The sequence below is a fragment of the Conger conger genome, chromosome 12, assembly GCF_963514075.1.
Source record: "Conger conger chromosome 12, fConCon1.1, whole genome shotgun sequence".
Taxonomy (NCBI): Eukaryota; Metazoa; Chordata; class Actinopteri; order Anguilliformes; family Congridae; genus Conger; species Conger conger.
Window position 1 is genome coordinate 37,186,064 of NC_083771.1, and position 72,089 is coordinate 37,258,152.

At 41.2% G+C, this 72,089-nt stretch overlaps 6 protein-coding genes across 6 annotated transcripts; 5 read left to right on the forward strand and 1 right to left on the reverse strand.

The window, feature by feature from the left end:
• Positions 1 to 6,781: 6,781 nt before the first annotated feature.
• Positions 6,782 to 7,897, forward strand: LOC133141581 (proteinase-activated receptor 1-like). Its single transcript, XM_061262147.1, has one exon. The coding sequence runs from the start codon at positions 6,782 to 6,784 to the stop codon at positions 7,895 to 7,897; it is 1,116 nt and encodes a 371-aa protein (XP_061118131.1).
• Positions 7,898 to 20,874: 12,977 nt separating this feature from the next.
• On the forward strand, positions 20,875 to 28,780 carry LOC133141583 (proteinase-activated receptor 1-like). Its single transcript, XM_061262148.1, has 5 exons — positions 20,875 to 20,912; positions 24,459 to 25,389; positions 27,932 to 28,065; positions 28,253 to 28,457; positions 28,520 to 28,780. Exons 1-5 carry the CDS (start codon positions 20,875 to 20,877, stop codon positions 28,778 to 28,780), a joined length of 1,569 nt encoding a protein of 522 aa, XP_061118132.1.
• Positions 28,781 to 28,928: 148 nt separating this feature from the next.
• LOC133141584 (proteinase-activated receptor 1-like) lies at positions 28,929 to 40,125 on the forward strand. The gene is made up of 4 exons (XM_061262149.1): positions 28,929 to 28,942; positions 29,452 to 29,575; positions 29,682 to 29,815; positions 39,074 to 40,125. The coding sequence occupies exons 1-4, from the start codon at positions 28,929 to 28,931 to the stop codon at positions 40,062 to 40,064; spliced, it is 1,263 nt and encodes a 420-aa protein (XP_061118133.1). The 3' UTR covers positions 40,065 to 40,125.
• Positions 40,126 to 43,945: 3,820 nt separating this feature from the next.
• Positions 43,946 to 45,506, forward strand: LOC133141585 (proteinase-activated receptor 2-like; the record flags this gene model as incomplete). Its single annotated transcript, XM_061262150.1, has 1 exon — positions 43,946 to 45,506. A coding segment is annotated over one exon (1,068 nt), but the record flags the coding sequence as incomplete, so codon positions are not given.
• A 2,119-nt stretch (positions 45,507 to 47,625) lies between these two features.
• On the reverse strand, positions 47,626 to 49,812 carry ch25hl2 (cholesterol 25-hydroxylase like 2). Its single transcript, XM_061215578.1, has one exon. It carries the CDS (start codon positions 49,742 to 49,744, stop codon positions 48,893 to 48,895), a length of 852 nt encoding a protein of 283 aa, XP_061071562.1. The 5' UTR covers positions 49,745 to 49,812; the 3' UTR covers positions 47,626 to 48,892.
• A 5,832-nt stretch (positions 49,813 to 55,644) lies between these two features.
• s100z (S100 calcium binding protein Z) lies at positions 55,645 to 58,924 on the forward strand. Its single transcript, XM_061263468.1, has 2 exons — positions 55,645 to 55,785; positions 58,656 to 58,924. The coding sequence occupies exons 1-2, from the start codon at positions 55,645 to 55,647 to the stop codon at positions 58,812 to 58,814; spliced, it is 300 nt and encodes a 99-aa protein (XP_061119452.1). The 3' UTR covers positions 58,815 to 58,924.
• Positions 58,925 to 72,089: the final 13,165 nt, after the last annotated feature.

The window sequence follows — 72,089 nt, forward strand, 5'->3', positions numbered from 1 at the left end:
CTGAGTGCACGTCTTCAACAAAGTACTCCTGTTAGCAGCCAGTAGCGGCAGGTAAAGGACTTTGCCACTACAACATTACATTGGCTTGGCATTTGGCAGATGCTCTTATCCAGAGCGATGTACAGTTGATTCGACTAAGCAGGAGACAATCCTCCTCTGGAGCAATGCAGGGTTAAGGGCCTTGCTCAAGGGCCCAACGGCTGTGCAGATCTTATTGTGGCTACACCGGGATTAGAACCACCGACCTTAGGTGTCCCAGTCATTTACCTTAACCACTACGCTACAGGCCAACCACTGGCAGCAAATATCAATGTCCCACCACCATATTCCACAGTAGATATGAGTTGCTTCTCCTTGAATGCATTCCATTTCACTGGCAAACATGTCGATGGTGTGTATGGCAAAAATGTCTCATCTGACCATAGCACTCTCTTCCAGTTATAACTCCAATTAGGTTGGGCAAACTCACTTTTATTTTATTTACAATAATTGGTTAGGGGTGTCAATCATTTTGTTCAGTATTATTCAGTATTTTCATTTATCATTTATTCAATTATTTTATTATTGCATTCATGAATATGCTCTGTAGTCCAAAACAGCTTCACAGGGTGATAAGTAAAGCATATTATAATGCACTCATAATGTCACATTTCATGTTTGTCATGTCATGTTTTATGTTTAGTTATTGTCTTGGTTATGTTATTGTCATGTCACGTATTATGTTAGTCTAGTATCACCACGTTTTTATGTTTCATGTCATGTTATGTTTCATGTTTAGTTGTTGTTACGATTTAATTGTTAGTCTTGCCATGTCATGTTATTTAGTTTATTGTCATATTTCGCAAACTTGTTATGTCACAATTTATGTTTCATGTTACGTTGTACTGGTCATTGATTAGCATACACTTTTTCATGTCTTTCTGCAAATCTTGCATTCCTGCTTTCTCTCTTTCTCTCTTTCCCTTTTCCCTGTCACTCACACCCTAATTGTTTCAATTTCTCTTGTCTACTTATTAATCTACTAATGCTAGATCAGGATTGGGTAATACTAACATTCTAATCATGTGTTCATGTTACCTTACGTTTCATGTGCATGTCATTTACTAATTCACTAATGCTGGGGCAGGATAGGTTTATTACTAATGATTACGAATTACCTCGTTAACTTGTCAATCCTCCACACCTGATTTCCATTCTCTTGCTGCTCTCAAGCTAATTGTCTACACCTGTCTTCACCTGCATATAAAGCTCAGGTTCATGTCTTGTCTTTGCAAAATTGTTTGCATCCTGTTTGTTTTGAGTAAGTCTGGTTATTGACCAAAGAACTTCTGCTGAACTTCTGTTTTGTTGACCATTGCCTACCTGTACCATGACTTTGCCTGCTGCTTTTCTACTTCGGTCTTGCACTGTCATCGACCCTGAGCCTGCCTACCGCCCGCCTGTACTTCTGCCCCGCTGACAGCTTTCCTGGCTACCGGACTTCTTGCATGGGGTACCGATTACGAGACTGCCTTCTGCCCCGGTACTGCACTTTGGTTTTTTGGCTGGATTTTTTTGTGTATGAACATTGCTTGCTTTTTGACCACGCTCTCTGGATATTCCCCAAATAAAGCCCTGACTGGATTTTATTACACCACTGTTTCTGAGTCGTGCATTTTGGGTCCAACCCCCTACGCACCTGTCTCACATAACGCTCTATGTAATACTCATCAATGCATAATGCCTTTCTGTGATAGAGCTAATGTAAATCGTTTCCAACATTATCTTGCTGACATCATCAATATCTTAACTGTGGTTGAACTGCAATTCACCACTCATTACCAGAAGCATACAATGGTGAATGGATGGGTAATATGCGTTACAGTTTCTTATTTTGGCCACTGTCATGTGAGTGGTGAACAAGAGAGGTCCATGGATGGAACCTTGTGGCACACCTAGAGAATGCTGACTCCATAGCATGAGTCCTATTGGATAAATAATTCTGAAACCATCTGTGATCAGGTGTGAAACCAGATTAATGTTGTTTCAGGATGGTGTTAATGGATAAGAAAGTGTGAAGTTGATTTTACCAGTGACTGAAGAAACTTTGTGAAACGGGTAATATAGAAATGGGCAATAATTATTTATATCCGTGAAATCCCCACAGTAGTGTCAGACTTCCATACTTTGAAGTTTTTCCATTCATAACTGTCAGTTTAATATGTTTAATAAGGCCTTCACAATAAATGGTGCTGTATGTCATAAAAGGCCAGGATCTAGTTGATCTTCACCAGTGCTTTTCTTTATAACAATGCTCATTAGAGCATGTATCGTTTAATAGTGCAAAGGAAAACTGGTCCCTGGTACCAGAGAGCCTAATTGAGGAATTAAAAGATGACTCAATTAATCACCTGGGACAGCAGCATGCTCAGCTCCCACAAAAAAAAAGTTTTTTGCACTTTATTGCAAGTCGCTCTGGATAAGAGCATCTGCTAAATGACTGTAATGCAATTTAATAAACATCAGTAAAATTTGGTTGAAAGCATTGCTAATTCCACATTTGTCCATAATGGGGCCAGAATTGTAGTTTCTGTGGTAATGATTTAATGTTTTTTTATAATTTGAAAATTAAGCTATATAATAATCTGATATAGCTGTCCTTACCATTTGAGTGAACTCTGGGTCAGAAATAAAATCAGCACTAGCAACGTTTCTTAAAAGAAATCACAAATTACACCTTGCTTGCTAAAATGTTTTAAAAAATCCTTTTTGTAATAAAACATAGGTGAGATCTTTGAATTTTCAAGTCTCTGCATTGTTGGCAGTCATTTCTGTTGTTCATAACACAAAGCTGCAGTGTGTGGTGTGTCCAGGAACACTAAGAGCAGAGATTGCATAATGCCTTCCTGTGGCTTTGCGATGACTATAAATTAAGTTGCAACGTACATTTTCCTGGACACCAACACTTGAAGTGCAAACTACAGCCATGTTCTTAGAATTATTGTTTTTTCTCTGTCTGCACAACGCAGCTGCACAAAATGGTCAGTATCCTCTTTACCATCTTGCCCTTGTTTTTTTGGCTATTTGGATTATCTGTGCAAAGGACATTGGGCTTGGGAAGTTAACTGGAGGGTTTAAAAATGCATACATTGAAAACTGTTTTATAATATGCATTAATATTTATTTTCTAACAAGGGCTGGTAAAGATGACATAATTACGAACCTAATGAATTGCGGAAGACATAATACGCATTTAAAAACAAGAACATCAAAGGCATTTTTGTTTTCATAAGGTTTCATATTGATTTTATTGTTAAGATAAGAAATTGTCATTGGTGTTGTTTACATTTGTAAAACCCCACGCTAAACCAACGACGGAATTTAGCCAGGGCTGAAGGTATCAGCGTGCTTGTCCTTCTGGTGTTGCTGAAAGAATACTAATAGGGTTAAAAATTAGTGGCCCCTATACGGAGATTCTAGAACAGCCAATAAATAAACCACGATACAAAGGCAGTGGTACCACTCTGCCTTCCGCTCTTTACTGGTCCGGGCTGACCAAGAATCTCCACAATAGGGCCAATACATTCACCTTCGTTTACCTGACTCCATTTTAGAATAATAATTTAGATTAGTTATCCACATGAGGGAGATTTCTTATTGATAATTTTGACTTGATCGCTATAGGAATCCTGTACTGAGATTTACTCATCTGAACAATCCTCTGCTGGTACCGACGCATGTCACATCGCGCGTTATGTGCACGTCTCACGAACTGACGAGATATCTACAGTCATTACAGAGGTCGCAGGAATAGCTACTCTTGGGTTTATCTGTTTACAGCCTAGGGACTCAGTGGGGGTTAATGGTGTATGCTCCTGGGGTTAAATTACTTTACAGCCACATATTGCCACAGTACCAGAGGAAGCCAGCAAGCTGACCAGCGCCCTGAGTGACAATGTCAGATTGTAATCATTTCCGCCTTACACATTCATGGATAGAATACAATATATTCAGTTCTATATGTAAACGTTTCTGTTTATCAGAGAGAACTGCTCATTGTAAGTAAGGTAACATACCATAACACTTTCATTGAAGGTATCGAATATACACTCAGTGAGCACTTTATTAGGTATTTATTCGATTTATTTTTTCGGCTTCGGCTGCTGTAGCCTATCCACTTAGAGTTATGATGCGTTGTGTGTTCAGAGATGCTCTTCTGCATACCACTGTTGTAATGTGTGGTTATTTGTGTTACTGTCACCTTCTTCTCAGCCTTGACCAGTCTGGCCATTAACAAGGTGTTTCTGTCTGCAGAACTGCTTCTCACTGGTTTTTTTGTTTTGTTTTTTACAACATTGTTTGCAAACTCTAGAGTTTAGTGTGTGAAAATCCCAGGAGATCAGCAATTTTGAGATACTCAAACCATCCTGTCTTCCACGAATAACATTCCACGGTCAAAGTCACTTTGATCACATTTTTCCTCCATTCTGATGGTTGATGTGAAAATTAACTGAAGCTCCTGACCTGTATCTACCTGATTCTATCCATTGCACCACTGCCACACCATTGGCTGATTAGATTAAAGCATGAATAAGTAAGTGTAACAAAGTAAAAATATTCCTAATAAAGTGCTTGGTGAGTGTACGCTCATAGCAACCAGCTTTATATGAATTGTGCCTTATCTGGCATGTTCGGTTGTTTGTTGCATGTTGTTGACCTTGACATGCACGTTTTTTTTTTTTTACGTCGCTTTGGATAAAAGTGTCTGCTAAATGAAATGTAATTTAATGTAATTTTGATGAATGAGATTATGGACACAATTTTCTGGAATCAACTTGGCGTATTGGCGCATTCACTGGCGATGTTTGAGGTGTACTGGCCACAGGCCCGGTTCAAGAATAACATCACTAAGGATGCATCTGAATTGAGTGGGGGTGCAGTAGTGGGCGAAGACCAGGATACATTTTTGACAATTTTAACAGTTAAATACATCAATCTGGTGTACTATAAAAGGAAAGGAGGCTAGATCTGTGAATAATTGTAATTTAAGTGTATACACACAATACAACATGTCACAAGGTTTTTGACTTGAAATAGGTTGTTGAGGGCCTTGGAAATACAGACATTACAAAATAAACAGTTCACACCACATCAATGCATTTACCAACTGAATACAACATAGTTTACTGGAAGTCTCTATCGATCTCTAACGATCACTGAGATTTTGGCAACGCTTGATTTTATGCTCAATATTATCATCAGAGTAAAACAATATTTTCGGTTCATTCGGAAACTGTAGCGGGACAAATGAAACTGTGGTGGCCCATTAATGAGAAACACTGGGGTGCACTCGTAGCTAGCTGCAGTGCACACTGTGCTGACTGGCACATCAACAAAACATTTTGTGATGCTGATACAGTATCATGCCCACAGTATATAACCATGTTTTACCAAAATGAATGCTAATGCAGGAACCCACCATTGCAATAATACTTTTGTATTATTTATTTTGCCTCCTCATTTTTACAATTCAATACGAAGTTACCTAGAGGGGGTGAGCTCGTTGAACTTGGATCTTTGTTTGTGGTGGAGGCGGTGGTAGTTCTTTTGCTGGTGCTCGGCTTCAACCATTTCAGAATATCCATAGCTAAGCTAATCTCGTTTTCATAACGTTTCTTATTCGCTTGCACCATTGAACTCAAATTGCACATTAAAAAGTTTACCTTGTTGTAGAAGCAACACAAAAATTGTTAGGCAAAATCAGTTCTTGAGAGGTTATTCCAAAAAGCTTGATGTACACAACAAATATGTATGTGAAAACACCTTTGACTCCACAATAGTATTTTCAGTGACATGACCCCATTTTATATCAGTGAGCACCTAATACATTTGCTAAATATTTTATTATTTTGAGATATGCTTATAAATAAGGCAACAAGCCAGCTCTTGAATAATAAATAGCATGTGAAATTGCGGAATGTTGTAAAGGCGAGTAGGGTCCGAGTTGGGTTATAAAAGTTACCCACAAAAGGTGAGATAACCACTCATATTTTTGGAGGGCATCCCTAGAGACAAAGGATACACCCAGAGGAGGAAGGGATGAACAATTAGCTATTAGCTATTAGCCAATCAAAATGGTCAAAAAGTGTTGTATAATTTAGTAAGCAAAATTGTATGTGTCCTTTCGGAGTCTCCAAATGTCCTTTTAGGAAAACTGTTGAGATATTTCTTGCAGATTACAATTTTTGCTGATCAAAAGGGGATTTGTCCAATGTTGTGGCTGTGGCTCCATTGTCTTTCTAAGCACACCAGGTAAAGCCAAAGTAATTTGTATCCCAGCTCCATAGCATGCCCTTAGAAAAATGTAGGCATGATTTTCAAACACAACTCCACTTTTACTGTCCATCAATTCCACATTTAAGTCTCCCCTGCATATTCTGACAGTACATTCCGAAAGAATTATTTGACAGAGATTAAAGTGCTTTCAACACAAATTGCATCATTCAGCTTCAAAGGTTAAGGGGGCAATTACTTTTTTACATGGGTGATATGGGTGATATGAACTTTTTTTCATTTAATAAATGGAACAGTAATTTAAAAAATGTGCTTTGTGTCTACCCTTTGTTCCCTTTGTCTAATTATATTTTGTCCCAAACTATTCAGTGTAACACATACAGTTTGCAATAAATGCGGAAATCAGAAATACCTATTCACAACACTGTAGCAAAAAAAAAAAAACTGTTCTAGCAAAAATTAGTAGAGCTATAAAGAGTTGATGGCAATACTTGAAAAACATGCAATAATGCTATGTTTTTTTATCATTGCAGTTGGCCCTCCTCATGGCGGAAGTTTTCCAGGTTGGTCAAATGAAAATACGGTCAATAGTAGTATCCAGTCTCTCAATCACTGTAGGGGAGAGGACACAAAGGTCATCAAAAAAGAGGTTGAACTGTTCCTGACTGGCTCTTTGCTGACCACGGTCATCCCCAGCATCTACGTCCTGGTGTTCATCATCAGTTTCCCTCTCAACGCTGGCGCCATTTTTATGTTCTCACTCAGGGTCAGACCCCAAAAGCCGGCGGCCATCTTCATGCTCAACCTGGCCACGGCCGACCTGCTGTTCGTGCTGCTGCTGCCATTCAAGGCGTCCTACAGCTTCAATGGCAACAACTGGGTGTATGGGCCGGCCATGTGCAGTGTGGTCACCGCCGCCTTCTACTGCAACATGTACTGCTCGGTCCTCCTGATGATGAGCATCAGTGCCGATCGCTTCCTGGCCGTGGTCTACCCCATTAGATCGCTGGCCTGGCGCCGCCGGAGGAACGCCGTGGCCGTGTGTTCTGCCATGTGGCTGCTGGCTGTCGCCGGGGTGATACCCATCCTCCTGTACAAGCAGACTGTGTGTCTGCCTCGGCTGGGCATCACCACCTGCCATGACGTGCTGGACCTCAGCGAGCAGCGGAGCTACTACCTCTACTTCTTCCTCACCTTCTCCTGTGTGTTCTTCTTCATCCCTCTCGTTGTTACCACTGCCTGCTACGTGTGCATAATCCAAGTCCTGCGTCGCACCAGCGGGTCAAAGCGCTCCAAGAAGACCCGAGCCGTGGTCATGGCATTCACGGTGCTGACGGTGTTTGTGGTCTGCTTCACCCCGTCCAACGTCCTCCTGCTGGTCCACTACTCACAGTTTGCCGACCAGCACAGTGCCAACTCCTACGCTGCTTACCTGGTCTCCGTGTGCATTGGCAGTGTGAGCTGCTGCCTGGATCCGGTCATCTATTACTATGGCTCATCTCAGTGCCGGAAGAACATCGCCCGGCTCCTCCACTGTCAGGCCCCTCCAGTGGGCTCAGGGTCTGGAAGCTCTGGTACCAGCAAGCTGGAATCCTCCCAGGGCACCCAAAGTGATGAAAAGTGAAAAGTGATAATGTGCTCTTTTATTAAGATATGTCTGCACTTATACAATGTGTGTATTAAGCTTGCTTATGATGTAGGCTATGACATAGATTTTACTTCTGAAATGACTGCATATAGCTGTCTTTTCTAAGCATCAAAATTATCCAAAGTGATGAGTTTTGTATTAAAATGTGCACATTGATAGCATGCATAATTGTAAATTAAATGATTAGTAAAGCACCTACCTTTCAGTGCTTTGCAGTTTTTTTAAGGACTGTGTAAGATTCAGCTCTTTATTCCTCAATGGATGCAGCGGATAGCCGTGAGGCAAAAGCTTATTATAGTGGTAAAAATCAAATGTTTATCAGGACATACACAGCATATACTGTGTTTACATATTGTTTACATACAATATGTAAAGACAATGAACATTAAATTGTTGCAGAATGTAATGTTTAAATAGATCTATATAATATAAAATGTCTTAATCCTTAAAATGTGTTTTCCATGTACCATGAGTCGTGCATTTTGGGTCCAACCCCCTGCGCACCCGTCTCACATAACAGTCTATGTAATACTCATCAATGCATAATGCCTTTCTGTGATAGAGCTAATGTAAATCGTTTCCAATAATGTTGTCGTGCTGACATCATCAATATCTTAACTGTGGTAGAACTGCAATTTTCCACTCATTACCAGAAGCATACACAGTGAATGGATGGGTAATATGTGTTAGTTTCTTATTTTGGCCACTGTCATGTAAATGGTGAACAAGAGAGGTCCATGGATGGAACCTTATGGCACACCTAGAGAATGCTGACTCCATCTGCTATTATAGCATGAGTCCTATTGGATAAATAGTTCTGAAACCATCTGTGATCAGGTGTGAAACCAGATTAATGTTTCAGGATGGTGTTAATGGATAAGAAAGTGTGAAGTTGATTATTTACCTGTGATTGAAGAATCTTTGTGAAACGGGTAATCTAGAAATGGGCAATAATTATATCCATGAAATCCCCACAGTAGTGTCAGACTTCCATACTTTGAAGTTTTTCCATTCAAAACTGTCAGGTTAAATATGTTTAATAAGGGCTTCACAATAAATGGTGCTGTATGTCATAAAAGGCTAGGATCTAGTTGATCTTCACCAGTGCTTTTCTTTATAACAATGCTCTTTAGAGCATGTATCGCTTAATAGTGCAAAGGAAAACTGGTCCCTGGTACCAGAGAGCTTAATTGAGGAATTAAAATATGACTCAATTAATCACCTGGGACAGCAGCATGCTCAGCTCCCACAAAGACATTACAAATAGTTTTTTGCACTTTATTGTGAGTCGCTCTGGATAAGAGCATCTGCAGCTTAACTTTCCTTAACTTTTCCCATTCATTCTCAACGGAAGTTCTTATCACTTCGGATGCGATATATTCTTGGCCGTACGTTGATATCGCGGCGCTGTTCCGAGATAAACGAATGACGTCCTTACAGTGCGGATTCCTTAACTATTCGAAATCGCCTGGGGCGAATCATTTACATGGGCTCCTTTTGGTAAGTCTATCTAGAGAATTATTTTACTATTAACGGGTCCTCGAATGATATTTATGTTGTTGAGGTATTCCCACAATATTTTCAATAAAATTGCCTGTACTTTAATCAGTTACTGCGATGTATTATTGTTATTTTGAATGTTCCAATTGTTAGTTTTTTTATGTGGGAAAATTACTGGTAAACGGGATAATGTCTCTGCATGTCTGTTTCTCAACGTCGTAGCCAGCTCCATTAACATGCTATCGTTTTAAAATATCACCGTCATTAATAGTATTGACAAGTTGTATACACGTTTGATTCGTGAAGGTTTAGACATAAAATGTATTATTTTTGCTCTTATTTCACTGGTATTGTAAAAGCAATAAGTAGCGCCAATGCCAATTGTTTATTGACATAGGCCTAACTTACTGTCATTCAGACTTGAATGACAGATCTTGGTATATGTTCCTTTATTTTCCATTAATATATTATTATTGTTGTTGTTGTTGTTGTTAACTTGCCCATATTATGTAGTTGCCCAGCTAAGTACTTAAATAATAGAGCAGTTTCTACAATTATTATATTATACAATATTTACACCCATGTTACCTTAAATTATATGAATGTACAGTAAATACATATACTGTTCTGTTGTTTCTTTGTTTAGTACAACAATGACTGTAATGCCAGGCATTACAGTATAATTAGGCACACAGTATAATTAGTACAGGTCTCTTGGTTACTTTCATACATTTCATAACTAATGTTACTTTGATATCTCCAGGTGATCAGCATGTGGAGGCGTGTATATTTTCTCCCAGGTAGGCTACAGATGTACTTCCGAAGAGGTCTGTGAAGTCCTTGGCAAAATCGGAACAATACCAGTACTTCAGGAGACCCAGCAGTTGTGGCAGCATCTGACTGTCGGGAGATAGGCTGTGTGCGTGCCAGTTGTCACCTTCCCTCCTGCCCTGGCTATTTTCCAAGTCCCAAGTCCAGTCTCCTTTAATACCTATGCATATCCACCGTGCTAATATTGTTACAAACAACAATATATAGTTATTCATTGATATTTCTGTTGCTGTTGTTGTGTTTATATGTTCATAAGAATTGTAATATGCAGTGCCCTCCGTAATGCTTGGGACAAAAACATTAATTTAGCTCAGTACACCACAATTTTATATTCATAAACAAACAAGTCAAAGTGCAAGTTCTCATTTTATTAAAGGGTATTTTTATGCATTCTGGTTTCACCATGTAGACATGACAGCACTTTTTATACATAATCCCCCATTTCGGGGCACCATAATGTTCGGGACATATTTATGTGATGTAAATTACAGTCATGTTTACTGCATATTTTCTGTATGCATGACTGGTTGAAGTCTGTGACCCACTGAGACACTGAGTCTCTGACACATCCACGCCTGCCTCCTGACGGGTGTTTCTGATCGGTTGGACACATGTTTGGGGATTTCTCTTCATTATGATGAGAATTCTTCAGCTATCAGCTGTAGAGGTCTTACTTGGCTTGCCATGCCCTATGCCCCATTACATGTTCTCTCCCCTTAATGCTGTTCTGGACAGTTGATTTTGTTAAACCTAAGGTTTGGCATAACAAAAAAGACATTACAGACTTTTTATTTTAATTTTTCAGTCTCATAATGGCTTCCTTGACATTCATTGGAACAACTCTGGCCCTCATGTTTAATGAAAATAATACAAACCAAAGGCAAGAAAAAGCCTAGAAAAATATGGTGTTTATTGTTACTATATATAAAACACAGTAATTTAAATATGGTGAAACCAAAGTCTGTAAACATGCCCTTCAATATTTGCTGAGAATATGCATTTTTGATTACAAATCTAAAATTGTGGAGTATAGAGCCAAATAAAAAAAATATGTCTTTGTCCTAAACATTACAGATGGCACTGTATATAACATTGTAATCTTTTTTTGTGTATGTAATAAATTGCAATAATTGATCTAATGTCAGTAGTGATGTAATGTCAGTTCTACATCTAATGTAGAACTTTCCACATATTGTTATACACTGCTATTTTCACATACATACTACTGTACTACTTTTATGTTGCCTCATTGTGTAAGTGTAAATATGTTTATACGGTTCTGTATTTTAATAAGCTATACCCTTCACCTCAGTTACATATTTTGCATCTTGTATTTGACAATATACACTCACTTTATTAGGTATTTATTAGACGTATTAGGTCTTCTGCTGCTGTAGTCTATCCACTTAAGAGGTTTAACGCATTGTGTGTTCAGAGATCTGTTCACTGATGTTATGTGCAGTCATTTATTTGCATTACTGTCACCTTCCTGTCAGCTTAGACCAGTCTGGCCCTTCTCCATTACCTCATAATATGCATATTTTGGCAATTGTCGGTATCTGTGTGCATGGATAGTAGACAAGTTGTAAATATTGTTCTCCTTCAGTTGCCATAAAAACTTTTACCCAACATCCAACCAGCTGCCTGCCTTTCATTTTATTTCCTGCTTGGTATTATTCATTTGAATGTAAAGTTTGTCAGGATTAGAAGATATTAAATGATGTACATCATTATCTATCACAACCTGGCTCAGTGGCCGTGACAAAGAGGGAGACGCACACTGACGCATTTAAAAAACAAGGTCAAATTTATTTGAAATAACCAGTTAACAAAATGTGTAGTGTGAAAGTCAGTTGCATCAGTAGTGTGAGTGAGTGGATGTGTGAAAAGTATGCTGAAGCAATGTTGTCTGATGCAAACCCAAAAACAACCAACAGGTACGTGGGAAGAGAGTTCCCTCCTTCAGACAAGAGTTAGGCACATTTTAACATCTGGTCCCAATTGCGCAAATAACCTGGTACTCCGCCAACAAGGCACCTGTGAAGTGAACAGTGGGGGACAAAGCCAAATACCTTAATTGTATTTGAGATAACTATTAAGTAGAATGATGGCAGAAAGGATTTCCTATCCATAGTGAAATGGAGCTGGAGATCTAATGACACAACAAACATGATTATGAAACAATTCTACAAGGAAATAGTTTCCATTATTTATGTCTATTAGGTTTGCCAAAGGGCGGATTCGAGCCGTGGTGACCATCGTAGGGCTCTACACCTACACACAGCTGGCCGTTGCGTAATAATCTGATATAGCTGTCCTTACCATTTGAGTGAACTCTGGGTCAGAAATAAAATCAGCACTGGCAACGTTTCTTAAAATAAATCACAAATTAAACCTTGCTTGCTAAAATAAAAAAAATAAAACATAGGTGAGATCTTTGAATTTCCAAGTCTCTGCATTGTTGGCAGTCATTTCTGTTGTTCATAACACAAATCTGCAGGGTGTGGTGTGTCCAGGAACACTAAGAGCAGAGATTGCATAATGCCTTCCTGTGGCTTTGCGATGACTGTAAATAATGTTACACCACAATTATGTCAGTTATGTCATGAATTTGTTTTGCTTCTCAAATAGAGACAAATAGCTCATAAAGTTGCTCTACATGCACTGTTTTCACTACTGGAAGAATCTTCATTAAATAAGCATAACCAAGTCATGCTGTAGGTGTGCACATTGATATTAATTTGTACATATCTATCGACAGTGGGCTCCAGAATTATTGGCACCCTTGATAAATGTGACTTGGTCTCCCTAAACCAGTCACATTGACCCCAACACTCTATGTAATACTCATCAATGCATAATGTATTTCTGTGATAGAGCTAATCGTTTCCAATAACATTAGCGTGCTGACATCATCAATGTCTTAACTGTGGTTGAACTGCAATTCGCCACTCATTACCAGAAGCAGACACTGGGGAATGGATGGGTGGAACACTTCAACGTACATTTTCCCGGACACCAACACTTGAAGTGGAAACTACAGCCATGTTCTTAGAATTGTTTTTTCTCTGTCTGCACAACGCAGCTGCACAAAATGGTCAGTATCCTCTTTACCATCTTGCCCTTGTTTTTTTGGCTATTTGGATTATCTGTGCAAAGGACATTGGGCTTGGGAAGTTAACTGGAGGGTTTAAAAATGCATACATTGAAAACTGTTTTATAATATGCATTAATAATTATTTTCTAACAAGGGTTGGTAAAGATTACATAATTACGAACCTAATGAATTGCGGAAGACATAATACGCATTTCAAAACAAGAACATCAAAGGCATTTTTGTTTTCATAAGGTTTCATATTGATTTTATTGTTAAGATAAGAAATTTTCTTTGGTGTTGTTTACATTTGTAAAACCCCACGCTAACCCAACGACGGAATTTAGCCAGGGCTGAAGGTATCAGCGTGCTTGTCCTTCTGGTGTTGCTGAAAGAATACTAATAGGGTTAAAAATTAGTGGCCCCTATTTGGAGATTCTAGATCAGCCAATAAATAAACCACGATACAAAGGCAGTGGTACCACTCTGCCTTCCGCTCTTTACTGGTCCGGGCTGACCAAGAATCTCCACAATAGGGCCAATACATTCACCTTCGTTTATCTGACTCCATTTTAGAATAATAATTTAGATTAGTTATCCACATTAGGTAGATTTCTTATTGATAATTTTGACTTGATCGCTATAGGAATCCTGTACTGAGATTTACTCATCTGAACAATCCTCTGCCGGTATGACGAGATATCTATAGTCAGACACCCTGTACATAGAAATTACGTGCACGGTGTGCACGGGAGAGAGTGATCCCACCTCCCAGATTGCTTAGTTTACGGTCCTTAAATCCAAAATCTGGCCTTTGATGTTAACCCTAAAAATGGGTCACCCATCTGGAATTTGGAACCCATCTGTTCAGTTGCACTGAAACAATCAGAATAATACCAAACATGAATATTATCTAAACTGACTTTGTCATGAAACATCCAATGCTTTATGCTTACTTTGTTGTGTACGGTGCAGAGAACCCAGACGCAGACCACAGGATAATGTTCAGTGGTCAAACGCCAAGAGATCCAGTACAAAGGCAAGAACGAAAAGCAAAATAATAGTCGAAAAAACAAGCGAAATCCAGGAAATCACAGGGTGAAGGTACAAAAGGGCAAAAACAAACTCGTAGTCAAAAATACAAAACAACACGTTGAAAAACCAGAAGATCAGATGAGCAAACAAAACAAGAGGGCAAGGCAGGTACAGAAGTGTTGCATTCTATGCCACTAGGTGTCAGGCTATAGTGATTCTGATTACGATAGGAAGGATGCAAAAATGGGAAGAAGAAGAGAGAAGTTCCAGTACATGTAATGCTGTACTCATTGTTAACGATGTTCCAGTAAAGTAATGGAATCATATTACACAGCCTCTTCATTGAGGTACTACAATACATAACAAATTGGCGACGAGGTTACTGCTTGCTGTACGAAGATGGCTTTTGCTTCCACGCCGTTTCCTCCGCCTTTTCTACCTTGCCCGGGTGAACCACCTATTCCGCTCGTTACATGGGAAAAGATGTTCCAAAACTATCTACTGGTCGTTGGTGTGACGGGGGATGGATGGCCGGAGGAGAGGAAAAATGCTCTTTTGCTGCATAGTCTCGGAACAGAGGGCCAGAGACTGTTTTATACGCTACCAGGTCAAGGTACGACGATGGCTGAAGCCCTTACGGCTTTGAAAGCTCACTTTAACCCGAAAAGAAATACTGTTGCTGAACGACATGCCTTCAGAAAGAGAGTTCAGGCTCAAAATGAAAGTATCCTGCAGTATGTTGCCACGCTACGAGATTTAGCTACTACGTGTGAGTTTGCGGACAAGCAGGATGAAATGTTAAGGGACCAATTGGTAGAACACATTTCTAGTCAGCGCATACGAGAACGTCTGCTGCTGGAGACTAATTTGACACTGGAGAGAGCAATCACACTTGCCACTCAAATTGAAGCTGCATTAGTGCAGGTCAAAACAATCTCTGCCACTGCTGCAGCTCCTGTCGCCGCTGTGCATACAAAACCTGCAGACGGCCGAAACCGTCTCCGTAACCCCCGCCCTAGGAAACCACCTACTGCTCCCAATTTAGGACCTGCTGCTGCCTCTACGTCTTCGCGTTCATGTTATAGATGTGGTTCTGACAAACATATGGCAAACCACAGGAACTGCCCTGCTGCCAAGTGTAAAAACTGTCAAAAGACTGGTCATTTCGCGCGCGTTTGCCGCTCCGCGCAGACATTTCATGTGGATTCAGTGGAGTTGCCTGAGATTCAGATCTTGTACTTACATGATAGTGACATGCCTGACAGAATTCGTTGTACAGCCAATGTTAAAACTTCGTCTATCACTGCCCCTATAGAGTTCATTGTGGACTCAGGTTCATCAGTTTCCATAATACCGAAACCACTTTATGAGGCTAAATTCATCCATGCTACACTGCAAGCCCCTACTGTCAATCTAGTCACATACTCCCGCTCTCCAATTCCTGTGCTGGGGTGTCTACCTGTCCTGGTGTCACGTGATGATGCCTCTTGCTCTACAAGGCTGTTCGTTGTTGAATCAGGGGACTGCGCTACTTGGGATGGATCTCATAAAAGGACTTAAACTATGCTTTGATGGCACTACAGTACAGGACGCACAAAGGCCTACTACATCTGCTGCTGTGATGGATCTGTCCACCACACCGCCACTGCCATCGGCCTATGGCAGCGCAAAACAGTTCGTTCACAAAGTGAAAGTCTCGAGTGCAGTTACCCCAATGAGACAGAAACTGCGTCGCTTGCCGCTGTCAGTGCGAGATGCGGTGAGTAAGGAAATCGACAGACTTCTCAAAGAAGGAATAATAGAGAGAATCGATGCTTCACCGTGGGTTTCCCCCATCGTGGCAATTCAAAAAAAGTCAGGAGGCATTAGAATGTGCGTGGATTTGCGAGAGCCGAACAAGGCTGTTGTTACAGATAGTTATCCACCTCCACACATTGACGAGTTGCTGTCACTTCTCAAGGGCGCTACTGTCTTTTCTACTATCGATTTGGAGGCAGCATACTTCCAATTGCCCCTACACGAAGAGAGTCGTGATCGGACAGCTTTCGTTACGCACGATGGGCTGTTCAGATTTTACCGAGTCCCATATGGGTAGAACCTGCACAGCTAGACCAATGAGGGAATAGCTGGAGGTGAAGGGACGACGTGTTCTTTCCTGGCTGTTGAATGAAAGATTTTAATTATCATCCTCCGCACACGAACAGAGCACAATTATGTTTAGGAATATACTGGGTCTGTTGCCACGGGTCGGATATGGATTGACCTGCCCCATATCCCGCTTACAACTGGCCTGAAACAGATCAGTAATATTCCTAATATTCTCCGTTCGTGAACGGGGCCGTTTTGAAAGCTTAGTGGTTACTCTCGTTCCACTCGTTTATCTGACTCCATTTAAGATATATAATTTAGATTATCATTCCACAAAATCCTCCAGCCAACGTGGCGGTCGTCTCACGCAAACTTACGCGAACCTCGGGAGTGATTACACTCGACTCGTACCTGCGCCACTATTACTCAATATATGTTCTCGCGATTTAACATTATTGCTGAATATCTCAGTTCGGTGTAGAACTCAGAGGCTGAGGGTCCAGTCAACACAATACATGCAACACTGTCATGATAGTTGCGAGCCCAGGTCGGCGCAGCATTAACTGGGCTCCTTAGAGATAATTTGACAGGAACCGGCGCTGTAACGCCCAGGGGTTCCCTTCACGTCAAATCACAAGAGCCGTGCCTAACCGACCCTTTAAGTTGGCAGAAACTTGCTGGCCTCACAGCTTAGAACTATCACATGGGTACCAAGCTCTCAGTTCGGTGTAGAACTCAGAGGCTGAGGGTCCAGTCAACACAATACATGCAACACAGTCATGATAGTTGTGAGCCCAGGTCGGCGTAGCATTAACTGGGCTCCTTAGAGATAATTTGACAGGAACCGGCGCAGTAACGCCCAGGGGTTCCCTTCACGTCAAACCACAAGAGCCGTGCATAGCCGACCCTTTACGTTGGCAGAAACTTGCTGGCCTCACAGCTTAGAACTATCACCTGTACCACGGGACTGCCGATCGGTCAGTCCTTGGTCCCCATTGTCCCCCTCAATATTCAGTTGTAATTTAGGCTGAAAAGGTACAAGATGAATTAGAGTCATGGAGATCACGCAAGTTACAAACAAAATAATTTATTTCCAGACGGGTAGGCAGTTAGCGTAGAATAAAACAGTCAATTACAGTCAATAGACAAATTAAAGATAAATAGAATAGAGTGAAATCTTACCCAGCCTGCTTTCGCTACACACATATACAAAGTATGCACAGTGTGGGAAATCGAGTGTGATCTTCCTGATACTTACATACACGTACAATATGCTGTGTGGGAAGTCGAATACGATCTTCCCAGATTGGTCTGTCTCCCTTGCTTTTATGCCAAATCATACGTTTGAAACCAGGCGGCAGTGCCATAAATCAACTTGGAGGGGTGGTCAAATCTGGAATTTAGACCCCCACCGTTGGGGGTTGTTGAGTAGGGAAAATGAGATGATTACCAGGAGAGGACATGTAGGTTTTCCCTTGAGTTATTGAAACTATGGTTTATTAAAATCCATTTGGTATGAAATGTATCTCATCTGATTCCTTGACTTTACTGGATCACATCCATACCAAACAGATTATCCTAATGTTTTGTTATGGTGCAGTTATCATGAAACCTCCCTCCTGTGTATCCATTTTACATGTAATTCATGTTATTTCTACAATGGGCATATTGCAATACAACAAGGATCACATGGGCAATGTTTACAATATTGTACCGGGTCTATTGACCATCTAAACAACAGTTTTGAGGTTTTCATCCAAGAGAGTAGTCCCTGGGGTAATGACAGCAGTGCCCAAAGGAGGGCACTGTGGTACTGCCCGGAGTCTTTCCCCCTGGAAGTGACCAGGTGTGGGGTCATAAGATGTTAGGCACATTCTTTTCCCGGGAGTTTTAATGGCCCACATGGCCTAATTGCCCGGGAACCGCTCATCCACCCACCATATATCTATCCTTTATCTTCTTGGCGTCACTGGTCTGGAACTCCTCAAAAGGTACTACAAACAGTATTGTCCTTTGTCCCTTTTGACACACACCAGAACCCCCACCTCACAAATGGCAGAGTCAACCCCCAGCTCACAGGCTCCTCACAGATGGCAGCCCTTCCTGACCTTAACCACTATGCTACAGGCCGCCCCATCATATCTATGAATGCTGTAGTTGGGAGTTTTCATGATAACTGCATTATGCTGTAAATATGTCTTTGTGCCTCTCATGGTAATATACCTTTTGGATAAACCTGATTTGGGTGAATGAAAGGAAAGGAGACATCCCAGACTGTTTGGTTTCTTCTCCTTATCTCCGAAATCCAGGCCTTAGTTCTTGACCCTAAAAGTGAGTCACCCATCTATAATTTACAGCCAGGCCCACCAGGCAGGGGGCTAAAACACATGGCTTCTACAGAGACAGCTTTTGCCCAGTTTCCCCTCGGCTCCTGAATGGTTGTGATATCAAAGGTAGACTGTTACAAAAACTAGACCATTACACCAGTCGCACTGAACCAATCAGAATAACACCAAACATCACTATATTCTGACCTGGGATTATCATGAAACATCTTTATGCCATCTCCAGTACTCCTGTACTCAAATCCTGTAGGAATGTGAGAAAAGGGGGGCCCCCAGGGCCCAAGAAGGTGCCTCTAAGAATCCTTCTCTAGCTCTCCCCCACAGGCATGTGTGCCAACGGTGGGGGCTAACAATGTATGCTCCAGGAGGGGGAAGTCAGCAAGCTGACCAGCGCATGAGACCAAATGTTACTTATGACTGGCTTACAGCCCCTTCTGCATTCCAGAAGACGTTGGCTAGAGTGCTGGAGGGCTTGCCCAATGTAGCCCATTATTTAGACGATATAATTATTTGGGGAAAAACACGAGCTGCACATGATGCCACCCTTGCCTCTGTTCTAAAGCGCTTACAGGAGGCAGGCTTACAGCTTAACAGAGACAAATGTCAGTTCAATAAAACCACCTTGCGCTTTCTTGGGCACACAGTTACACCGTAGGGGATCCAACCAACTGACGACCATCTCTCAGCTATCCTGAATGCACCACACTGCGTTCCTTCTTAGGACTGTTATCCTGGTATAACAAATTCATTCCAAATTTCGCCACTGTCGTCGAACCACTGCGCGCTTGCATCCGTCAAGATGTAGAGTTTAAGTGGACAAAGGAGGCTCAGTGCAGTTTCGAGGCTGCCAAAACGTTGCTGATAGACTTTACTGCCCTGCGATCACAGATTGCTAAAGGCTGGCCCCGCTCTTCCTCTATACTCCCTGATACTGTACGCTCTTATTTTCGCTTGCGAGATGAGTTCAGTGTGCAAAATGACTATGTGTTCAGAGGCACGCGTCTTGTTGCTCCACTCTCTCTGCGTAACACACTGGTAAATTTAGCGCATGCGGGCCATCAAGGAATTGTCAGGACGAAACAGAGACTCCGTGACCTATACTGGTGGCCAGGCATGGACGAGCAAGTCAATCAACAAGTCAAGGGATGCCAGTTATGCCAGTCATACGACAAAACTGCTACACCTGCCGCTGCTCCACTACAACCGGTGCCGTTCCCATCTCAGCCGTGGGAGAAGTTGGCTATTGACATAGTCGGGCCAATGGAAGTCGCTCCATGGGACTGTAAATACGCGATCACATTGACTGACTATCACAGTAAATGGCCAGAGGTGGCTTTCACTGCCACTGTTACGTCTGACAATGTCATAACATTCCTCACATCAGTCTTCAGCAAATTTGGAAACCCCAGTAGCATAGTGACAGATAACGGGAGTCAATTCACGTCTGCTGAGTTCGCTGAATTTCTTAAATCCAGAGACATACAGCACATACGCACATCTGTCTATCACCCTGCTGCAAATGGCGCTATTGAGCGTTTCCACCGTGTGCTTAAAAGCTGCATTCAATCTGCCATCCTAGAGAGGAAACCCTGGAAAAAGACTGTCAATGATTTCCTTCAGGTGTATCGCTCTACTTCCCATTCAACTACCGGGATTTCTCCTTTTGAATTACTCGTCGGGGATGCGCACTCGCTTAAATATTCTGACACCAGTGTCTTCCTCTAAGGATGATGTGGCCCTGTCACGAAGAGTCACAGCTCAACAGAGTAAGATGAAAACCTACACTGACTTCAGACGAGGTGTGCGCACTCCTACATTCAGAGAGGGAGATAGCGTGCGCGTTCGGAAACCAACAAAAGCGCACCCAAGGTTCACAGAACCAATGCGGATCCAACCGAAAGTCGGTCCTGCGACTTATCTGTTACAGGATGGGAAGAAGTGGCATGCTTCTCATTTAACTTTGTCCAATGCTCCTGCAAGGCCGGTTATTTCAGACTTTCCTGTAATTGACTCACCTACTGAAGACCCGCCTACAGTTCTTCAGCCAGATATTCCTCAAGATGCTCATCGTATTCCAGCCAAAGAGGTTCCAGCTCACGTGAGACGACCGCCACGTTGGCTGGAGGATTTTGTGGAATGATAATCTTTTTCAGTTAATGATTAAGAAGGACTAATTAAAGAGATCAATGGTGTTGATGTATGCTTAAGTTCAACATAGAGATATACAGTTAAAAACAAGTGTATAAGTTACTAAATTACAAAAGGTCATTGATAGACTTGTGTGAGTTATAAAACATTACTTTTAGGTTGTTGCTTTCGTACTAAGTTTGGTATGTGTTATTCTTAAGTAAGAGGGGAATATGTTGTATTCTATGCCACTAGGTGTCAGGCTATGGTGATTCTGATTACGATAGGAAGGATGCAAAAATGGGAAGAAGAAGAGAGAAGTTCCAGTACATGTAATGCTGTACTCATTGTTAACGATGTTCCAGTAAAGTAATGGAATCGTATTACACAGCCTCTTCATTGACGTACTACAATACATAAGAAGGAGTCAAGGCAAAGGGGTGTCTATCATGAATCTCAAAAATAAGGCTTACACAAAATCGGCACTTACTACAATCAACGTTCTGACAAAGAAGCATACTGAGAATGAGGTTTAAATACAAGAGGGAAGGTGACAATCTAGGCGGGGCAGAGAAAAAAGGTGGGCTAAACAAATAGACAACAGGTGCGGAAACATAATAGGCTAATAACATAATAACGGGAGAGAGACAAAAACGCGGACTGGATGCACGAAACAAAACATGTAAAACATACGGATCCGGATTAGGGAGTAGACATTTGCATAGTTTGAAGACGTAGTAATTGTAAGAGACAGGTGCGAACACTTCGCTGAAACTAAACAAGTAATCAGGGATAGCATAGGGAGGCGGAGTTACAGAACAGTGCAGAAATACTAAGCGATTGCGTTAGTGAGTTAGTTACGTGAACTACCCAATAAAAGTGATTGTTAGTCAGTTAGTTAGTTAGTTAGTTAGACAGACAGTAAGTGTATTAATCAGATTAGTACTGTACAAAACCAAGATTAGTAGTAGTTCGTAAGAATCGTGCTTTACAACATTTAACTACCAAGAAAAAGCAGGAAGTAAGAATCGCGAGTTTTAGAAAAAATGTTGAAAACCCGAAAACTACCGTAACCACCCGAATAGTGGGACACGCAGACAGGGGAGTGACTAGACTGGTAAACATTCAGACGCAGACATAACAGGGGAGGACAATAGAGAACTGTAATGGAAAACATAAACCAGGTAACTATGAAAAATGAATAATAAACAAGAACAAACATGAAAAGATACAGAACAAATACAGAACCATTACATACTTCCAGGGAAACTGAGGAATGAGGGAGATGTGAGAGGGAGGGAGTAAGGAAGGGGGTCGAAGGGAATAATGGGCCCAACAGGCCGTGCCCTCTGAAACCTTCCCGTGCCGCAAAGGATGTTTCCCCTGTCGTAACAAGTTTTACAGCTGGAGGCCTGAGTAAACCCTGGGACCAGAGAGCTTCTAAAGAAAACAGATGCCTGAGTCTTCCCCCACAGGTTCCTGCCCGTATGGGTGCGGAGACGGTGGGGGTTAATGGTGTATGCTCCTGGGGTTAAATTACTTTACAGCCACATATTGCCACAGTACCAGAGGAAGCCAGCAAGCTGACCAGCGCCCTGAGTGACAATGTCAGATTGTAATCATTTCCGCCTTACACAGAACTGCTTCTCACTGGTTTTTTTGACTTGAAATATGTTGTTGAGGGCCTTGGAAATACAGACATTACAAAATAAACAGTTCACACCACATCAATGCATTTACCAACTGAATATGACATAGTTTACTGGAAGTCTCTACATAAAACGATCACTGAGATTTTGGCAACGCCGATTTTATGCTCAATATTATCATCAGAGTAAAACAATATTTTGGGTTCATTCGGAAACTGTAGCGGGACAAATGAAACTGTGGTGGCCCATTAATGAGAAACACTGGGATGCACTCGTAGCTAGCTGCAGTGCACACTGTGCTGACTGGCACGTCAACAAAACATTTTGTGATGCTGATACAGTATCATGCCCACAGTATATTACCATGTTTTACCAAAATGAATGCTGATGGAGGAACCCACCATTGCAATAATACTTTTGTATTATTTATTTTGCCTCCTCTATTTTACAATTCAATACCAAGTTACCTAGAGGGGGTGAGCTCGTTGAACTTGGATCTTTGTTTGTGGTGGCGGCGGTGGTAGTTCTTTTGCTGGTGCTCGGCTTCAACCATTTCAGAATATCCATAGCTAAGCTAATCTCGTTTTCATAACGTTGCTTATTCGCTTGCACCATTGAACTCAAATTGCACATTAAAAAGTTTACCTTGTTGTAGCAGCAACACAAAAATTGTTAGGCAAAAACAGTTCTTGAGAGGTTATGCCAAAAAGCTTGATGTAAACAACAATATGTATGTGAAAACACCTTTGACTCCACAATAGTATTTTCAGTGACATGACCCCATTTTATATCAGTGAGCACCTAATACATTTGCTAAATATTTTATTATTTTGAGATATGCTTATAAATAAGGCAACAAGCCAGCTCTTGAATAATAAATAGCTTGTGAAATTGCGGAATGTTGTAAAGGCGAGTAGGGTCCGAGTTGGGTTATAAAAGTTACCCACAAAACGTGAGATAACCACTCATATTTTTGGAGGGCATCCCTAGAGACAAGGGATACACCCCAGAGGAGGAAGGGATAAACAATTAGCTATTAGCTATTAGCCAATCAAAATGGTCAAAAAGTGTTGTATAATTTAGTAAGCAAAATTGTATGTGTCCTTTCGGAGTCCTTTTAGGAAAACTCTAGAGATATTTCTTGCAGATTACAATTTTTGCTGATCAAAAGGGGATTTGTCCAATGTTGTGGCTGTGGCTCCATTGTCTTTCTAAGCACACCAGGTACAGCCAAAGTAATTTGTATCCCAGCTCCATAGCATGCCCTTAGAAAAATGTAGGCATGATTTTCAAACAGAACTCCACTTTTACTGTCCATCAATTCCACATTTAAGAATCCCCTGCATATGGAAAAAATGTTCTGACAGTACATTCAGAAATAATTATTTGACAGAGATTAAAGTGCTTTCAACACAAATTGCATCATTCAGCTTCAAAGGGTTAAGGGGGCAATTACTTTTTTACATGGCTGATATGGGCAATATTAACTTTTTTTCATTTAATAAATGGTATAGTAATTTTAAAAATGTGCTTTGTGTCTACCATTTGTTCCCTTTGTCGAATTATATTTTGTCCAAAACTATTCAGTGTAACACATACAGTTTGCAATTAATGCGTAAATCAGAAATACATATTCACAACACTGTAGCAGTGGATGTGCACTGTTCTAGCAAAAATGAGTAGAGCTATAAGAAGCTGATCACAATACTTGAAAAACATGCTATAATGCCCTGTTTTTTTTTTATCATTGCAGATGGTGGTGGCGGAAGTTTTCCAGGTTGGTCAAATGAACCCATTAAAATCAGGGGGTCTGGAAACACTACTGAAAATCCGGTCAGTAGTAGTATCCAGCCCCTCAATCACTGTAGGGGAGAGGACACAAAGGTCATCAGCAAAGAGGCTCAATTGTTCCTGACTGGCTCTTTGCTGACCACGGTCATCCCCAGCATCTACGTCCTGGTGTTCATCATCAGTTTCCCTCTCAACGCTGCCGCCGTTTTTATGTTCTCGCTCAGGGTCCGACCCCAAAAGCCGGCGGCCATCTTCATGCTCAACCTGGCCACGGCCGACCTGCTGTTCGTGCTGCTGCTGCCATTCAAGGCGTCCTACAGCTTCAATGGCAACAACTGGGTGTATGGGCCGGCCATGTGCAGTGTGGTCACCGCCGCCTTCTACTGCAACATGTACTGCTCGGTCCTCCTGATGATGAGCATCAGTGCCGATCGCTTCCTGGCCGTGGTCTACCCCATTAGATCGCTGGCCTGGCGCCGCCGGAGGAACGCAGTGGCCGTGTGTTCTGCCATGTGGCTGCTGGCTGTCGCCGGGGTGATACCCATCCTCCTGTACAAGCAGACTTTGTGTCTGCCTCGGCTGGGCATCACCACCTGCCATGACGTGCTGGACCTCAGCGAGCAGCGGAGCTACTACCTCTACTTCTTCCGCACCTTCTCCTGTGCGTTCTTCTTCATCCCCCTCGTTGTTACCACTGCCTGCTACGTGTGCATAATCCAAGTCCTGCGTCGCACCAGCGGGTCAAAGCGCTCCAAGAAGACCCGGGCCGTGGTCATGGCATTCACGGTGCTGACGGTGTTTGTGGTCTGCTTCACCCCGTCCAACGTCCTCCTGCTGGTCCACTACTCACAGTTTGCCGACCAGCACAGTGCCAACTCCTACGCTGCTTACCTGGTCTCCGTGTGCATTGGCAGTGTGAGCTGCTGCCTGGATCCGGTCATCTATTACTATGGCTCATCTCAGTGCCGGAAGAACATCGCCCGGCTCCTCCACTGTCAGGCCCCTCCAGTGGGCTCAGGGTCTGGAAGTCCTCCCAGGGCACCCAAAGTGATGAGAAGTGATGAAAAGTGAAAAGTGATAATGTGCTCTTCTTTAATTAACATATGTCTGCACTTATACAATGTGTGTATTAAGCTTGCTTATGATGTAGACTATGACATAGATTTTACTTCTGAAATTACTGCATATAGCTGTCTTTTCTAGGCATCAAAATGATCCAAAGTGATGAGTTTTGTATTTAAATGATAGCATGCATAATTGTACATTAAATGATTAGTAAAGCACCTACCTTTCAGTGCTTTGCAGTTTTTTTACTTGTTGGAATTGTGTTGCTATAGAAAATGGCCTGAAAGGACTGTGTAAGATTCAACTCTTTATTCCTCAATGGATGCATCGGATAGGCAAAAGCTTATTATAGTGGTAAAAATCAAATGTTTATTAGGACATACACAGCATATACTGTGTTTACATATTGTTTACATACAATATGTAAACACAATGAACATTAAATTGTTGCAGAATGTAATGTTTAAATAGATCTATATAATATAAAATGTCTTAATCCTTAAAATGTGTTTTCCATGTACCTTTCTTTACAGAAGATGGCACCAAAATCCTACTTTTCAAATGATGCCCATTAATATATACTATAATTTTATTCAGCCGTTAACTTAATGAAAAAAGAAGTTGTGATTATGAATAAACATAAAGAATTGTATCTAATATATTTTAAAAAGTTGATATATTTATCATTTAGCATTAGGACATGTTGATACCGAGATACCTGATGTACCAATAGTGTTCTGATTTTAAGGAGCAACAGCTCTTGGATCTCCAAAGCCAAGATTTGCAAAGAAGTTCAATAGTAACCTATATGCACTGAATGCTTTGAGTTGCTTTTCCGAAAGCATTTCAATTGCCAGTATGTTTTTCCTCCATTAATAAGATAAAGAAGCTTCTTAATATGGCACTGCTATTGATTCCCCAGCATTATATTATTACGGTTCAGGTGTGATATTATATTTTGAAACATCAGCCTTCTTGTGGGCTAATGCAAAGGCTGATTAATGAGATTAAAATTACCTCCTATCCTGATCACAGTAAATTTTGGTGCAGTAAAATTAGCAATTGCTGAGGTGTGATTGCTGAGGTAAGGCAGTTTATAAAATGTCAGATATCTTTCCGCCTATCCATTTTCTTATCCGCATGGGTTTTCACATTTCACATTCCCTACATTTTATTACAAGCAAAGTCAAGTAAAAAAAAAAACATGGCATACAGTAAAATGTTTTGTTGAATTTTGTATTTTAAAACACACTTGTAATTGTAACCGATACATGAAAAAGCAAGAACCAATTATATACACACACAATAAAGATCATGATAACAGATGGGTTCTAAAATCATAACTCACAATTTTAAGAATAGGTTCTAAAATCATGTTCATCATCAAAGAAATGTGACAATAAAAGCATTATACTAATGGATTAAAGGAGGCGGAGAATACCTGTTTTCCATGATGGGAAGATAGAATGATAGAATGGAAGAGATGTATTTTCTATTTTTTATTTTTTTGCTGAGTTGTGTTTGTTTAAATGTCTGTTTTTTGTTGACTTTGTGGGTCACATTGGGTACATATAACCATCTTTCAATGTCATCATAATCTATCATTTATCATTGAATATACTGTAAGCAGTTCCATTAAAAAGTACTTCCTGATTTCCTCTATTATTTCATATTTGTCACACTGAATGGTCTGAGATGTTATGACGAAATGTAACGTTAGACAACGAGAAATAGAGTAAACACAAAACACATAGCAAAACCTCACACAGCTTTTTGAATTGTCATGATGCAGCTAAACTGTGGTGTTCTGCATTCATAGACAGTTCCAAGGAAGCAGAAGTACAGAATCAAGAATCCAAGAATACATCTGAAATAATGAGGCAGCGGTCGAAATCAAGAAATGAAACCGAAAACAGACTAGAACAGCATACCAGGCATGCTTAAATACATTCACAAATGAACACAAATGACCAACATATGTGGGAGCTGGGGAAAAGAAAATGAGGAACAGGTGAGAGGAATTAACAAATGACAATAAGGAAGTCAAAATAGGGAGTGAAGGGAGTCACGTAATAAACGTAAACGATGCAGATGATCTTTAAAGTCTGGGGAAAAGACCACGATATCATCCAGATATATCAGAATGGAATAATTTACCAGGTCCCCCAGACACCTCTGCATCAACCTCTGGAACGTGGCAGGAGCATTGCACAGGCTGAACGGCATCCCCTCAAACTGGAAGAGCCCGAGGGGTGTGGCAAAGAAGGTCTTCTAGCGGTCCCGCGGGTCCACCGCCACCTGCCAATACCCGCTCACCAAATCCAGGATGGAGAACCACTCTGCCCGCTTCATACCCGTGAGTGATTCCTTGATCCTGGGGAGCGGGTAAGCGTCTTTGTGTGTAACCGCGTTCAGGCGGCGGTAATCCACGCAGAACCGCCAGGCCCCATCCTTCTTCCACACCAGGACCACCGGCGCGGCCCAGGGACTGGAACTCTCCACGATCACCCCGCTCTCCAGCATCCCCTGCACCAAGGACCGCAGCTCCGGGTACAGACCTGGGGGCAGAGGGCGATATCGCTCACGACAAGGAGGAGCATTCCCGGTCGGTATCGGATGGTACACTACCTCGGTCCGGCCAAAGTCCTCCTCATGTGCTGCGAACACCCCCGCCCACCCTCATGTGCTTCTCTGGGGTGAGACCCTCCAACTCAGGAGAAGGCAGAGGGCTCCTCACCCCTAGGGGCGCCTGCGCGGTCTGGGGGAACGGGGCCTGTGACAGCTGCTGCTGAATCTCTGCAACCAGGGTCTTCCCCAGGGTTGCCATCTGGTCCTGGAGCTCTTGCCACAGCTCTGCCCGCACTGCCGCCTTCCACCGCTCCACATCCACAACCGGCGCTGGAACCACCGGCACCCTGGAAGGAAGAGAGCGAGAGACAAAACACGCTGCCCCCTCATCCCCCCACTGCTCCAGCTCCAGCTCCCGGGCCTCCCGGCTCACCTCTGAGAAGGTAACAACCGGGCGGCACCGCACCTGTCGCTGGAGCTCCTGTTGTACGGGGCTCCTCCGCAGGCCCAGAAGGAACTGGTCCCGGAGAATGGCATCATCCGCCCCCCTCCTCACCCGGTTCCCGGGCCCGCCACTTCATGTGAATCTCCCGCAGCCGCAGGAGATACACCTCCAGGGCCCGGCTCCAGGGACAAAAAATGGGCGCGGGCCACGGCCAGGGACAGGGCGACTGAAGACCTCCTCCAACAGGGCCCACACAAGGGCCACTGTGTTCCGCCGCCCAGCCAGCACCAGCAGCACCTCCTGCCGGGCGCGCCCATCTAGAGCCCCCACAATGAAGTCAGCCTGTTGGACTCCCGTGAGACCCTGCGCCCGGAGCATCGCCTGTACCTGAGCACGCCATTCCCCATACTTAGCTGTGCCTCCATCACCAGAGAACTTGGGGACCCACAGGGCATACATAAACCAAGGCATGGCGACCCCACCGTAACCGCCCGGCGGGGGCACAACCACAGCTGCCTCCTGTTCGTCCATGTCCCTGTGGTATAACTGGGTGGGTCCTGCCGATTACGCCAAATTTGTCAGGAGCGGGAAAGCCCCCAGCCCCATCCACATTCCGATTATTCTCTTTGCAGAACCCACCCACCACAAGGAGCTCAGGACAACGCAGGTAAAGGGCAAAACATTTTATTGTATTCATTATTAAAACTACAGAGTACGCCACAACCTCGCACCAACCCCGCCCTACCTCACACGTGCACACGCCCTAAAAGATAAAATCACACGTGTCCCACTCAGGCGGGGGGGGTCCTCTACCCTCTCACTGGGGGAATCACCAGGCGGGATCTCACACGCACTCCCAACACGCACTCCCGCACACACACAAAACACACAAATAAGCAAAAAAATAAGGTAGTGAGCCCACACCTCCAGACTGGGTCTCACTACAAAAAAAAGAAAGTAAACCCAACAAAATAACAATTCCCCCCTCCCAGGCCCGCAGCCTCCCACTGTCCTTCGGTCGGTGGCTACTGGCCTGCGGCCCGGACTGTCCTGCTGGCCGCTGCACGGAAGTTCGGTTCCGGGAGAAGAGCCCTGGCTGCGCCTAGCCGCTGGGAAGTGAGTTGGCGCTGGCCCCGGTGCTGGATGTCACTTTATTTGTTCAATAGAGTGGGAGACGGAAAGTTTGTCCGCCCTCGTCAGGGCCTGCCATCTCCCCTCACAGTGTTGTTGCAGTGAAACAGCCCAGCGTCCTTCGGACCAGCCCGGTCCTCTGCGGTGCCGCTCCTCCCCCAACTCCCGCAACGCTCCGCGGCTCTGTCCCGGCGCAGCTCGCTCCGAACGTTTCTCCGTGCAGCGGTACTCCTGTCCGGGTTCGCAGCCATGCCAGCCACCACAACCTCGGAAGACCGCTGTTTATGATAGAACTGGTCACAAATATGCACAAACAATGCTGCAACTTAAAAAATCATACAGTTGTTGACATAAGCTTTATTAATAAAACAGCATGCTTTATTAATGATTTGATGGAATAAACCAAAAATATTTCCAGGTTCCACTATTATTGTTTAATACATTGTGCAAACAACCCTGGCAAAGATGACAGCCATGAGTATTTTCCTATAATTTGTGATAAGAGAACACATTTGGAGGGTTTTATGACCATTCCTCAATGCAGATCTTTTTAGTATCATTGATATCCTTGGGCTACACCCCTCTTCAGTTCAGACCACAGGTTTTTCAAAGGCTTTAAGGATGGAGACTAAGATGGCCATTGCAGAACATGGTTGTTGTTTTTACTTAACCATTTCTGTGTGGATTTTGATGAGTGCATATTTGAAGTCATTGACTAGCTGAGAGAAGTTTCAGCTTCCTATCCTAGCAGAGGCAACCAGATTTTCTGGCAAGATTTCCTGATACTTTGTTCAATTCTTTGCGTCATTGAACTTAAATAGCGCCCCTCGACATTACATTACATTTGTAAGAGCCGTATGCATTTTAGTCATCCATGCCACCAGGGGGTGCATGTCAATGACCAGGCTGACTACAGGTCATGTGGGGTCATGCAAGTTTATATGGGTAATTGTCAGGCAATGCCCAGCTGTTGCTAATAGAGGGAAGCAAACAGTTTTTGACTGTTTTACTCATTTGTGCTCAATTACGCCAGAATAAATCTGTGGCTGTTTATTATGTTTTATTGGTTGCCTGTTACTATTGGAGTAACGGATGAAATGGACGAATATGGACATGGTGAGAATAAACGTCAATTAACATCAAGTGATTTGAGTATTATGTCTGAGTGCACGTCTTCAACAAAGTACTCCTGTTAGCAGCCAGTAGCGGCAGGTAAAGGACTTTGCCACTACAACATTACATTGGCTTGGCATTTGGCAGATGCTCTTATCCAGAGCGATGTACAGTTGATTCGACTAAGCAGGAGACAATCCTCCTCTGGAGCAATGCAGGGTTAAGGGCCTTGTTCAAGGGCCCAACGGCTGTGCAGATCTTATTGTGGCTACACCGGGATTAGAACCACCGACCTTAGGTGTCCCAGTCATTTACCTTAACCACTACGCTACAGGCCAACCACTGGCAGCAAATATCAATGTCCCACCACCATATTCCACAGTAGATATGAGGTGCTTCTCCTTGTATGCATTCCATTTCACTGGCAAACATGTCGATGGTGTATGGCAAAAATGTCTCATCTGACCATAGCACTCTCTTCCAGTTATAACTCCAATTAGGTTGGGCAAACTCACTTTTATTTTATTTACAATAATTGGTTAGGGGTGTCAATCATTTTGTTCAGTATTATTCAGTATTTTCATTTATCATTTATTCAATTATTTTATTATTGCATTCATGAATATGCTCTGTAGTCCAAAACAGCTTCACAGGGTGATAAGTAAAGCATATTATAATGCACTCATAATGTCACGTTTCATGTTTGTCATGTCATGTTTTATGTTTAGTTATTGTCTTGGTTATGTTATTGTCATGTCACGTATTATGTTAGTCTAGTATCACCAAGTTTTTATGTTTCATGTCATGTTATGTTTCATGTTTAGTTGTTGTTACGATTTAATTGTTAGTCTTGCCATGTCATGTTATTTAGTTTATTGTCATATTTCGCAAACTTGTTATGTCACAATTTATGTTTCATGTTACGTTGTACTGGTCATTGATTAGCATACACTTTTTCATGTCTTTCTGCAAATCTTGCATTCCTGCTTTCTCTCTTTCTCTCTTTCCCTTTTCCCTGTCACTCACACCCTAATTGTTTCAATTTCCCTTGTCTACTTACTAATCTACTAATGCTAGATCAGGATTGGGTAATACTAACATTCTAATCATGTGTTCATGTTACCTTACGTTTCATGTGCATGTCATTTACTAATTTACTAATGCTGGGGCAGGATAGATTTATTACTAATGATTAATAATTACCTCGTTAACTTGTCAATCCTCCACACCTGATTTCCATTCTCTTGCTGCTCTCAAGCTAATTGTCTACACCTGTCTTCACCTGCATATAAAGCTCAGGTTCATGTCTTGTCTTTGCAAAATTGTTTGCATCCTGTTTGTTATGAGTAAGTCTGGTTATTGACCAAAGAACTTCTGCTGAACTTCTGTTTTGTTGACCATTGCCTGCCTGTACCATGACTTTGCCTGCTGTTTTTGTACTTCGGTCTTGATTCTTGCACTGTCATCGACCCTGAGCCTGCCTACCGCCTGCCTGTACTTCTGCCCCACTGACAGCTTTCCTGGCTACCGGACTTCTTGCATGGGGTACCGATTACGAGACTGCCTTCTGCCCCGGTACTGCACTTTGGTTTTTTGGCTGGATTTTTTTGTGTATGAACATTGCTTGCTTTTTGACCACGCTCTCTGGATATTCCCCAAATAAAGCCCTGATGGGATTTTATTACACCACTGTTTCTGAGTCGTGCATTTTGGGTCCAACCCCCTACGCACCTGTCTCACATAACGCTCTATGTAATACTCATCAATCCATAATGCCTTTCTGTGATAGAGCTAATGTAAATCGTTTCCAATATTATCTTGCTGACATCATCAATATCTTAACTGTGGTTGAACTGCAATTCACCACTCATTACCAGAAGCATACAATGGTGAATGGATGGGTAATATGCGTTACAGTTTCTTATTTTGGCCACTGTCATGTAAGTGGTGAACAAGAGAGGTCCATGGATGGAACCTTGTGGCACACCTAGAGAATGCTGACTCCATAGCATGAGTCCTATTGGATAAATAATTCTGAAACCATCTGTGATCAGGTGTGAAACCAGATTAATGTTGTTTCAGGATGGTGTTAATGGATAAGAAAGTGTGAAGTTGATTATTTACCAGTGACTGAAGAAACTTTGTGAAACGGGTAATATAGAAATGGGCAATAATTATTTATATCCGTGAAATCCCCACAGTAGTGTCAGACTTCGATACTTTGAAGTTTTTCCATTCATAAATGTCAGGTTAAATATGTTTAATAAGGGCTTCACAATAAATGGTGCTGTATGTCATAAAAGGCCAGGATCTAGTTGATCTTCACCAGTGCTTTTCTTTATAACAATGCTCATTAGAGCATGTATCGCTTAATAGTGCAAAGGAAAACTGGTCCCTGGTACCAGAGAGCCTAATTGAGGAATTAAAAGATGACTCAATTAATCACCTGGGACAGCAGCATGCTCAGTTCCCACAAAGACATTACAAATAGTTTTTTGCACTTTATTGTAAGTTGCTCTGCTAAATGACTGTAATGTAATTTAATAAACATCAGTAAAATTTGGTTGAAAGCATTGCTAATTGCACATTTGTCCATAATGGGGCCAGAATTGTAGTTTCTGTGGTAATGATTTAATGTTTTTTTATAATTTGAAAATGAAGCTATATAATAATCTGATATAGCTGTCCTTGCCATTTGAGTGAACTCTGGGTCAGAAATAAAATCAGCACTAGCAACGTTTCTGAAAAGAAATCACAAATTACACCTTGCTTGCTAAAATGTTAAAAAAAATCCTTTTTGTAATAAAACATAGGTGAGATCTTTGAATTTTCAAGTCTCTGCATTGTTGGCAGTCATTTCTGTTGTTCATAACACAAAGCTGCAGTGTGTGGTGTGTCCAGGAACACTAAGAGCAGAGATTGCATAATGCCTTCCTGTGGCTTTGCGATGACTATAAATTAAGTTGCAACGTACATTTTCCTGGACACCAACACTTGAAGTGCAAACTACAGCCATGTTCTTAGAATTGTTGTTTTTTCTCTGTCTGCACAACGCAGCTGCACAAAATGGTCAGTATCCTCTTTACCATCTTGCCCTTGTTTTTTTGGCTATTTGGATTATCTGTGCAAAGGACATTGGGCTTGGGAAGTTAACTGGAGGGTTTAAAAATGCATACATTGAAAACGGTTTTATAATATGCATTAATATTTATTTTCTAACAAGGGCTGGTAAAGATTACATAATTACGAACCTAATGAATTGCGGAAGACATAATACGCATTTAAAAACAAGAACATCAAAGGCATTTTTGTTTTCATAAGGTTTCATATTGATTTTATTGTTAAGATAAGAAATTGTCATTGGTGTTGTTTACATTTGTAAAACCCCACGCTAACCCAACGACGGAATTTAGCCAGGGCTGAAGGTATCAGCGTGCTTGTCCTTCTGGTGTTGCTGAAAGAATACCAATAGGGTTAAAAATTAGTGGCCCCTATGCGGAGATTCTAGATCAGCCAATAAATAAACCACGATACAAAGGCAGTGGTACCACTCTGCCTTCCGCTCTTTACTGGTCTGGGCTGACCAAGAATCTGCACAATAGGGCCAATACATTCACCTTCGTTTACCTGACTCCATTTTAGAATAATAATTTAGATTAGTTATTCACATGAGGGAGATTTCTTATTGATAATTTTGACTTGATCGCTATAGGAATCCTGTCCTGAGATTTACTCATCTGAACAATCCTCTGCTGGTACCGACGCATGTCACATTGCGCATTATGTGCACGTCTCACGAACTGACGAGATATCTACAGTCATTACAGAGGTCGCAGGAATAGCTACTCTTGGGTTTATCTGTTTACAGCCTAGGGACTCAGTGGGGGTTAATGGTGCATGCTCCTGGGGTTAAATTACTTTACAGCCACATATTGCCACAGTACCAGAGGAAGCCAACAAGCTGACCAGCGCCCTGAGTGACAATGTCAGATTGTAATCATGTCCGTCTTACACATTCATGGATATAATACATTATATTCAGTTCTATATGTAAACGTTTCTGTTTATCAGAGAGAACTGCTCATTGTAAGTAAGGTAACATGCCATAACACTTTCATTGAAGGTATCGAATATACACTCAGTGAGCACTTTATTAGGTATTTATTCGATTTATTTTTTCGGCTTCGGCTGCTGTAGCCTATCCACTTAGAGTTATGATGCGTTGTGTGTTCAGAGATGCTCTTCTGCATACCACTGTTGTAATGTGTGGTTATTTGTGTTACTGTCACCTTCTTCTCAGCCTTGACCAGTCTGGCCATTAACAAGGTGTTTCTGTCTGCAGAACTGCTTCTCACTGGTTTTTTTGTTTTGTTTTTTACAACATTGTTTGCAAACTCTAGAGTTTAGTGTGTGAAAATCCCAGGAGATCAGCAATTTTGAGATACTCAAACCATCCTGTCTTCCACGAATAACATTCCACGGTCAAAGTCACTTTGATCACATTTTTCCTCCATTCTGATGGTTGATGTGAAAATTAACTGAAGCTCCTGACCTGTATCTACCTGATTCTATCCATTGCACCACTGCCACACCATTGGCTGATTAGATTAAAGCATGAATAAGTAGGTGTAACAAAGTAAAAATATTCCTAATAAAGTGCTTGGTGAGTGTACGCTCATAGCAACCAGCTTTATATGAATTGTGCCTTATCTGGCATGTTCGGTTGTTTGTTGCATGTTGTTGACCTTGACATGCACGTTTTTTTTTTTTTACGTCGCTTTGGATAAAAGTGTCTGCTAAATGAAATGTAATTTAATGTAATTTTGATGAATGAGATTATGGACACAATTTTCTGGAATCAACTTGGCGCATTGGCGCATTCACTGGCGATGTTTGAGGTGTACTGGCCACAGGCCCGGTTCAAGAATAACATCACTAAGGATGCATCTGAATTGAGTGGGGGTGCAGTAGTGGGCGAAGACCAGGATACATTTTTGACAATTTTAACAGTTAAATACATCAATCTGGTGTACTATAAAAGGAAAGGAGGCTAGATCTGTGAATAATTGTAATTTAAGTGTATACACACAATACAACAAGTCACAAGGTTTTTGACTTGAAATAGGTTGTTGAGGGCCTTGGAAATACAGACATTACAAAATAAACAGTTCACACCACATCAATGCATTTACCAACTGAATACGACATAGTTTACTGGAAGTCTCTATCGATCTCTAACGATCACTGAGATTTTGGCAACGCTTGATTTTATGCTCAATATTATCATCAGAGTAAAACAATATTTTGGAAACTGTAGCGGGACAAATGAAACTGTGGTGGCCCATTAATGAGAAACACTGGGGTGCACTCGTAGCTAGCTGCAGTGCACACTGTGCTGACTGGCACATCAACAAAACATTTTGTGATGCTGATACAGTATCATGCCCACAGTATATAACCATGTTTTACCAAAATGAATGCTAATGCAGGAACCCACCATTGCAATAATACTTTTGTATTATTTATTTTGCCTCCTCATTTTTACAATTCAATACGAAATTACCTAGAGGGGGTGAGCTCGTTGAACTTGGATCTTTGTTTGTGGTGGAGGCGGTGGTAGTTCTTTTGCTGGTGCTCGGCTTCAACCATTTCAGAATATCCATAGCTAAGCTAATCTCGTTTTCATAACGTTTCTTATTCGCTTGCACCATTGAACTCAAATTGCACATTAAAAAGTTTACCTTGTTGTAGAAGCAACACAAAAATTGTTCGGCAAAAACAGTTCTTGAGAGGTTATGCCAAAAAGCTTGATGTACACAACAAATATGTATGTGAAAACACCTTTGACTCCACAATAGTATTTTCAGTGACATGACCACATTTTATATCAGTGAGCACCTAATACATTTGCTAAACATTTTATTATTTTGAGATATGCTTATAAATAAGGCAACAAGCCAGCTCTTGAATAATAAATAGCTTGTGAAATTGTGCAATGTTGTAAAGGCGAGTAGGGTCCGAGTTGGGTTATAAAAGTTACCCACAAAAGGTGAGATAACCACTCATATTTTTGGAGGGCATCCCAAGAGACAAGGGATACACCCCAGAGGAGGAAGGGATAAACAATTAGCTATTAGCTATTAGCCAATCAAAATGGTCAAAAAGTGTTGTATAATTTAGTAAGCAAAATTGTATGTGTCCTTTCGGAATCTCCGAATGTCCTTTTAGGAAAACTCTAGAGATATTTCTTGCAGATTACAGTTTTTGCTGATCAAAAGGTGATTTGTCCAATGTTGTGGCTGTGGCTCCATTGTCTTTCTAAGCACACCAGGCACAGCCATAGTAATTTGTATCCCAGCTCCATAGCATGCCCTTAGAAAAATGTAGGCATGATTTTCAAACAAAACTCCACTTTCACTGTCCATCAATTCCACATTTAAGTCTCCCCTGCATATGGAAAAAATGTTCTGACAGTACATTCCGAAATAATTATTTGACAGAGATTAAAGTGCTTTCAACACAAATTGCATCATTCAGCTTCAAAGGGTTAAGGGGGCAATTACTTTTTTACATGGGTGATATGGGCGATATGAACTTTTTTTCATTTAATAAATGGTATAGTAATTTTAAAAATGTGCTTTGTGTCTACCCTTTGTTCCCTTTGTCTAATTATATTTTGTCCAAAACTATTCAGTGTAACACATACAGTTTGCAATAAATGCGGATATCAGAAATACATATTCACAACACTGTAGCAGTGGATGTGCACTGTTCTAGCAAAAATGAGTAGAGCTATAAAAAGCTGATCACAATACTTGAAAAACATGCAATAATGCCATGCTTTTTTAATCATTGCAGATGGTCCTGGTCCCGGAAGTTTTACAGGTGAAAATCCGGTCAATAGTAGTATCCAGCCCCTCAATCACTGTAGGGGAGAGGACACAAAGGTCATCAAAAAAGAGGCTGAACTGTTCCTGACTGGCTCTTTGCTGACCATGGTCATCCCCAGCATCTACGTTCTGGTGTTCATCATCAGTTCTTTTGCTGGTGCTCGGCTTCAACCATTTCAGAATATTCATAGCTAAGCTAATCTCGTTTTCATAACGTTTCTTATTCGCTTACACCATTGAACTCAAGTTGCACATTAAAAAGTTTACCTTGTTGTAGAAGCAACACAAAAATTGTTAGGCAAAATCAGTTCTTGAGAGGTTATTCCAAAAAGCTTGATGTACACAACAAATATGTATGTGAAAACACCTTTGACTCCACAATAGTATTTTCAGTGACATGACCCCATTTTATATCAGTGAGCAAATAATACATTTGCTAAATATTTTATTATTTTGAGATATGCTTATAAATAAGGCAACAAGCCAGCTCTTGAATAATAAATAGCATGTGAAATTGCGGAATGTTGTAAAGGCGAGTAGGGTCCGAGTTGGGTTATAAAAGTTACCCACAAAAGGTGAGATAACCACTCATATTTTTGGAGGGCATCCCTAGAGACAAAGGATACACCCAGAGGAGGAAGGGATAAACAATGAGCTATTAGCTGTTAGTCAATCAAAATGGTCAAAAAGTGTTGTATAATTTAGTAAGCAAAATTGTATGTGTCCTTTCGGAATCTCCGAATGTCCTTTTAGGAAAACTCTAGAGATATTTCTTGCAGATTACAGTTTTTGCTGATCAAAAGGTGATTTGTCCAATGTTGTGGCTGTGGCTCCATTGTCTTTCTAAGCACACCAGGCACAGCCATAGTAATTTGTATCCCAGCTCCATAGCATGCCCTTAGAAAAATGTAGGCATGATTTTCAAACAAAACTCCACTTTTACTGTCCATCAATTACACATTTAAGTCTCCCCTGCATATGGAAAAAATGTTCTGACAGTACATTCCGAAATAATTATTTGACAGAGATTAAAGTGCTTTCAACACAAATTGCATCATTCAGCTTCAAAGGGTTAAGGGGGCAATTACTTTTTTACATGGGTGATATGGGCGATATGAAATAAATGGTATAGTAATTTTAAAAATGTGCTTTGTGTCTACCCTTTGTTCCCTTTGTCTAATTATATTTTGTCCAAAACTATTCAGTGTAACACATACAGTTTGCAATAAATGCGGATATCAGAAATACATATTCACAACACTGTAGCAGTGGATGTGCACTGTTCTAGCAAAAATGAGTAGAGCTATAAGAAGCTGATCACAATACTTGAAAAACATGCTATAATGTTTTTTTTTATCATTGCAGATGGTGGTGGCGGAAGTTTTCCAGGTTGGTCAAATGAACCCATTAAAATCAGGGGGTCTGGAAACACTACTGAAAATCCGGTCAGTAGTAGTATCCAGCCCCTCAATCACTGTAGGGGAGAGGACACAAAGGTCATCAGCAAAGAGGCTCAACTGTTCCTGACTGGCTCTTTGCTGACCACGGTCATCCCCAGCATCTACGTCCTGGTGTTCATCATCAGTTTCCCTCTCAACGCTGCCGCCGTTTTTATGTTCTCGCTCAAGGTCCGACCCCAAAAGCCGGCGGCCATCTTCATGCTCAACCTGGCCACGGCCGACCTGCTGTTTGTGCTGCTGCTGCCATTCAAGGCGTCCTACAGCTTCAATGGCAACAACTGGGTGTATGGGCCGGCCATGTGCAGTGTGGTCACCGCCGCCTTCTACTGCAACATGTACTGCTCGGTCCTCCTGATGATGAGCATCAGTGCCGATCGCTTCCTGGCCGTGGTCTACCCCATTAGATCGCTGGCCTGGCGCCGCCGGAGGAACGCAGTGGCCGTGTGTTCTGCCATGTGGCTGCTGGCTGTCGCCGGGGTGATACCCATCCTCCTGTCCAAGCAGACCATGTGTCTGCCTCAGCTGGGCATCACCACCTGCCATGACGTGCTGGACCTCAGCGAGGAGCGGAGCTACTACCTCTACTTCTTCCTCACCTTCTCCTATGCGTTCTTCTTCATCCTCGTTGTTACCACTGCCTGCTACGTGTGCATAATCCAAGCCCTGCGTCGCACCAGCGGGTCAAAGCGCTCCAAGAAGACCCGGGCCGTGGTCATGGCATTCACGGTGCTGACGGTGTTTGTGGTCTGCTTCACCCCGTCCAACGTCCTCCTGCTGGTCCACTACTCACAGTTTGCCGACCAGCACAGTGTCAACTCCTATGCTGCTTACCTGGTCTCCGTGTGCATTGGCAGTGTGAGCTGCTGCCTGGATCCGGTCATCTATTACTATGGCTCATCTCAGTGCCAGAAGAACATCGCCCGGCTCCTCCACTATCAGGCCCCTCCAGCGGGCTCAGGGTCTGGAAGTCCTCCCAGGGCACCCAAAGTGATGAAAAGTGATGAAAAGTGAAAAGTGATAATGTGCTCTTCTTTTGTTAAGGTATGTCTGCACTTTACAATGTGTGTATTAAGCTTGCTTATGCTGTAGACTATGATATAGATTTTACTTCTGAAATTACTGCATATAGCTGTCTTTTCTAGGCATCAAAATGATCCAAAGTGATGAGTTTTGTATTTAAATGTGCACATTGATAGCATGCATAATTGTACATTAAATGATTAATAAAGCACCTACCTTTCAGTGCTTTGCCGTTTTTTTACTTGTTGGAATTGTGTTGCTATAGAAAATTGCCTGAAAGGACTGTGTAAGATTCAGCTGTTTATTCCTCAATGGATGCAGCGGATAGCCGCGAGGCAACAGCTTATTATAGTGGTAAAAATCAAGTGTTTATTCGGACATACACAGCATATACTGTATGCAATATACGCTTTACAATATGTAAACACAATGGACATTAAATTGTTGCAGAATGTAATGTTTAAATAGATCTATATTATATAAAATGTCTTAATCCTTAAAATGTGTTTTCCATGTACCTTTCTTTACAGAAGATGGCACCAAAATCCTACTTTTCAAATGATGCCCGTTAATATATACTTTTATTCAGCCGTTAACTTAATGAAAAAAGAAGTTGTGATTGTGAATAAACATAAAAAATTGTATCTAATATATTTTAAAAAGTTGATATATTTATCATTCAGCATTAGGACCGTTGATTCCTCTGTATGTTGATACTGAGAAACCTGATGTACCAATAGTGTTCTGATTTTAAGGAGCAACAGGCCTTGGAGCTCCAAAGCCAAGATTTAGAAAGAAGTTAAATAGTAACCTATATGCACTGAATGCTTTGAGTTGCTTTTCCGAAAGCATTTCAATTGAGATTAAATGAGATTAAAATTACCTCCTATCCTGATCACAGTAAATGATGCAGTAAAATTAGCAATTGCTGAGGTGTGATTGCTGAGGTAAGGCAGTATATAAAATGTCAGATATCTTTCTGCCTATCCATTTTCTTATCCGCATGGGTTTTCACATTTCACATTCCCTCCAGTTTATTACAAGCAAAGTCAAGTAAAAAAAAAAGAAACATGGCATACAGTAAAATGTATTGTTGAATTTTGTATTTTAAAACACACTTATAATTGTAACCGTTACATGAAAAAGCAAGAACCAATTCTATACACACACAATAAAGATCATGATAACAGATGGGTTCTAAAATCATAACTCATAATTTTAAGAATAGGTTCTAAAATCATGTTCATCATCAAAGAAATATGACAATAAAAGCATTATATTAATGGATGAAAGGAGACGGAGAATTCCTGTTTTCCATAATGGGAAGATAGAATGATAGAATGGAAGAGCATTTTTTATTTTTTTGCTGAGTTGTGTTTGTTTAAATGTCTGTGTTTTTGTTGGCTTTGGGGGTCACATTGGGTATTAATGCTTCATTCTTATAGATTACGAGATTATTGTACGCTATAGTCAATCTGAGTGAGAACACAATACTTTTGCTTGCATGACCTTTAAAAGTATCAACTCATCTTTGATTAGATAATTATATATTTCATACTGAAATTAATAAATGCTTATTGTCTAATTGGCTACATATAACCACCTTTCAATTTCATCATAATCTATCATTTATTATTGAATATACTGTAAGCAGTTCCATTAGAAAGTACTTCCTGATTTCCTCTATTATTTCATATTTGTCACACTGAATGGTCTGAGATGTTATGACAAAATGTAACGTTAGACAACGAGAAATAGAGTAAACACAAAACACATCGCAAAACCTCACACAGCTTTTTGTATTGTCATAATGCAGCTAAACTGTGGTGTTCTGCATTCATGGTTTCTTTAGTTTTGACATTATGACAGTACGATGCAGTTGGCTACATACGCAGACTAAGGGATGCGGAGAAAAATAGCAGGTTTGAATGAAAACAGTCAGGTGCGTAATCCAACAAACGGGTAAAAGTTAAAAACTGGTTAGACAGTTCTAAGGAAGCAGAAATACAGAATCAAGAATCCAAGAATACATCTGAAATAATGAGACAGCGGTCGAAATCAAGAAATGAAATGAGGAACAGGTGAGAGGAATTAACGAATGACAATAAGGAAGTCAAAATAGGGAGTGAAGTGAGTCACGTGAGAGAGAGAGAGAGAGAGAGAGAGAGAGAGAGAGAGAGAGAGAGAGAGAGAGAGAGAGAGAGAGAGAGAGAGAGAGAGAGAGAGAGAGAGAGAGAGAAAACAAGGACTGGAGTGAGAGCACAAAGAACATAGATAAAGGAGAAAAAAACTATATTAGGTCACGGACGTGACAATAATGTTACTGTACCACCTTGCAACATAGCTATTGGCTGAAAGGCAACTGAACTGCTTTCCCCAAAAAAGCTTGCAGGAAGGTTTAACACAGTTGTGTTTTAAAGACAACTGAAATGTGCACTCTTATCTTAAATCAATTATTCTATTCAACATGAGTGCTACCTTATTTCATTTTTTTCCTGCTGAAAATATAGTGCCAATTTATTGATCGTTAATACACTCAGGGAACCATTCTGTGAAGTGCGAATCCCCTAGACTATCCAGTTGTGAATCAGATCAATGAGGCGTGGTTGAGAGTAAAAAAAAAAAGCAAAGGTAAGTGTGGTCAGAAGTCATGTGAACTTCACATCAGCAGGTGTCTTCACTTCCTTTGACTAGGTGGATGAGTGTCGTCTCACATTGAGATAAGTTCTCAGAAGTTTGTTTTGTTATTTGAAACGACGATTGTTTCTATACAGGGAATGGGAGTAAACATGATGTATTCGACGCAGCTAACTATACTGGTTTTCTGTTTGACGTGTGTTCACCTATCAATTGCTGCAGATGCAGATGGTAAGAGTTTCTTTTTTTTTCTTTAAGTAGGCCTACACCGTTTTAGTATACAAATGAAATCCTACAAGATACAGTTATCATTGTTTTTATAGTAGGTACGATTTTTAGTTATTATTATTGGCCAGGCCTATTTTAAAGTTGTCATAGTTTGCGATATTTCTTGGAAAGCTAATATTCTCTAAAATGCTAGGCCACTGTTTCTGTTGTAGACCTGCGGTACTGTACGCCTATCGTGAGTGACACTTACGTTCCGGCATTATCTACGTTTAGAAACTATTGGGGGATTTAGACCATTTTCCAGAAAACATGTTTTGTCACTTTTTTTATGTAGCTATAGTCAAATAACAACATATAAATCACTAACAGAAGTTTGCTTTAATACGATTTTTAAAATGATCCATTTCCATCTTCTTGTAAACATTCTCGTTGGAGCGAAACGCATTATCGTCTGCACAACTTGGATGCGGGTTACGGTATCTGCTTATTCAACAACTAATATTTGGTGTTACAGTACAGTACAACTAATGAGTAAACCGGGACAAAAAATGTATTTATTCTAAAATATTCTGAATATAAATTCAATATGTAGAGATGCACAAAACCGAAACCGACTACAACTAAATGTGAAACTGTGTAGCCACGGGGAGGCATCATGGCTCATAGGTAATTTTGTAATACAAACTTCGCATTTATGCTTAAGATGAACTTTATTTTCAAACTTTGATATTACTCTTTCTTTAACGCCAACAAATGGTGCCCCTTTATTGACTTTAAGCATGCATGCACAACCACATGGACCAGACTTTGTCATATTGCCACAGGATACTTGCATTTTCCTACCTTAGCTTTCTGTGACTGTTAAAATGGAAGCATCAATTGTTTTTGCCATAACATTTTAAATCTTATTTCTTTAATACTTTTATATCCAGTTTGGATGTACTTGTATGATTCATATTATAGATGCTTTGAAAATGTGTTTTCCATAACGATTTGTGTTCTTTTTTTTCTCCAAAGTAAAAGGATATTTGCCTGAAAGTGAAACTGAAGAGGGTGTTTATCTAAACGCTCCTGCAATCCAAACACTTGAGAGTCCATTGACAAATGTCTTCCTCCCAATTCTGTATATCATCGTGTTTGCTGTTGGTGCACCTACCAATGCCATGGCCATTTGGGTCTTCCTCTTCAGAACCAAGAAGAAACACCCTGCTGCCATCTATATGGCAAACCTGGCACTGTCTGACCTCCTGTTTGTCGTGTGGATCCCACTGAAAATTGCCTACCACTTCAAAGGAAATAACTGGATCTTTCCCGAGGGGCTGTGCAAAGTGTTGATTGGGTTTTTCTATGGAAACATGTACTGCTCCATCCTCTTTATCACCTGTATCAGTCTACAGCGATACTGGGCCATTGTCCATCCCATGTCTGTTCACAGGAGAAGGAATCAAATAGCCATTGTGATTTCCATCACTATATGGGCTGTAATTTGGCTGGCAACTACACCGCTCTATCTGTATGACCAAACTGTCAAAATCCTCCACCTTGACATCGTCACCTGCCATGACGTCACCAGGAGAAGTCAAGCAAAGATTCCTGCGGGCTACTTTATCACCATGGGGATTGTGGGCTTCATCATTCCCTCCATAGTGTGCATAGTGGCATATGTCCTAATGCTCAGGGCTCTGAAAAGCTCCATGACGGATAAGCATATTGGTCAGAAGCGAAGAAAGGCCATCGTCCTGATCATCACTGTCCTCGTTCTGTTCCTGGTGTGTTTCGCTCCCAGCAACATCATGCTACTTGTCCACTACTCCCTCCTGCTCCGCGGTGAGGTGAACAATGGCTACGGCTTCTACGTCACCACGCTGTGCCTAGCAAGTCTCAACAGCTGCCTGGACCCTTTTGTTTACTACTTCATCTCAGAGGAGTTCCGGGACAACGTGAAGAACACCCTCCTGTGCAGGAGCAATCGCACCGTGGAGAGGATGCGAGTCTCCTTCAGTGCACTAAAGTACTCTAAGAAGAGCAGCACGTACACATCCGAGTCTGGCAACACGCAGAGCACTAGCTGCTGATGTGAGGCAGGAGACCGTTCTTAGACTTCAACTCAGGTCACGCTTCCATTGTTTTTATGTGTAAACAGTCTTCCAATTTGTTGGTGGCTCTTTAAAAAAAAAAAAAAAAAAAAAAAAACATTTTATAAAACTGGCACTGGCATTTTCTTATTATTTGTGAGGCCCCCTTGGAAGTAAGAGTGTCTCTACAGTTTTATATATAATTTATCTTTGCGTTACACTTTCTGGTTTCACCATGCCCTCCTTCCACAGTGGTAATGTGCACATATTCAAGTTGCCGAGGGACCTTTTACTGTTACTCCGCAGTTTGTTTGTAGTCACCAGTGTACATGTTAAAAGCACATTATTTATATTAAAAGACCAGGTGTATATAATCTTTATTTGTTTTTGTACATGAACTGATTTTTCCTCTCTCTTTTTATTTCTTGCTCAGAAATATTCAATATATTTTTCTGCAATTTATTTCTGTTCAATAAAAATGCTTTCCATGTCAGTGTTAGTCTTTATCAAGTTCAATATCTGAAGCAGCATATGGTAATATTGGCATCTTTCGGGACATTGCCTAGTTTGTCAATGTGAACTAAAGGCATGAACTAAAGGAACACCAGCATCATCACTGTTTTGTATGTGCCGTAGTAGTTTTTTTGCCTTTAAAACCTTTTTGTTTAGGGCGGCCTGTAGCTTAGTGGTTAAGGTTCGTGACTGGGCCCCGCAAGGTCGGTGGTTCGATCCCCGGTGTGGCCAAAAAATAAGATCCACACAGCCGTTGGGTACTTCAGCAAGGCCCTTAACCCTGCATTGCTCCAGGGGAGGATTGTCTCCTGCTTAGTCTAAATCAATAGATAAAAGTGTCTGCCAAATGGCATGTAATGTAATGTGATATAATTCCATTTATTTCACCCATATGAAATAGTATTTCACTGAGAGTTGCAAAGTGCGATAATTTCTGACTTTCTTCACCAGTGAAATAATTTTAAGGTCTAGGCCAGTAGAGTGGCTATCTTTTTTTTTTTTTTTTTTTTTTTTTTTTTAAACCAACTTATTTGAGTTGTTTGATGGCAAGAGAGTATTTAAGCTGAACCACTTAAATTGCTAATCTAAAATCTTATTGGGTATTTGTTTACCATAACATTTAGCCTTACTAATGCAGTGTCTTTTTTTTATTCCCTCATTCCCTGATTACATACTTGTAACAACAACAACAAGCTGGTGTTTACCTAATAAAGTGCTCACTGTGTTAAAAAGATCTTTCACCATAGAAAATGCTGGGGTGATTGCCCGGTAGTTGCCTTTCTGGATGATCCGGTATTTAAATTGGTTGTGAATTTGGAACCAGTCTCCATTATTTTCCCTTCAGTGAGTTTCAATGAGAGCGGAGGACACTGAGGCACCGGGCAAAGAGAAAATGAGAGGTCTTTGTAAAGGGAGCTTTCGCGTGCACACGCCCCGTTTGCCGGAACTTTCTGAGCACCTGCTGCCAGACACTGACTCATCAATGTGCTCGACAGCACCGAGAATTTTGCAATCTGCCCTACTGGGATGCACTCTGCTTTTCTTTATGGCTTTTAGCACGTCTCGTAAGCCTCTTCATTACTCATCAGCTTGTTTTGTTTACCCCAGTATGTAAGGCTCCTTTGGTACACATTTTAAACTGAAATATTTTCTATGTGAACTCTCTCGTTGTGGAAAAACCAGTATTTCAGGTCCTGTTGTTCATGTTGTATAATCATTACGCTAGCGTTATGGAATTTCATGCATGCATACTTTCTGCAGAACTTGTTTGTGAACATAAAATGGTGGTTTTGGTTGGCTTTGGCCAAAAGAAGAGCTAAAAAAAAAACAATGGAAGCCCAGTTACTGCCAGGTGTCTGTCTCTGTATATACCAGCCTATCAGAGACATGCATATTGCACCATATTCAAAAGGCCCTGCAACCACACATTCTAAATAAAGAATTTGGTGTTGAGTGAGACTTACAGGAAATGTAATGCAACTGCATGGAAAACTACAGAGCAGGTATGTGTTCTTGTACTGTTTATAGGTGCTCAGTGAACACTTTTTTAGGTATTCATTATAAGACTTATTTTTATTCTGCTGCTGTAGCCTATCCACTTAGAATTTTGATGCGTTATGTGTTATTCTGCATACCACTGTTGTAATGAGTGGTTATTTGCCTTACTGTCACCTTTCTGTCAGCTTTGACCAGTCTGGCCCTTCTCTGACCTCTCCCAGTAACCGCGTTTCTGTGGGCAGAACTGCTGCTCACTGGATGTTCTTTTGTTACGCACATCATTCTCTGCCAACTAGAGACTGCTTTGTTTGAAAGATTTGCAGCTTTGCAATTTCTGAGACCAGTTTCTGAGACCAACAATCATTCCACGGTCAGTCACATTAATCACATTTTTTCCCAATTCTGACATTTGGTCTGAAAAACTGCTGAACCTCTTGGCCATGTCTGCAAGATTTTATGTGTTTAGTTGCTGGCGCATATTTGCTTTAACAAGCTGATGTACAGGTCTACCTAATAAAGTGCTCACGTACTGTATATGAAACTGGTCCTTTCCGTCTCTTTTTCAGTGAGAACATGCTTCATGTCTGTACTTGCCATTCCGCTTGAATAGTTTTATTTCCACATATAAGGATGACAAAGAAGCCTTTATTGTGGGAGGGAGCAGAAAATTATTGTTTCTCTGTTAGTGTGCTTGGCATAAAGAGGACAAATGATTGATCAGTATTGGCATGAAATACCGCAACAGGGTACAAATATCCATTTGGAACCACAGTGGCCAAAGACCAGCTGAAGCTTTTTGATTTTTCTCATATAAAATGCATAACTGCCCTAACTGTCACATGACTGTTTCCTGTGTTTTTTGTTGTCCAACACTACTTCTGATTCCCTGCATTTTAATTTTAGTAAATTGTTTTGTGGCTTAAAGTATATTAATCAATAATTTCCCATTTTAACCCATTTTAAATCAAATCTAAATAAAAGTAGATTCACATTCTGTAACTGTAGCTTTTGTGGAAAAATTATACATTAAAATATGAGAAATGTAGACATTTCATTGGAGTATCCCATTAATAAATTCAGTTTCAAACTGGGTTGAGATTTCCTTCCACCTTATTTTACATGTTGGTCGGTAAATAGTCTGTACTATAAATGCCCAAATAGATGATTACTGACATTAATTGAACAAAGCTGATGATCCAGCCACCTTTGCAGTCCCATATTTTTTACATATGTAAATTTGTCTTACAGTAATGAGTTTCTCATTTTTAGAAGGATTATTTCCCCTTGACATATATCACAGAACGCTCAATACATGAAAATGTATTGCTGCATGCAAAACTATTTATAGTACAATGTAGTTTAAGAGAGTAAATAATCGCTCTTAACATCAAAGGAGTAATTTTTTTAAAAATAACAGATTGTTAAAATACTGGAATTGCAATTGTGGTTGAAACAAAAACCAGCATACACAGGGGGGCCCAGGATCGACGTTGGGACCCACTGCTATAAAGGAACAAAGAGCAGATTCCATTACACCAGTGGTCCCGACTCCTGGTCCTGGATAGCTGCAGCGTGCGCTGGCTTTTGTTGTTACCGAGCACTTAACTTACCGAGCAATTAACTGCTTTAATTGATCAATTAACTCACCTCACCTGGTTTCTTGAGTCTGAATTGGTTGCTGATATTAAGGCGTAAACAAAAAACAGCACACCCTGCGGCTCTCCAGGACTAGGAGTGAGGACCACTGCGCTAGACAATGAAAATACATTCCGTAATTCTAGAAGGCACTTTATTCTTCAGGAAATCTTAACTAAAAAAAAAAACATACTGTATGAGCCAAGTTAGCACATATTCTTGGGAAGTTTCTTTTTAAGAATATGAGTGAACAACGGACGATGTGGTCCCTCCTAACCAATCCCAGTGGGAGAAGAAGGGGGCAAAGTTAGTGTTTGGCTTCTGATGGTGGGCATCGTGCTTTACCGACCCTCCCCACAGGCCAAAGGGGACCAGGTTATGGAGGGACCAGGGGAAGTCATAGCCGCAGTGGTCATCAGTGGAGATCCAGATGTTGAAGAGCATGAAGCCCCATGCAGTCAGACAGTGGCATTGCAGGAGTATAGGGTCCACTGTGGTCCAGAAGCCTACAGTGATGAGCTCCCAGGCAGACAGGTACTGGGTGACCAGACTGAAGGGCTCGTTATATTGGTGATGAATGGCATGGAAAGTCCGGTACAGCCAGACAATCTTGTGATGCAGGAGGTGCCATAGGTAGTACTGGAAATCAAAAAGGATTGTACAACCCAAGATACCCAACAGGAACTCTGAGAGACTGGGCGCTTCTTTGGGGAGTGGAATCGGGGGCCTCCAGAGCCACTGTCCCACTGCTGCTGGGAAGATGTAGATCAGATGGTTGTACGTGGTAAGGCCCAACGTCCTGCTGATATCCCTCCAGGTGATGGAATTTGCCGGGTGGATCTTATACCTGTTGATTCTGGGACAGTTGGTAGCTAAGATGTCCAACACTGTGAAGACTGCTACCAGGAAAATGTATGTGGACACAGACAGTAGAACAGGGAAAAGAGGTGACCTCAAGGTGCATTGGTAGTTATCGAGGAGGTGGTCCCATACAGGCTGTAGCACTGATTTTTCAGGAAGTATAAACGTCATGTTGGCCACGGTGAATATCCCATAATAAACACTGCTAGAGCTGCCTTCTGTCATTTTAAAAAGGAAAGATGAGAAAGTAGTTTAGATATGAGAAAGTCGTTTCGCTTGCTTTCTTCAATGTTGTTTCAATGTCCCATTTGCCAAACTGGGCTTGCAATCTTGTTTTATGCACTTCTAAGCACCACCTCCTTTTTGAAAGCTGTGGTAATTTTCTGTGAAGGCTTTTTCATCAGTGTGAGAACCCCAGCCTCCTACAATGACCCTCTCACACCCCCAGCAGACACTGACCTAAATACTAGTGCTCCTGCAGCTAGGAAACAGATTAGAAATGAACTCATTTTCACTGTCGTATAGAAAAATGAAACCCGGTCATTTCAGACACTTTCAACTTATTTCATTGGGGCTGCCATGAAAATATCCGGTACTTTGCCTGTGGCTTGAATCTGAAGCAGTGATGAGTGATCAATATACAGATACACGAATAATTACACACATACGTTTCATTACCATTTCTGAAGTGTCAAATAATCCTATGCAGCTGCCAGCCACAGCCAGTCATGGCCTGGTCCAGATTTCATACCACATTGTGGTGCCAGGTCACACATTAGAACAGTACCTTAAGGGCGCTATGTGCCACCCAGAACAAGTGCAATGCAGTTCTAATGAACACTAGGAGGCACCATATACCACTTGGCACTTACCGCAATGCTACCTGGGTCTGGTGGTCCAGCCATTGTTGTGTATTATTGAACCCAGCTTCAAGCCTGCCCCTTTGCCTTTGCCCGTCCTTCCCTAGATGCGTTCCTACCCCCAGTTACTGTACATTACTGGCATTTGACCAACCCCAGCCTGTGGGTTGCATTTCTGTATCGTACCTGGTGTCATTTTTAATTAGTTATATATCAGACCTGTTTTCACATACTGTATGACCTGCTGTCAGATTGTAATAAACCATGTGTCACTTTCAAATAGAATATGATCTCAGAGCAGTTTTCACATCAAGCCTGATATCAGTTTACATCAACTGCCAATGACTCCAGAATTATTGGTACCCTTGATAAAAATGAAGAACAAAGGCATATACACAGATAATCATTTAGCTGTTATGTTCAAACATATGGGATGATTTTATTCATCATTAATCATATATTATGACTATATGATCTTATTTCAATAATGAATGGAATTATGAAGTAATCTCATTTTTTTCTGAAAACCATGGGTGTTACATTGTGTTAATTATTTGCACCCCCAAAAAGTATTGTAAATAAAATAAAATAAGGTGCAATTGGCATTAAACATAATTTAGTTTCACCACAGAATATCAAAATCTGTTTTATGGTTGCAAAATTGCCAGGAAGAGGGCACAAGGACCCACAGATGGTGAGGAAAATGGTGAGGCCTCACAGAACCCAAGGACCACATTAAGCATTGCAGAGATTGGTTGTATTTTGGGATCACCAAGTCTCAGAAAGAACCATAAAATGCCACCATGCCAACTCTTTGACAGCCTTTACTGAGCATAATTGACAAAACCAAGCATCTGGAGTTTGCCAAACGTCATTGGAATTATGACTGGATTAAGGTGCTACTGTATTGTCAGGTGAGACCAAAACCTTTTGGCCATACACAGCATTGACATGTTTGAATGCAAAAGTGGAAAATGTACAGTGGCTTCAGAAAGTATTCTGACCCCTTCACTTTTACTTTCAATAACCCATAATGACAAACTGAAAACATGTTTTTAGAAATTTGTGCAAAGTATCGAGACCTTTAATTGAGTACTTTGTGGAAGCCCCTTTGGAAGCAATTATAGCTTCGAGTCTTCTTAAGTAAGTCTCTACAGGCTTCGCACACCTGGATTTGGGCAGTTTATTGGGCAATTATTGAGGCCCCTGTGCTCCTAGGAATACTCAAAGAAATGTTTTTTTTTTGTTTTTTTTTGACTGGGTTTTCTCATACTGTTCCCACTGTCAAATATGGATCGTTCATTGATGTATCGGGGATGCTTTGCTGCCCGGACACTATTTAAGATCAAAGGCATCATGAATTCAATAAAGTGCCAGGAAATCTGGTTGTCTCTGCTAGGAAGCCAAGGCTTTGTCATTTGTACAATACATTACATGCCATTTGGCTGACACTTTTATCTTACAGTTGATTAGACTAAGCAGGAGACAATCCTCCCCTAGAGCAATGCAAGCTGAAGGCCAAATGGCTGTGCAGATCTTATTGTGGCTACACCAGGGATCAAACCATCAACCTTGCGGGTCCCAGTCATGTACCTTAACCACTACGCTATAGGCCACCCCACTATATGTAGATATTTCAGCCAGGCAATGACTCCAAACATCAAAATCCACAAAGAAATAGTGAAGTGAAAACAGCATCCATGCTCTGCAATGGCCATCTCAGTCTAAAATCCCATCAAAAACACCTGTACTCTGAACTAAAGAGGGCAGCCCATTAGCACAAACCAAAGGATATCAATGGCCTTGAATATTTTTATTATTTGACTTTGGTTGATTCCATTGAATCATTAATAAAGCACACTTCTTTACACATTTTGGAAAATGAACTTTACATCAATCACAAGTATTATCTTTTAGTTTACAGTATTTTACAGTATCTCTGTCTCCCTCTCCCTCTTCCTCTTTCTCTCTTTCTCCCTTTCCCTTCTTGTTGTGCCCCATTGTAGGCATGTGCTTTGCAGTTTGTTGTGGGCTAGGCTGACTATAAATCATTATACATCACTGAGTTATTATCTATAAACTAGTTCAAAGGCTGTTATTGTTATGCAGTATTACTCTATAGTCGCCTTGGCATACTGTGAGGGCTCATTAATCACTTTCAAAATGTGGTTTGTTTGGCATAAATAATAAGGAAGAGAGTCTGGCCAAATTGTGTGTGTGTGTGTGTGTGTGTGTGCGTGCTGACACATGACCCCCGGAATGGCCCACAATTCCAGTAACTCAATCTGACTTTGGCGGACACCCAATCCATCCATCCATTATCTAGCCTGTTTATTCCTGGTCAGGGTTGCAGGGGGTGCTGAATCCAATCCCAGCAAGCACTGGACAAGAGACAAGAATGCACCCGGACAGACTGCCAATCCTTACGCAGTACACACACCATTCACTCGCACACTCATACCTAGTGGCAATTTAGACTTTATAATTAACCTGACCTGCTAGTCTGGACTGCGGGAGGAAAATGCAGTACCTGGATTGAACCAAAACAACATAGAGAGAACATACCATATTAATATTGTTTAAATCTGCTCCTACCATCTTAAACATTCAGTGAGCAATACACTAAACAAACAGCTAAACATTGTATTTGTATATTGTATACCCAGGGAGCCACAGCACCAAAAGATAGAGATGGGTAGTTTATTATACAACCAATGTATGCAACTAGAGATTATATATCATTTTGTTAGTTACAGTGGCACATGCCGAATCCCTATTCCAGATCCTGTAATAATGGTAAATTACGTAGGCCTATAAGTGTTTGGTGTTTGTTTGTAACTAATGCAAGCTTAGCATTAGTTTTGTACAGCCTACTGTTAAACTTTATTTGAAATGTGTTTGTCATGGCAGGACAAAATGCTAGTTTAACCTGCTGAAAACGCCTTTTCTGAATATTCTCTTAATTCTTGTGCCTAAAAAGCCACTAGGTGGCAGAAAAACATTGTGGAATCAGTCCACTGGAGCAAAGCTGGAGAATAATCAATTGAAGGGGCTATCTGTGATACCTTCTTTACAGTTCTGTGAGCCATACATAATCTTCTGTAATTATGTGCAAATGTTATACAGTTATACATGATGGAATTAGATGTTCTTTGAGTAAGAACAATTGAAAACAAGAGAGATTGGATGAGTATCATGCATTGTTCTTGACCTCCATGATGCCTACGGTAAGATAAAATATACTTTAAGATAAAAAGTGTGCTGTAATAAATCCATTTAGGAATGGCCATTTGTTAAACAAATAGAATTAGGAAGTAATTCTGCTTAATTCTGTGCTTGTATAGCAATACAATCTGTCATATTTTTATTATTATTATTATTATTATTATTATTATTATTATTATTATTATTATTATAAAAGGTAATACAAGGCATAATATACCAACTAGAATTATAGAACTTCCAGAATAAGATACTTTCGAGAACAATATTCACAAGAATATTGCATATTTTTTGTAATGCCACTTTGGGTTCTTCATGCATATTTTATCAATTAGTTTCAAGAACAGAAGTAATAAATGTTTAAGCTCCTTTAAGAGCCTTATGTGACTCTTTCAAGGTGGTCTAGCCTACAATGCCTGAAGAAGTATTTCATCATCCAAATGAGTGGAAAATGAGCATGCACTTTCTGAGGACAGGGGAGGGATGCTGAACACACCTGAAATCCAGCATCCCTGAGGGATGGCTCAAAAAAGAATCCTCCAGAACAACTACCACAATCTTCACAACGCTCTACGTGAATGCAAAAGGCCACTCCCTTTGCCACACTGACAGTGTGTTTCACAAATGCTCGCAGAGAAAAATGTAAATTCTTTATCAAACATCGGAAGTCAAAATTGGAGAAGGTATAGGACTGGCTAACAAGCCAAGTAGTGCATAGCTGAGATTAAGGCATGCATGTGTGGTTGACAGACTGTGGTGGAATATTTGCAGTATGTGTGTACAATGTAAGTAAAAAAATAAAATGAAAAAGGCTACTATGCGTTGTTATAAGATTTGAAAAAGGTTTACCATTATTTGGAATATAGAGACAAAGCATTATAGTTGACGAAACAATGTGAAAAAGACTGGTGTGCATAAATATCATTCTGAGAAGACACCCTGCACTTGGAGTATGATAGCAATAGCACCAGATCGCCACAGTTAAAATTTTTGATGTTTCAGAGCAGTCTCAAATTCTAGTCTTACTATTTGGACAGCAATAAACCTGTTCCAACATGAAAGCCCCATAACAGCCCTCTTTCCAGAGCTGTTTAAACAGTAAATCTTTCAATTCAGCTTTGCAATGGAAGAGAAGACATTTAACTCAGCTTTGTGATTCCCTGAGGTTTACGCTGCCTAAGCTGAGAAGCAATGTGTTCCACAATCTACATTCAAGCACCTCTTAGAAATAGACATGACACACCCCAATGAAATGCATCATACTGGCAATTGGTCTGAAAAAGGTCAGAAAAAGTTTACCTCAAGAATTTAGTTTCATTTTCCTGTCCGGCAGGAAGAGGAGGCCTTTACCATGTGTACAGGTGGAAATGAGAAAAGGAAACAAATCTGGTATTTGCCATTATTATTCTAGTCCTATGCTGGCTGAACATGGTACACAGTAGTACACACAAAGGCCTTATCTAACTGGGGAAGGGTCAGCTGTTTAAAAATGCCCAGTTATCACAGTTGATCGTCAAATAATTCTGAGGTGGAAATTGAAAACTACGATGCCTTTGGGGTTAAGGGGAACATGTTTTGTTTTCCATACGCCCATTGATATTATTAAAGAATGAGAAAAGATAGAAACTGTTGCCATGGGCCTCACCTGTGGAATTAATTAGCACAGGGAGACGGGGGTGGGCATGTTCTGCATAAACAACTAGTGTTGTGTCCTCTCTGCCTTCAGACTTTCTTGGACTCTTATCTGGTAAGTGTTGTACTGATTTATCTAAGGGTTTGCCTTCTGTCTACCTTTCAGCTTTCATTCAGACTATCCACATTTTTGTCTTACTCCTTCACATTGCGTAAGACAGCATGATTTATTTTTACTTTAGATTTTCATTTTTTAATGCATGCATCCAATAGGTTGACTTTGTTTCCGTTATTTTGTGTTAAGCAAATGCTATTGTTTATAGATTGAGATTTTGAAAAACAGTGAAATGTGAAATAATGCAAACTTTATATTTCAATGTAGACTGCCTGTACTCTGAACCTCTGATCACCATGCCGACACAGCTGGAAGGTGCAATGGATGCACTAATCACTGTTTTTCACAACTACTCTGGAAATGAAGGGGATAAATACAAACTCAACAAGGGTGAGCTCAAAGAGCTTTTAACCAGCGAGCTCACCGACTTCTTGACGGTAAGGCAACACAGGTTTGATATATATATATATATATATATAGGGTATTATTTTCCCCTTACTGTTAGGCTACCACATGTGTTTATTGGAAAGTTCCTCTTTGTCTTTTGGGAATGCTAATTAAATTACTATTTAATTGTGTTGTTAAAGGGAATTGAAAGTATCAGAAAGGTAGAGCTCACATCTTTTATATTTATTGAAGCCTTTTACTCCACCATGGCCTAGGCATTTTAAGCCTGCTTGGCAGCAAATATAGAAGGTATAATAATGATTGGCTTTAGGAGTGAATAAACCTCTTATTTTATATTTTCTGATCCTTCAACCTAAAGCTTAGGATTTCACAAAATATAGAATAAATAAAGGCATAATATATTAAAACAGTATTTTATGTTAATTTAGTGTAATGTTATGGCAAGTGTAGATGTAACCACATATATAACATATTAAATGTCATTTTAAAAGATTAGGCTATTCTAGTCATAAGTTGCAACACTGAAGTTACCAGTTAAGGTATATAAAAAATTATGTAATTGCAGTTCTTATAAATGTAATCATCTTCACCATCATCATCAGTATTAAGTTGTATTTTTTCAAAGATTCATAGATATATCTTTATAACATTGCTTAAGACAATTAAAGCCCTATTTAAAAGAATGTCAAGTAAAAAAACAAGCCTCCTACATTTAAACAAATCCAAAAAAATACACACAAAATTAATGTAATGTAGCTCACGTTTTAAGCGATAAATCACCTTAGAATTAGCTTAATGAACATTCAAATAAAATGCATGGCACAATACAAACCTATACTGTATACTCAGTGAAATCCATTTAAACAGGAAATAAACGCGTGCTTTGTCTGGCTCTGTAATAAATGCTGCAGATGAAAGAAAACTGATAATGAAAGGGAATCCGCAGAGGTGTCACAGCAGCACTGGAGATGCAAACACAACAAATTACACCTATTTCTCAAAAACAATGAGCCAAGAGATGCTGATCTAGATCTGCGTGGGGTTGGTATTTCCTGGGTGTATGGTGGGTATTTTCTGTCCTTCTGAATGTTATGAAGAACAGATAAGCCTAATGGACAGGTGCACGATTTGGTTCCTAATCACGATTGATTCCACAAAATCAGGTAGATGATTTCACTGCACATTGTGCGCTCCCGTTCTCGGATGGTCTACAGCTCAGCTACGGCGAACTGCCCTAAAGATAGTAGATCTGTTCTAGAGTCTGTGTGGAAATGAACAGAGTGTGTTTGGTCAGATAAGCTGGATGCGCTCATCTCGGGTTCCTCAGGAGAGCTGAGCCAATAGGACCTTTCTCCTGGTGTCGAAGCGTGGGGCAGCTGTGCTCAGGTCCTCAGGGACTGACGCACAGTCTTGCGCTACGCTGCATTCCAAATATAGCTCCCTGTGCTATCATTTTCCCCAAAGCGTTTGTTGCTTGGTGCTCCAGTTCATTTTTCATTTCCTGAGTGGAACATTTTGCATTGGCTGCACACACACACACACACACACACACACAAGCACACACACACACATACACACACACATAAACTAAGTGAGCACTTTATTAGGTATTTATTAGACATATTTTTTTGCTTATAAAGTCTTCTGCTGTTGTAGCCTACCCACTTTGAGGTTTGACTTGTGCGTTCAGAGGTGCTCTTTACTGCTGTAATGTATGCTTATTTGTGTTGCAGCCACTTTCCTGTCAGCTTTGACCAGTCTGGCCCTTCTCCTCTGATCTCTCTCTTTAATAATGCATTTGTGCCCGCAGAACTCATTGGATGTTTTTCGTTTTTCGCACCATTCTCTGCAAATTCTAGAGACTGTTGTGCATGAAAATCCCAGAAGAGCAGCAGGTTCTGAGATACTCAGATGGTTGATGTAAGCTTTAACTGAAGCTCATGACCCATATCTGTATGCTTTTATGCATTGCACTGCTGCCACATGATTGGTTTATTAGATAATCACATGAATAAGTAGGTGTACAGGTGGGTGTTCCTAATAAAGTGCTCAGTGAGTTTATGCACATGCACACAGTGTTTTATGATCACATATCTCATAGTTTCCATAATAATTACACCAGTGTTACACAATACCAGTGAATTGACTTTTTCTCATTAGGTCATTCTAGACATGAGCTTACTTTTAGGTGACAGGCATGATAAGCATAAATTAATCACTGACTGGATGTGTTCTGTAAATGGAATTAATAACAAAATATACTCTGGCCCTGGAGAATAGTTGGTTAAAATAGATTTTGCTCCTGAGAGATTGTTATAGTTGTTGTTCAGTTGTCTCAATAACATAATAGAGTTGTGCGCATGGATCATTTGGCACAAGTGTCATTGTGATTTGTGGCATCTTTACTGGACAGTCATCCCTTCAGACAATCTCTTCCCTCATGATTGTCACTGCGGTGAGTCATGCATGACTAGCTTGGTGAATTGATCATCTGTTCTCAGACTGTCAAAGACTGGCATCTAATTGATGGTCAGTGAATGGAGCACAAACAGTTTTCAACCTATTGGATCAATAATTGACTTATGAACTGCCAACCCACTTTTAGTAATGGGTAACTGCCACTTTGGTGATAGGTTCTCTCTCTTGACCTAGAGTAACCCCAGATATATAAATATTATTTGTTGGGAATACGTGTCCCTGGACTGTAATACACTGATGTTGGGCTGCCAGGGTGAGTCCGTCATGTGTGTCTGATATGGAAACATTGAATGGAATAAACAGCTGCCTCTATTGTATGGATGCAGATGCTCCATGTTGGGCATACAATTCTAACTGTGAGGCTCAACCCCTATTGTAAGTAATCAGTGATAGTCACTGCATTGTGTTACTTCTCTTTCAGTCTCAAAAGGATCCAATGCTGGTAGAGAAGATCATGAATGACCTGGACTCCAACAAGGACAACGAAGTAGACTTCAACGAGTTTGTGGTGCTGGTGGCTGCTCTGACAGTGGCCTGCAATGACTTCTTTCAGGAACAGCAGAAGAAGAAAGGGAATTAGGGCTCAGGACAACAAATCCTCTGATGGTGCTGTCCACAGTCCTTGAAATGTTTGGAAATTACTTGTGAACATTCACTATGATGACACTTTTTGCAATTACTCTAGCTTTTGCTTCAGGGGTTTTTAACTTTTTTGTAATCCAGAACCCTCTCAGAGAAAAAGAAATAGAAAAATTATATTGAAAAAATATTTTTCAAATATATGAATCAATTTGCTTACTGAAATGTATTGTCATCAATGTGGATGCCATCATAAATCTCTATTACAATCATGCACTCTTTACTTACTTTGGTTGTTGTGATGACCACCTCCATGCCATACAAGGACTGGAAGGTCCCCTGGTTCCTGGGTGAAAACTCCTGATTTAAATACTGTAGTTGCACTGTCAGCTCATCATAGCTGTTTGGCTTATAGAATATACTGTAATCTGTTTGTGCGCAGTGAATTGCCTGTCACACATTCTGTGTGAATTGAGTTTTTTTTTTTTTTGTTACAATTGAAACTTGTTGCATAATATAATTGTAAGCAACACCCTGCCTAATTGTATTACATACTGTATATTTCCCTTGATCTTGTGTGAGTTTTCTTTTTGTTTGTTTGTGTAGCCATTCCGCCCAACTGTCAATCCCCTAGGACGCTTGTGCATGGTTTTCTCCTGGGTAATTTTTCAAAATTCAAACAACCAGTTCTTATTATTATTTTTTATTTTTTTATTTTCTTGCCCTGAAAGTCAGAAATCCCATTATGTACTTCTGACTTGCAGGCTTGCAGCCCCTTATCCTCAGTCTGGATAGGCTATTCCTAGTACTGAGCATGCTAATTCTGACGTGAACAATTAATTTATTTCTAGCAATCATCATGTTTCATTACTTTTTTAAATGAAGAATTTAGCAAGTCTTGCTGCTTGATTCTGAGATCACTGTGTTATAGACAGGCAGCCATAGTAAGAATTTAATGGTTGTACACTGTATTTCATTACTTAGTATATTTGTAATTTGGGAGAAATATATTGTGGCTGGGTTGTTGCTCTATTAAGACCAATCATTTGCTTTTGTGCTAGGCTATAGACTAATACTGTATTGTACAAACATGTGAAACAAATATTTGACAGTTTTTCACTGTACATTTAATTTGAATGAAATAACAGCTCTCCATTAAAATGTTGAAAACTGGTGAAAAATATGGCACATTTTCTACTTTACTGTTGTGAGGAAATGAAATTTAAGGTATTATTGCTAAAGCTAGGTATTCGTCACTGAAAATATTGACTGAAGTAAAAATTGAAAATGTCCTATCAAAATCAATCATATTGACATATTTTGAGTTTAACAAACTGATTGAAAGAGTTGAATGTAAGCTTTCTAACAATACAATACGCTTTCTAAAAGTTATCTCTCTAATCCAGATTAGAGAGATAAGTAAGTTGTGGCCCGTTTCATTTTGAGAACCACCAAATCATGCCACCAACAATACAAAATATTAATTTTATAAATAGGACGTGCTCAAATTGCAGTAATAAAAAATTCAGTTACTGTCAGTTTTAATTTCTTTAAAGTTTATTTTGGTATGCTACATACAAGGCAACTAGCTCTATGAGAACTGTTACTGTGATGTGACTGTTTCTGTTAATTGGGCTGAAATGATGCAGATCACCCCTTTCACAATGGAGTACCATCCACTCAGAAAATTATGATTTCTTTGGTGAGAAAGTCAGCATCTTGGGCAGTGTGAGCTGATGAAGCTCGCTCCTCTTTCTGGAACCGGGGAAGGGGTGTCTTGCTGACCCCCTTGACTTTGTAGTTACATATATACTCAGTTATCACTTTATTATGTAGACCTGTACATCAGCGTGTGAATGCAAATATTTAATCAGTCAATCATGTGGCAGCAACTAAATGCATAAAAGCATGCAGATGTGGTAAAGAGGTTCCACTGTTTCAGACCAAATGTCAGAATGGGGAAGAAATGTGATCTAAGTGACTTTGACCATGGAATGATTGTTGGCACCAAAAAGGGTGCTTTGAGCATCTCAGAAACTACTAAACCCCCAGGATTTTCATGCACAACAGTCTCTAGAGTTTGCAGAGAATGGTGTGAAAAACAAAAGAACAAGCATTGTTAATGAGATAGGTCAAAGGAGAAGGGCCAGACTGGTCAAAGCTGACAGGAATGTGACAGAAACGCAGATAACCACACATTACAACAGTGATATGCAGAGGAGCATCACACAACATGTCAAACCTACAGCAGCAGAAGCCTTTTAATAAGCCTATAAAATAGTTCTAATGAATACCAAATAAAGTGCTCACTGAGTGTATATCAGGTTCAGTGAAGCTGAGCTGGGTTTCTGGGGACAGCTTTAATGTATGTTGGATTCTGTCATGCTGGGTTGGGTTATACTGGCTGTACTCTGCGGGCCACCCAGCCATCAGAATTGGTTTTAAAGTCCCTTATTTCCAGTTAAATGGCCTCTTCAGTGGGCATTTGGTGACCTATAACACTTGATAAATCAGCTCTGGCTCACAGGATATTTCCCTTCTGTAGACTCTGTAATCTCAGAGCTGGTCCACACATCTGATTCCTGCTTCCCCCTGATCCTATTAGGATGGGAGAGTATTGATCTTAGTCTTTGAAGCACGGTAAGCCTGTCATTGCATGTTTTCTCATGGCGGTCTGTAGGCTCAGCCCTCATCTGTGTGCTGCCATCGTTCTCTTGTCCTTGTGCACTAGCAGCTATAACCAATAATGTTGAATCCCACTGCTATCAAAGCGATGTACAATAAGTGCATTCTGATGATCAATGGAACAATTATAGAACATAGGTCAAGCAAGGTACAATTATCATAAGCTATCTGTTATCCACAGCCACAAAATAATGATTACAACATATTACATTACATTACATTACATGGCATTTAGCAGACGCTCTTATCCAGAGCGACGTACAATGAAGTGCAAATCAAACACAAGTATGAGTGCTAAGAGGACCTGAGAGGACAGTACAGTTCCGAGTCCTAGTGTAAACATACAGATAACCAGAACCCTCGAAGAGTACAATAAACTTCCAAACTAGCATACCACAGTTGGCAGCTAGAATACCCTGAATACAACAATACAACAGCCAATAAAAAACAACAATATCTATACAAGTAACAATATCTATACAATCTATACATAAGTGCCATTACAGTCTAAGGCTAATCATGGTGGTGAGTTATGGAGGGAAAGGTGTAGCCTGAAGAGATGAGTCTTCAGTCTGCGCTTGAAGGAGGTCAGAGACCCTGTTGTTCTGACATCCACCGGGAGGTCATTCCACCATCGTGGGACCAGGACAGACAGCAGTCATGAGCGTGAAGTGCAGGTGTGGCGAGGGGGAGGCGCCAGACGGCACAAAGTGGCAGAACGGAGGGGTCTTGTTGGTGTATAGGTCTTGATAAGGGATTGAATATATACAGGGGCTGATCCCTTAACTGCCTGGTATGCGAGCACCAAAGTTTTAAATTTGATGCGAGCCATAACAGGGAGCCAGTGGAGGTTGCTGAGCAGGGGGGAACATTGAATACCAGAGGGGCTGCAGCATTCTGGATCAGTTGTAGGGGTCTGATGGCAGATGCTGGAAGGCCAGCCAGCAGAGAATTGCAATAGTCAAGGCGGGACAGGACCATTGCTTGAACAAGGAGCTGAGTGGAGTAGGTGGTGAGAAAGGGTCGGATTCTCCGGATGTTGTACAGGAAGAACCTACACGCCTGGGTCACCATAGCGATGTTCTCAGCCTGTTGTCCATCACCACTCCAAGGTTTCTTGCACTAGGGGATGAGGTCACTGTGGTCCCCTAGTGAGATGGGAAAATCGGAGAAGGGAGAGGTTAGAGCAGGGATGAAGATTACCTCCGTCTTACCTGGGTTGAGCTTTAGATGGTGGTTGCCCATCCAGCTCTGGATGTCTCTCAGGCAGGCGGAGATACGGGTAGAGACCTGTGTGTCTGATGGGCGGAAGGAGAGAAAGAGTTGGGTGTCATCGGCATAACAATGATATGAGATGCCATGAGCAGAGATAACAAGGCCAAGGGATCTTGTATAAATGGAGAAGAGGAGGGGTCCGAGGACTGAGCCCTGGGGGACTCCTGTAACAAGGGGGCGAGGGGTTGACACTCCTCCAGCCCAGGACACCTGGGAGGATAGGCCAGAGAGATAAGATTTGATCTACTCTAAGGCTGTGCCACAGATCCATGTAGATGCCAGGGAGGCTAAGAGGATGGAGTGGTTGACCGTGTCGAACGCCGCAGAGAGGTCAAGAAGGATCAGGACAGAGGAGAGAGAGGTTGCTCGTGCAGCCTGAAGGGACTCATTGACGGAGAGGAGTGCGGTCTCCGTTGAGTGGCCAGGTCTGAAGCCGGACTGGTGGGGGTCCAGCAGGTTATTCTGTGAGAGGAAGGAAGAGAGTTGGTTGGAGGCAGCTCGTTCAATGGATTTGGATAGAAAAGGAAGGAGAGATACTGAATGGTAGTTTTGAATGCAGGAGGGGTCTAGAGTGGGTTTCTTTAGGAGTGGGGTGATGTAGGCCCTCTTGAATGATGAGGGAAAGCAGCCAGAGGACAGAGAGGAGTTAATAAGGGAGGTGACAAACGGAAGGATGTCAGGCGTGATTGCCTGAAGGAGGTTTGAGGGGATGGGGTCCAGGTCACAAGTAGTAGGGCGGTGGGAGAGCAGGAGGTGAGAAACATCAGCATCTGTAAGGGGACAGAAAGAGGAGAACCAGGGGGCAGACACAGAAAGGGAGGCAGGCATAGAAGTGGTGGTGGTCGCAAAGGTGCTGCGGATATCTGCAACCTTCTCATCAAAAAATACCGCAAAGTGATCAGCAGTGCGCGAGGACTGAAATGGTGGGGGAGGTGTGCTGAGGAGAGAGGAGAAAATGGAGAACAGTTGACGGGGGTGGATTTTTGTTTGGAAGTAATTTCTTTTGGCAGTGGTGAAATTATGCCAGGAGAGACTGGAAGGAAGACAGGTCCGATGGGTCTTTTGATTTCCTCCACTTCCTCTCAGCTGCACGTAGGCTGGGCCTGGAGGAACATAGAAGGTCAGAAACCCATGGGCTGGGAGGGGAGGATCGAGCAGGCCGGGAGACAAGTGAACAGAGAGAGTCAAGGGCTGAGGAGAGAGAGGAAAGCAGCGCGGAAGATGCGGAATCAGTGGGTAGTTTGGAGAAGGATTCAAGAGGAGGGAGGGAAGCGGTGACTCTGGGGGCAAGGGAGGAGGGTGATAGAGAGCGGAGGTTACATTGGACAGAAACAGTGGTGGTGAGAAAAGGGGAGGGAGGCAGAGGAGCTAGGGGGATGGAGAAGGAAATGAAGTGGTGATCGGAGTTGTGTAAAGTGGTAACAGTGGGGTTAGAAGAGGAGCAGTTCCTCAGAAAGATCAGGTCGAGAAGGTTTCCAGCCTTGTGAGTTGGGGGAGAGTGCTGCAGAGAGAGGTCAAAGAAGTGAAGTAGTGGTAAGAAGGCAGCAGTCTGGGAGGCTTCCAGGTGGATGTTGAAATCTCCCAGGAGGATGAGTGGGGTGCCATCCTCAGGGAACGAGCTGAGTAGAGTGTCAAGCTCATCAAGGAAACTTCCCAGGGCACCTGGAGGACGATAAACGACGACAACATAAAGTTCAACAGGGTGAGTAATTGTGAGACAGGTCAGTGAGGGAAAACGCAGAGAATTTCCAGGAAGGGGATATCAGCAAGCCAGTGCCACCTCCACGGCCAGAGGGCCGGGGAGTGTGTGAGAAGGAGAAGGAGGATGAGAGGGCAGCGGGGGTGGCAGTGTTCTCTGGTGTAACCCAGGTCTCGGTGAGGGCGAGGAACTGTAGGGACAGGAGGGAGGCATAACCAGTAATGAAGTCAGCCTTCCGTGTGGCAGATTGGCAGTTCCATAGCCCCCCTGCAACTGTGAAGTTGTCACAGGGGGTCAGTGAGGGGTAGCAGAGGTTGGTGGGGTTCCGTCGCCGTGGAGGGCCACGTCACTGGAAGCGCGTTCTGAAGGGGAGAGAGCAGACTGTAATGGGGTGCTGACACACCATACCATTCCAAATCGCTCTGAGCACGCCTATATAAACTGCTAATTACTAATGCAAACTAGCGATCTAATAATTATCCTAACAATTGCAGCGTCCAAGTATCTAACTGATTCTGATCACCTAATCAGAATAATAGAACCGAGCGAAACTGCCGGCGGCTGGTGAAAAACACATTAGATTTGCTAACGAATAACAAAATGCGACACACCTGGTCTAACTAACACAGCAATTTGACTAACAAAACTGGGATGAAGGAAGTGCATGTCAAGCTGAGATGTAGGGCTGAATGGTGTCCTGCAGATAGTGGCTGTCCTGTTGGCTACAGTGTAAGTCAGATTCAGGACTTGGCGGCAAGCAGTAGCCAGTGGAGTGGCCACAGAAGGGGAGGAACATGTGAGAACTGTGGAAGGTAGAAGACAGGTTGGGCAGCCACATTCTGGTTGAGCTGTAGTGGCTGTACGGTACAGGCTGGCAGGCATCCAAGGGGGGAGTTGTAATGTGACGTGACAATATATCATTATGAGGGAAAGTCTGTTTACTCAGTTGCAATGATGGAGCCAGGCCAAGAGAGCTCACTCTCATTCTCATTCATATGCAGTATATGTAAATGTAGTCCCTTACTTATACAGTATACGTAATATTGGATCATTACATGACCTATGATAGTAATCATGTTTCTGAGTAATATCCTTCCTGTTTTTAAAGGACAGTATTTTTACCAGTGACATTGCAATTTCAGACAAAAACCTCTTCACCATTTTCAAATGATGCGAACATGGACAGATAGAACATATTTATAATTGGGTAAAATTCAATTTGATTGAATTTAGTTTTTCTATTTATCAAAGCTGCATCCTGAACCTCCCCTCTCACTCACAAGCATATTGGCCATCTGTGACAACACCATCCCTACCCAAATTGCCACATCTATTGCTTTTGTTTTGTATCATTTGTTGCTAGAGATTCTAAAATGAAGGCTTATCTTATTACAATCTTTTTATAATAATAATCAACAATTACTATCTTACAACAAGATTATATTTGCATGTTGTTGCTTGTATTGCTCATTAATTTAAAATGAGAATTTACAGTGCCCTCCATAATGTTTGGGACAAAGGCCCATTGTTTATTTTTTTTGCCTCTGTACTCCCCAATTTGAGATTTGCAATAAAACAAATCACATGAGGTTTAATAAACAAACATTATGGAGGGCACTGTACATATGCAAGCTTACATTTTTTTTAAACTGAAGTGAATCTATGGCGTGAATGCATTTATTAGTTTGAGATAAACAAAAGTGGTTATTCAAGTACAGTAGATTGATGCTATTCATTGGGGGCTCATTTTAATGTATTGTAATAGATTTGCTTTGGATGTAAGCAAGGTATAGTCTCATTGCTTGATATTCTATTTGAGCAATTGCTCCCAATGAGCTGGTTGGCGTCCTTGCATGACAGCCAGTCGCCGTTGAGGTGTGAGTGTGTGAGTGTGTGTGTGAATGAATGAATGAGAGGCATCAATTGTAAAACACTATTGATAAAAGTGCAATATAAATGCAGTCGATTTATGTACCATTGACATTTGGAGGAATTTGATTCCTGATGCCAAATTCTGTGCACACTGTGACACTGCACAGTGGCCCTTTGCTATGTGTTGCGTGGAGACATTGATTGCTGTGCAGTTACTAAGACTGTTGTGGAAATATAATAAGATAAATTGTGCAGGGCTTGGTGGGTGTGATGTAACAGGCCGATGCAGAATGATGCAATTCCCAGTGAAAAGCCCAGGTGAACAAAATGTGTCAATCATCCTGGCTTGTTTGGAGCTGTGTGTGTTACAGTTTATCAAAGCAGATGTTGTGAGGATGAAGCTGTATGCACACGGGGGAGAGGGAGAGAGAGCCCAATTTCAGATCAATACCTATTTTTGCTAGAATAACCATGGAGAGACATTTGTTGCCCATTAGAGGGTATTCAAATGTAATTAGCTGGAAGTGGCTGGAATAATAGCAGCCCTCATCACTGAGTGTGACTCAGTAATTGCTTTAAAATGTGTGGCATTTAATAATAGCTATAATTATGTTTGTTTCATTTGCGTGAAACATCTTTATTCATAATTCATGGTTCTCAAATATTTTTAAATGTGTGCATACTTAAATTATGAAAATGTTACCGACATGAAATATTTAGTCATTTTATTTTTCAGGTTTAATGATATACTGTATCTGTATGTGTGTGTGTGTGTGTGTGTGGTGGTTTACGACTATGTTTACGCGCAAATGTATTTCATTCCTGCCATCTTGTGTCTATACATGCTTTAATATAGGTGCCTGACAAGCCTCATCAGATTCAATGTCCGGAACCATTTTCCTTCATCAATTCTTATTTTGGTTTGAAAAAGTTTACATTTAAACTATAAGCTGTCACATACATTCACTCACCCAGCTCTGCAAGGTGGGTCAGAAGTATACTCTTTACTTATCAGTAATGTACAGTTCAAAGGTTATTGCTCTTTTTTTTTACTGCTTTCGATGAAGCAAGGTGAATGATGGGTGAGATTATAGATAGTTTCTTCCTTTAATAGCAACAGCAATACCATTACTGTGCCCTTTGTGAAATCAAATTGCAAGGAGACCAGAGACCCTGATAGAGGCTGCTGAAGCTGGGGTGATTGTGAAAGCCTCAAACAGTAAGAGCAGGAAACTGAACAATGAGCAACATAGGGTCACGCCAAGTCGTCTGTCATCAGACTCCACTTATCTCCACAACAACACAAAGGGAGACGTGGAAAATAACAAGCTATGGCTAAATCAAAAAGTCTATCAATTCCCACGGTCAAATTCTTCTCTTTCAAAGACCTTTCCTGTTGTTGTATTGTTTTTTTATAAGCCGGTGAAGCTATATGATTTTGTGCTGTAACTCTGAAAGGTACTCCCTCTCATTGATTTCACTGTGACGCTTTTCAGATCCTTTTTCTTGTGTGCGGGAGATGCCGTATCTCTGGCGCATCTCTCCTCCTTCGTCACCCAGTGCGTCATTCCCTCTATTCGCTCCTCTCCTTAGGAGGGGCCATGTCTTAAGAGGGACATTGATCTTAGCAAGTCTGGTAATACATTTACCTCACAGTTACAATTGCATTACCTGAGCCTGTGCCAGGTCTCTTATCTGAAGCCAGGCAGGTGTTTACAGAATGCCACGGGGCATCTGCACATGTCAATCAGCAGAAACTGTATGAAGGATTGTAACGTTTTTCAACCTAGAAGACATATTTTATATCTCTTTTTTTTTTTTATCCCAGCCACTGTGACCTCTAACTGCATAAACATGCTCTGTTGCACTGCTGTTTCTTGAACTACAAAATAGCCATTTTGATTCTCTGGAAATAAGGGCAGAGGTAAAATAAAATTAGAGAAAATAATTATAAAATTAATTTTATAAAAATTAAAATGGGAAAGGTACACTGAAACCTTTTTCATTGGCTAAGCTTACACTTGAAAATGTTGCTTCAAGTTGTTACAACGACAAGTTAGTTAAGTTAAATAAACCTAAAATTTCCCATTGAGAAAAGCTAAAGAAATATAGGTGTAAGTAAAATTTTAGGTTTATGACAGAGCTTAATAGATTTTCCAGTATGTTTTACATTATTTAGGTGTCCATGTCTTCAAATCCATTTGTAGGTCTTACATAGGTATATAACATATTGCCATTTTAAAAGACAAAATTAATAAGCCATCTTGAAAGCAATGTGTTATAATGATTTTCCAATTGGGGCCATTTCCCCCATGAACTAAAGCCTTCATCATGGAACACATTCATAGACATGAAAACAAGTTGAGGTGTGACATGATTTTCCTCTTACATTCCCTGAGTAGTTAACCAGTAATGACCCATTTCACATCTGCTTTTTTAATAGCCTAATCCCCTTGGACAGCAGCTTTGCCTCTCCGTGGTCCCAGTCCTTGGAAATTGCGGTCTTAATATAACAGTATGAAATCACTTTAGCAGGTTTCAGTCTACCATGAACTTGCAACCGGGGTAGCCTTCCCAGAATAACATGGTAGACCTTCAAATGGCAGCGATAAAACAAGATGTTTACTGACACCAAGGACAAGCCTCAAGAAATGAATGGCCAATGCCTGGTAAGGGGAAACAATCTCCAGACATCAACGTTGAAAGTTTTCCATAAGCCTTCTATTGGGAGGCAGAGTGATCCTGGAACACAAGAGAAACATTTCTGCAGGATTCTGAATAGAAAGAGATGATGATGCTGAAAACAATGATGCAGGGATTGTAAAATTTCACACCTCTTAGATTTTCACAGTGGGCAGATGGAAGATTACCGGATATCCTCTTATGTGGCTCTTTGGTTTTCCACAACAGCTTTGGTTCAGTCACACTAATGATCCTCCTGGGAGATCATCGCATTCCTAAATGCCATTTTGCATAATCTTTGATGCTCCTGTGTGTGGGAAAATCGCCCTCTGGAGCATAAGAATCAAGTTCAGCCAAATACAGGACTCAATTTATTCAAAGAGAATCGGTGGCTTTCTATACGACACTGGCACATCCATTCAGCTATACTAATTTCACAAGTCCAGCAGCCAGTGATGACCAGAGAGGACTAACATGTGATTGCCTGCTGTAAGAAGTATGATGATAATAAAATAACCCTGTTTTGGTAGAGAATAATGGACAGCTTGCATGGTTTAGCTCGTATGGCTATCATGCTCCCACTAAATTAGCTATTGTCAAGCTGTCCTACATTCATGTCTGTCTCCTTTTACGGACATGAGACACTCTAGTTACCCTGCATCGTCTCCTCATGTCACACTGACAATCCCGCTCACGGAGCAGAACACAAATGAGCTGCACACAAACCCAGGCACAAAGCCCACCACAGATCATCACACTGCACATTGCATGGAGAGAGAAGATAACAGAACAACATGTTTACATTACATCAGTACATTTGGAAGAACATCTCTGAGAGGGTTGAACGTATATTGAACGACTTCAAAATAATGTTAAAAATATCTGTTATCATGTTTAAAACTTAATTTGTTTTTGTCTACCCATTTGATATTCACAGTAGCAACTACAGAGTTTAGTTCTTATCTCTGACAGTGATTTATTGAGCAATTTGGAGTGTTTATTCCGTGTCACTGACTGTGAAAGGAGATGCGGGCTGATGTGAGCTGTGGATGTGATAAGTTCTGAGACCCTGCTTGCTCACAGGATTTTTGTCAGAAAATGGGGAATAATACCTGCATATGGGGACAAGCATGGCATGGGGGTAGAGTGTGCAATTTAGAAGTGCTGTGATTGTTGAAAGCTGAAAAAGCAGGAGTGCAGAAGTACAGAAGAATAAACTATGGTGTGAGAAATGTTGTATCCTAATTCACAATCAATAGAATTCCTTATTTTCACTGTAAGTGAAATTTCATACAACTCTACTGGACCTGTAATAAGTAATGGGATTTGACCTGTAAGCGTAATCTTTCCATAATGGCTGTTCTCTAAAGTAATGTAATTTAATAATGTAGTATATGTTGCTGAGGTTATTTGTAGGTAGATGAACATATTCTCAGCCACGTGATTGGTAGAAAATACTACTGAAGAATATATTTCCAATTTATAATATCTCCAGGATAAAAGGAAATTACCGTCGAACGTTTTCTTCTGCTTTTACAGGCAGAGGAATTACCGTCGCCCCGAACGTTTCCTTCTGCTTTTCACAGGCAGAGGCTTCAGAAAGTATTCAGAATGCTTAACCTTTTGCACACATTATTGTGTTGTAAATTGAAAAAATTGGCATTTTTGCCCATCAATTTATACTTTGCTCATTTACATAAGTATTCAGACCCTTTGCTGTGGCAATCCAAATTGTGGCCAGGTGCATCCTGTTTGATTTAATTATCCTTGAGATGTGAGTATCTCAAGCCCTAGCTTTGACCAGAGACACAACAGGTGACATTATGCGGCAGGTTGTTATGACCCGGTTCGTAGATCAGCAGTCAGCAGTCGGTGGTAGACTGACGTGAAACGAGGCACTTCAAGATTAATAGTTGTGCATCTTCTTCCCAGCCTGCATGGCGTCCTTGGCAACATGCGACTCCAGGAACGGGTCGCCGTGCAGCTGCGTGCGTCTGGAGTGCGTCCTCCGACGTAGATCTCCGGAACGAGACCGTGACGTCATCCTCTCCACCTACAGGGGAGGCAGAAAGAAGCGCAGCAGCATGCCGCACACCACCAAGCAGAAAAACACTGGCACATAACACAGGCACCATTAAAAGATTTGTAGTGGCTTCAAAACAAGTATCCTGGTTAAACTTTGGCACTTACCAGCATACCAGTCTCTCCTAATCACTCGGCATGTTTTACACTAGCCTTTGCTTGTCAGTACATAAATTGTGCTTACTTTACTCAAAAACCAATAGGCAAATCATTCCAAAATGAACCAAACAACTTGCGAAAATGACTGAGAATTATGTTGGTTCAAAAGTGTAATACAACATTAGGTGATCATTTATGCTTTATGATTGCTTCAGAAACAGTTCAATTGGAGTGTACGATTTAGGACGGGAACACAAAATATTGAAACGTTACAGTTGAATGAAGGGGGCAATCCCTCTGGAACAATGCTCGGTTCAGGGCCTAGCGCAAAGTCCCAATAGCTGTTCAGATCTTATTGTGGCAACACTGGGGCTTGAACAACCAACCTTCTGGGTCCCAGGCATGTGCCTTTGCCACTAGGCTACAAATGCTAAATAAAAACAGCAATAGGGACAGCCTTGATTGTTGTGGGTTATTGGATACAAAATCTGAAGTATATTGTAATATTCTGTGGAAGATAAGACCAAGAAAATCTGGGGAATGGAGGGGTTGCAATTTAATATTCCTTAATCACTCCCTACTCCCCAGCTAGACCACTCCGGTCTGCCAGCTCTGGTTGCCTTATGGTTTCCTCACTACAAGCACCTGGCGGTCGAGCTGCACGTTCACTCCTGTTTTCCGTTCTGGTTCCTCAGTGGTGGAATGACTTGCCTACCACTGTCAGGACAACAGAATCCCTCCCCCTATTTCGACGTGGACTAAAAACACACCTTTTCAAACTGTACCTTAGTCCTACCTCCTGATTTGCACTTATGATGACTGCATGTTTAGAACAGCACTTCATGTGTATTTTACTAGTTATGGGTGTGTTACTTTAACTTG

Bases quoted from the DNA above. Each gene is read 5' to 3' on its own strand.
- LOC133141581 (XM_061262147.1), top strand. From the start codon at position 6,782: ATGCTATGTTTTTTTATCATTGCAGTTGGCCCTCCTCATGGCGGAAGT.
- LOC133141583 (XM_061262148.1), top strand. From the start codon at position 20,875: ATGCTCATCGTATTCCAGCCAAAGAGGTTCCAGCTCAC. The intron at 25,390-27,931 runs GTGGGCTCAGGG...GGCGCGGCCCAG, and splicing joins TCCACTGTCAGGCCCCTCCA to GGACTGGAACTCTCCACGAT. The intron at 28,458-28,519 runs GTAACAACCGGG...GCTCCTCCGCAG, and splicing joins CCCGGCTCACCTCTGAGAAG to GCCCAGAAGGAACTGGTCCC.
- LOC133141584 (XM_061262149.1), top strand. The intron at 29,576-29,681 runs GTGAGTTGGCGC...CTCCCCTCACAG, and splicing joins CTGCGCCTAGCCGCTGGGAA to TGTTGTTGCAGTGAAACAGC. The intron at 29,816-39,073 runs GTACTCCTGTCC...CAATCACTGTAG, and splicing joins GAACGTTTCTCCGTGCAGCG to GGGAGAGGACACAAAGGTCA.
- ch25hl2 (XM_061215578.1), bottom strand. From the start codon at position 49,744: ATGACAGAAGGCAGCTCTAGCAGTGTTTATTATGGGATATTCACCGTG.
- s100z (XM_061263468.1), top strand. From the start codon at position 55,645: ATGCCGACACAGCTGGAAGGTGCAATGGATGCACTAATCACTGTTTTT. The intron at 55,786-58,655 runs GTAAGGCAACAC...CTTCTCTTTCAG, and splicing joins AGCTCACCGACTTCTTGACG to TCTCAAAAGGATCCAATGCT.